The following is a 52,330-nucleotide window of genomic DNA, read 5'->3' on the forward strand; positions in this document are numbered from 1 at the left end:
CGTGATGCAATTAGGCAGCCTCAGACCAAAAGCAAGACAAGTACTTTACGCATTTCATATCCAGGGAATACAGGGAAGAATGTCTTTGCATCCTTCTCTGCTTACTTTGTTTCTATCTACATTAATGTAAGTAACTCTAACAACACTGGTAGAAGCTGCCCTTAACTGAAAGGATTATTTTATGTTAACATTTCTCTGCATGCTAGACAAACCCACTGTACAATATACAATTTTGTCTAAATGAACATATTTATTTTGTAGCTTTTAAATCAGTTTTATTTACAACAGGTCTTAGAGAACAGCTCACACGCAGTAGTTAAGCTCTGGCAGTACTGACATCAGGTTGCTAACACATTTGCAAATTACATTTCTAAGTCCTAAAAAATGAAAGAAAAATGACTTTAAAATAACTGATTTATCTTTGGGTAAAAGGATCACAGAACACATTTGCAGGTGGCTGTAAAACCCAGCCAAGGGTGCTGCCGGGGAGCCCCAGTGCCGGTGGCACAGCGAGTGCTGCGGCGCGGGGACACAAGCAGTGGTGAATGATCTGATGCACGCACGGCCACCCAGGTCAGTTGTCTCTGTGATGGGTCTCGAAGCAGCTCCATGCTCTTTAATGGCCCCATTCCTCTTCCCTTTCACTAACTCCCTCTTCTTCCTCTGGAAATGCTGAATCACTCTGACTCTTCAGGTGCTTAATCCCTGAAAATATAGAAGTCATGGTTAAAGTTGTGTTAGCTCATATCAGACATTTTTTTCCTGAACGAAGAAACAAACAAAAAAACAAACTAGTGGCAAGTTTTTAAATGCCTATTCTAAATCTCATTTTCACAAATGTCTTAGTTCAAACAATACCATGGTGTATTTCCAACAGAAACATTCTCTTCCTTGAACATAAACTCTTAGGAAATTTATCATGTTTTGTTGAAAAAAACTGCTGAAAGATAGATACCTTGTAGAACAGAACAGTATCTGCTTCTCTTTTTTCCTTAGTAATACTTGATCAGATTAGTATTGCCAAACTCAAGCAAGTTAAGAGTTTTGAAGGCTCAGACAGTAGACATGGGAATTATCCTACCAGAATTTCGGCTTGAGCCTTTTTCTGAGACCGAGCTGAAGAGATGAAAAACTTGCACATTTTCTCACATGGAGAATGTATTCTGTTGACCTCTAAATACCACCTGGGGCTAGATGAAAAGAGTAAATAACTATCATGGGATATTTGGAAATTTAGGTTTTGGGGAAAGCTGTGAAGTTCATGCTGGTGGCTGGTTTCAGCCAGCAAGTGAAATAAGCTCTATGAAATTAATCAAATTTCAAAGTTATTTTCCTTGCCCCATGTTCAAGACAAGCAAGCAGGCCTCGATGGATGGGCCTAATCCCACCTTTTCAGCTCCGCCTTGCTGTGATAGAAGAATTCAAGCAGAAAAAGTAAGCAAAAGCAAGCTAAAAAGATGACTGAGCAAAGAAATCAGCAAATCTAAACAGCAAATGCACAAGTTTCATTTCTGGGTCTTCTGGTTTTTGAAAAAACACTTGTAGTGGGAACATAACTGTTAGTCAAAAATGCATGATTTCAACAAAACAGAAGCCTGAAGTAGGTTTTCTGGTGTCATTACTGCCATAACACGGAACATTTTTGGTTTCATGACAGATCATACATAGTTCTACACACCATTTCTAATTGTCAGAAAAAAAACACCCCAAACTTCTTGTGTGCTTCAGTTCCACTGTTTGTTGAGGAGAAATTGCACCCTGCTTTAGATGATAACCACAGCTGGACAATCAGATACCCTGCTGTCATAGCATTGGTAGAGGTATAATTTTCAAAAAGGGGTGCACCCTTAAGGCATACAGGGCAAGATCCAGATTACCTCCAACTGTGAGTAAGAGGAATTGCTGTTGTATGTCTGAGAGTCATGGCCCCAGCATCACTTAACCAGGAGATTCCTACACTTCACTGTTTGTGTCCACATCACTCCAAAATATGGGATAGTTTCTTCCAAATACATCACTTGAACAAAATTTCAATATAAATTATGCCAATTCAACGAAGTTACAAATAACTGAAAAAGAGGATCTTACAATGGGTTGTACAAGAGGAGCGCAGCCAGCTCCACTTTCAGCAGGAGCCCATCACTGTTGGGTTTTTTGTTTGTTCCCCGCACCCCCCCCCCCCCCCCCCCCCCCCGACAGTACTTCATTCCCTGGGAAATTGTTTTTCAGATGTGAAATGAGCAAATAGTTTAATGCTCCCAAGCCACAGTACTTAAAAGTGTGCCCTGCAATAATAAAACCATTTCCAATTAAGTAACTGTGATGCATGAAGAAACACTGAGGGTGCTCAGCTACCACCAAGCTGGCCTCTGTAGCAACACCCTTTAGTAAGACAAACACTTTAAATATAGGTTAAAGGACATTCAATTCAAAATTATATTATGTTTGTAGAGCAAAGTTGTCTCTCGTTGTTGACTTTTGGACTTACAGAGCTATTTCTTGCACATTCACAGTACCCATCTAACAGCTACAGTTCAGTGCTTCACACAGGGCTTGCTAGGAGAAGCCAGAATGCATCATTTTGTTAGGGAGTTTTTTCAAAGATTAAAAAGGAAAAGTTATGGACAGAAAAGCAAGTGTGTGATACACAGTTAGCATGATGAAGCTTAATTTTTGGTAGAAGTGAAGACTTTTCGCTATGTGGCTTAATTGCAATGTTCAATGTAAAAATTGCAGGAAATTGAGAGAAATTACATCAATTAGCATTACCCATTGATTTTCATGTAGCAGGCAACTATCAATCTTATTTAATGATTTTTCATAACCTCCGTTCTACAGCCTGCCTTCACCTTTGCCAGCTATTTAATACCACAGTGTCATTTGAACTAAAGACTCACAGGGTTTCTTGCACTGACCAATAAGTGCACAAGATTCACTATCGTTATTCATAAGCCTCAAGATGTTCTGACAGCATCAGGCTGTCAGAATTAATGGACCATATGTGTGGCATTACGAAATAAGTGCTCAACTATGTGAAGAAATAACTACTGTGAATCAATGTACAGGTAATGAATTTCTTGTCAGTAACATATGAACATGCGTGACAGAAAAGGTTGATGCCTTTCCTGGAAAGATACATCTTGTGCACAATGCATCAGGCTTTCACAGTGGAAAGAAAAGTCTGGGGTAATAAAAATACTTAGATAAATGATAGCAACTGTACACTTAGATTAAAAGTGTATCTAGCCACATAACACTGCAGTAGTCAGCAGTGGCTGCTGAGGGTGGTGGGAAGGTGCTGTAGCCAGGCATGCCCAGGAGCACACCAGCATATTTGTCCACAGCTCCTGCTGAGCCAAAACAACTCAAGAGTCTTTGCTGTGGCTCTCGAGTGTCACTCCAGCAGTGTTGTTCAGACTGTGTGCTCTGCCCTTTGTCAGTATGAGGCAAATGATAAGCAGGTAGTGAGCTGCAGCTCAATCCACAGAGATATTTTTTCCTAAGTTGAATCTATTAATACTCAGTATATTTGTTTAGAAATATCTAAACTATTTGCTGAAAGATCACATTGTGGTGAAAATTCACTACTCAGGTCACCCCAACTTGATTTAACAACTGCTACTATGGTAACATTAATTTATTAGAAACGATATTCCCTTCTCACCTTTTCAATCTTCATACACAGGTAACAAAATTCATGCCCCCAGGTTTCTCAAATAGTAATCGAGAGGCACCAGAAAGCTGCTGTTTTGGCTTTGTTTTTATCAATTAATGAAAAATGCTAGTAAAGATGAGCAACAAATACAGACTCTAAGCTTTTACTCATAGGAAAAAAAAAAAAAACAAAGAAGCCAAGATATTTGGTGGGATATATGGGGATATTTTAGAAGATATTTTTTGTGCATTCGGTAGATCTATGTTAGAAACATAAAGTTACTAATTCCGTGTTAAACTGCAGAAGCTTCATAATATCAGTTGTGAATAGGGAGGACTGCAAATGCTGATCCAGGAGTCACCTTGTCTTATCAATGTCCCCTGTTCCAGGCAATCGGTCACTCTGAATTTGGGGGCACTCTCGCCCTCCTGAAGCATGGTGCCTGCACCCTCCTGACGCAGTTCAGTTCTCCTTGCAGCCCTGTCCCCAGCATGGTGCCCTGCCCTGCTGTCCCCGGGTGCAGGGGGGGCACAGGATCCCAGCTGACCCCCAGCTCCCAACCTGACTGCGGTCCCACAGCCCCAGGCCCTGGCTGGGGCTTTGCTCTTTGCCCGGAGGTCTGGCAGCAAAAACCCCTCCCGGTCCAAGGGCTGCCCCTTCTCACCACTGCCTGGCAGCGATTTCATACCCACAGCGTGTCCAAACCCACTCATGGTCTGCCTGAAAACAAAGCCTGTCTGATCACTGCCTCCTGGTTTCCTTTTTCCTTCCCGCTCCCCCCTCCTTTTCTGTTTCTAAAGCCAGCAGGACAAGAATTGTTTTTCCTCCAAGGGCTCATATTTCACTGCAGGTAATTTAATCCAATTAATGCTGATGAAGAAACCCTTAATGCCAAGCCATATTCAGCAGCCATGCACTAATACACTTTGAACTGGCAATTCTTTTTAGATGAAGTCACTGCCTCAAAGCATATTTCTAGATTACTTATAAATTATGAGTGCAAATGGGACAACTTTCTGGCATTTTTTCTGACACATAATAACATCTATGCTGTTTAATCAACAGCTGTCTTTTTCCTTCTCTCCATCTGACCAAAGCACCAGATTAGAAGGCTAAGCAGTGTCACAAGGTATGAAATAACCAAGTGTTCCTGAACTAAATATGTCCTGGAAAAAAAAAAAAGATTGAGTAATTAATGCAGCTCCCCATCCTACTTAAGAGTTCTTCCTACACCCGGCTTCACTGCCCAAGGACCGGTGTCGACATTTACCAAACTCAGGACTGAAGTCTGGTTGGCAATTTGAATTCCCTGAAGTTTGAAGGTTATTTAGTTTTATGACTTGGAGCTGAGCCTCTCTATCAAAAACATGTTTCGAGATTTTCAAAAAACAGTGGAAGGCAAAGCTGAGCCACAGACAAAGCAGCCTGATTTTCAGAGTTTCAGAACTAAAATCTCCGTGAAACTATCAAGCAAACAAACCTGGCCAAAGAGGATAAGAGCCAAATAAAAATGTCTACTTTATGCCAATCCTAAATGAAATATGTTGTAGTTCCTTCAGCAAAAATGAGAATATCGAAACAAAAATCATGTATTCACTAAACAGGAAACAGCACTTTTAATTGGAACATTTTGTTTAGAATTTACCAGTCAAATATGTTTTGACTTCTCTGAAACACCTTTCTCTTTTTTTCTCCCCAACTGAAATATATTTTTGACTTTTATGAAAAACAAAACCACCACCAACAAAAAACCCAAACAAACAAACAAAAACCCTACAACCAACCAACCAACAAAACAACAACAACAGAAAAAAAATGCCAAGGGTAATGTCATGAAGCACAGGTTTTTGGCTAAGGTGGTTGCAGTGCGAAGCAGCTGTGAAGGTGACAGAGCCCAGAAAAGCTGGCAGGTCTTCAGGAGCAGCCCCCACCAAGCACAGGAGTGGCCCACACTGACACAGAACAAGCTGCTGTATCAGAAGATTGGCTAAGCAGGGACTCAATGACTGAGTTCCAATGCCAAAAAGGGGATGCATACAATGAAAGAAAGGCAAGATAAGGTAAAAATGAGGAATAGAGAAAAAAATATGTGCCCACAATGTGCAGATGATGTTAGGAAAGCTCAAGTTTAGTTTGAGTAGAAACTAGCAGAGTGTGTCGGGGCTGCCACAAGATTTTCTTCCCCTACCTCCACTTTGACATTCTTGATAAAAAATTCAGTTGTTTGGCCAGAAAAAATGAATTCCTACTATGTAATTTTTTGTTTTAAACAGCTGAAATACAGAAGGGTATATACTCCACGTAAAAGCAGGACAGTGAACCAGTAAGGAAAATGCTATAATTTCCCAAATGCCTATTTTGAGCTTTCTCATTTCCTCTTTGTATAAATGACCTGCTATCTATCTCCCTCATCTGTACAATCAGTTCTTGAAACCTTTAATCCATTTTTACTTAATTAATTGGTTTAGATAAGCTCTCTTTGCATGCAAGTCAGAGTTCAGTCCATATGCTTTTGTTAGCAACCCCTTAAAAAACATTAACCCCACCCTTAACCCACTTGTCTACCCAGCTGCTGCCAAACTCTTCTTCTCCTTCTACCATCCAGCTCATCAAAAATGACGCCTTCTTGATTTCCTTCTACTGAGTCCCTCCAAGAATTTTCAGATTAATGGTCACTATTTATGCTTTCAAGGAAAATTAAGTTTCTTTGCATATAACGAGGGCCACCCACCCTCATCTCAACTTGGGAACTGATACAGCTCAGTTTGCTGGGCTTTTAAATTAGCATTTTCATCCTTTCTCCCACGTTGTGCTGAGTGCTGGAGAGATACACCTATCAGCCTCCACAGCTACTTCCAAATCCTCCTGAAAACTCTCAGTTATGGAATTTGAGACACAATGTGAGGTTGTGCTGAGAGCCAGTTTCATCCCTCCCTGACACTGTCTCCATTCCTGGGCTGGATCGCTACCCCCCAGCTGGGAGCTCCCCGGTGAAACAACCAATCTCTGTTAAATGTTAGAACAAGTTTTAACAGAGGACAGTGCTGATCCCTGGTGAGAGCTTCTCGGTGTGATAGTAACATCAATATGGCAAGAACTGTGGCATACAGTGATCAGTGGGGGATTACTGAGTGTGAACCGAAAGCCAGACCGTGACTAGTATTTGTGTGCAAGCAGAAAATGTGTTTTACATACCTTTCCTTGTGCTGCTTCATTCCTACCTGCAAGAACAACTTCATTCTGCCAGGCTGGCAGCAATTATTTAATCTGCTGATGCTCATGTTCATGAATCACCTGTGGCTGGAGGCTACTGGCCCTGCTGTGAAGCAGAGCCAGCACAAGAGCAGCAGCCCAGCCTGGCTGAGGGTGGCAGCCCCGGTGTGTACCAAGGCAGCCACTCTCTTGGGTGGCCCCTGAGCCACCAGCAGTCCAAAGAACATCAAAAAGTAATCTGTGAAGTGACAGCGATAAAACACACAGATCCTGACAATTCCCATGCATGTGAGTTAGCAAAAAGAAAAATGTGAGGGAGGGAAGACAAAAGTAAATGGAAGTGGAAAATTTTGCTTTGTGATTGTGGGCAACTGTGAACAGTCTGTTTGCTGCAGTGTTTGGAAGTCTCCTAAAAGTTGTTCTTTTTTTGAGAAAGACTGAAAGATGCTGCTCTGTAGAACTATCTCAAAGGACTCTAAACTGTACTTGTGCCTGTAAGCTTGTGATAACTAAGGTTTCATGGCACAGCAGTACTAATCCTTTGGCATGCAAAGGTCTGGCCTTACTCCTGCGGTCAGTGAGTCCGAACACAACCAGGTCATCTGTCTTTACACAGAGCTTGGTCCTCCAGAAATTAATGAGACTTTCCCTTACTGTTTTCAAAGAAAGAAGGGTCAGCTTTTGTAGTTTATCTTCATTGTCATCTATAAAGAAGAAATAACTTCAAAGAGCTACTGTTTATTTACAATTATTATATGTAAAATACTAAAAATTAATGTTCTATGTGGCTTTAAAGTTTGAAGTGTGAGGTAAACAAAGTGACACAGAAAACAAGCACACTAAGTATTATCAAACTCCTGTTCAGATTACGCAAAGAAAAGCAAAATCAGGGTGTCACTCTGTCCCTTACAGCTGATGGAGTCTTCAAAGGCCAGCACACATGGTGGGCCTTCAGCATTTAGAGTAAAAAGAATCTGAAACACCAGTGTGACACTTTAAAAATACATTGACATTTTAGCAAGATGTTAATCAGCAAGATAACCATGTGTGATACGTTATTTTACACCTAAGATCAGCTGAGGAGGAGAAAAAAACTTTCATGTGTCTGTTATGATTATGAGACCAAGATGTTATTCAGTCATGCAATTTAATCTACTCTTTTTTTGTTGTTCTCCAATATGCATCTCTTTCACAAGTGCTGATGACTGAATCAAACCAAATGATCTGAAGCACTGGCAAATATGACGGGTTTATAAAGGTCACATGTGTGATCTGGAGCAGATCAGATCATTAGCCTATCCAGCAGGTCACCATGGCCTCATAAATGTTTGTGAATGATCATTTGGATACCAAGCAACAAGGACTGACTGATTTCTCAAATGTCTGCTGGTTGTTATTAACTCTTAGCTCCAGCCATACAATATGCAATCCACATGGTAAAGCTTTTAAATGGCAAATTTTAGGGCTCATGCTATTTTCCCCACAGTTAAAAGGCTCAGTGTTAAACTATCACAATGAACACTGTATGAAAGCAGCAAAATTCATGTTGCAAATATCTGGCTGCTTTCCATTTTGTTCTCTCACACAGCGCTTCCACCCCCTTTTACCTCTCAGAAGTTGCCTGAAGCAGCCATGTTTCCATAAGACCAGTGCAGAGTAGTTGCTCCAGCACAGAGAGGTTGTTGTTGCTCTCCATGGGCTGCCAGAACATGCAACCAGAGACAGTGGTCAGCTTTGCTGTGACTGAAGGGACCACATCTCCCACTCACAGTAGCCAAAGGAGTAGACAGAGAAGCTTTTGTCACGCCAGGCAACTTGTGCTAGCATGTAAACATCTCATCTGGCTGGTTCTTTCCTTCCCTCTCTAGCTCTCAGACGTCAGAGAAGTCAGCAAGTCTTCAGAGGTCAAATGCACAGCAGAAGCCCCTGCAGTCAGCTAAGTGGGTGTTTCAGCCTATAACAATCTCAGATACATCAACAACAGCTTGAGCAGAAAAACCTGTGGAGATGGCTTCCCCTTTGGTGATGCTGGTGGGCAGCACTGCAGGGCTCTCCTCCTGCCCGGCTCCCTGTGCTGGGCTGGCTGGGCAGCTGCAGGTGCAACCAGGAGAGGATCTAAGCTTTTCAGCTGATGTTTTTTCATCCTAGTTTTTCATAGTTGAGAGATGGGCTCAGAGCTGTTAATAAGTGTGTGTGAATTCAACCAACACAGGCACATCTTCAAGGGTGCTGTGTTCTGACAGATCCTCAGAATCACACCTCAGAAAGCAGCTGTCTGGATGCCAACTTTTGCTGGGCAATATGTTTATTTGCTGAAATTGCTAAACCCTCACTTTTCACACCAGCACCATTTGCTGCCAGGCTATCTGACAGTAGATCAAAATCACAGGACTGGCAGAATTGTTCCCTTATGACAAAGGATTACAGGTATTCCTTCAAATATAGGACCACATTTCCAAACCTGAATTAGCTGCTCTATAATAACAGAAGTTCTGCTACTGCCAAGAAAATATGTATTATAACTCACTGGCCTTAAAACTTTATGACTAGCATTTTCTAAGCATGGCTTCTTTAAATTAAAACATCTTACATTTCTCAGGCATCTTCTGTCATTCTTACAATTCGGCACATGCTGCTCTAGTGTAGCTTATCTTTCTAGTTTGAGACGCTGTAGGCTGACTAACTTAAATGGTGAGGGAAAAAGCATGAAATAGGTTTTGCAGCTAGAAAATCACCTGGGAAAACTGATGCTCAGGACAATGTGAAACTACACTCAATATTTCAAGTGCAGCATGGAAGTCTGTTTAGGAGTAGGGACAAGACAAATGTTAGTTAGATAGTCTGCTATGTACAGAATAAAGCGTTATCATCCTACCTGCTGTAAGTAAGGGAAGGGAAAGGCTAAGGACAATTAGATAAACCTTAACTTTCATAAGAAGTCCTGACTTCTGTATTCTAAAATATTTGCCATCATTCAACATAAATTATGGATCGAGCATAGAATTAGGTTGAAGGGTGTGCTTTATGCCAGAGATTCAATTATATAAAATGGTTCTTTCCTAGCCTTAAGATGAATAAGCATATACAAAAGTGATCCTCCTCTTGTTTCTAGGAGCAAGTGCTTTGTTCACAGGTACTATTCATTTTGCTGAGAGAAAAAAAAAAAAGGTCTGCCACCAATATGTTAATATATTAAATGGTGATTTATATGTGAGAAAGGAAATTAATTGAGTCTCATACCAATTTAATTTCCTCTAATCTGTTCCTGTCAATAGTGGCAACCAAGAAAATATATATATATATATATATATATATATATATATTTTTTTTTTTTTTAAATTTTTCCTTCAGCAGTTCTTAATGGGAAATCTCCAATCCGCTCCCCTGGCCACTTCTCTTACTTCAAGCACAGTTATTCAAGCTTTTATAATTTCTAATAAGGGGGCATAAGTATTTCTGCAATATTGACAGAATGGCAGATTTGAGGAGGTATGAAACATGTAAGACCCCATCTAGATTGGATGTACCAGGTATTTGACAGCTGTGATTGGATTGTGATACAAGGGCCAGCAGTTAAATTTAGGTCCAATCACAGGTCATATGTAGACAGAATCTGGAGTCAGATTTCACCAAGGTTTTAATTATGGCCTCTTTAGCTACAGTATGTAATTGGAAATGCTCATCCTTAGTTACACAAGGCCAGTGCCACCACAGTCTCACTAGTTTTGCAATGCTGCCTGGCAAACATTTTTCCTCAATGCAGAATTAATTGTTAAACATCAGGGAGGTTTCATTTTGGTTTTAAGTGCAAAAATATGTGATTATCCTCCTCATTATAATAATGATAAACTGTGTAAAAAGGCAACATGGTCAAAGCCATCCTTGCTTTATCTCTGCTTCCTAGGTCTTTATTTCCCTTGTTTTCCACTTGCTGCTGTGGCAACTTAAGAACCATCCCCGCGGGATGTCCCAGAGCAGTGTGGGTTTGTAGCTAAGCACAGATGCCCACCTATCTTTGGGTACATTAATATTGAACACACTTGCCTGTGATTCCTTATATGCTCAGCAGATAGGGACTTCCAGGGCTTGATTCTTCGCTTGGCAGCCTAAAACAAGCCCAGGGTAACTCCATGCCTGACTTGGTTTAAGCAAAATGGATTCAGGCAGACCATTTAGAAAAATGACAGTGGCAAACTTCAATAGCTGAATATTCCCACTTGCTTGGAGCCTTACAATTTTTGTTTGCTTGTGATTAGTAAAAAACCTGAAATTTCACCATTTCCTTTGAGGGGAAAAAAGAAGAAAAAACATTTCAGTAAAACATTTAATATTAGCAGTACCAAAACATTTCCTTTTGCCTACTATGTTAAACATAAAAATCTAGACAAGCCATAGGAAAATGAATTAAATTTTTATACAAGTTCAAAACATGAAGGAAATAAAGTTTTTTTGTATTTAAAACCTTACTGAAAATGCTTTACAAAACATTTTCATCTGCACAACTTCACAAGCCATTTCTGAACAGCTGTATTTCAGTTTTCTTCAGTCATTCTTATCTAACTTCAACATTAATGGACAGCATTATCCAGCTGCTCTCTTTTTCCTGGACAACTGAACTGTGGCTCTGCTTCTTAATATTTTGGCTGACATGAGGATTTTTCTGAGGTCATGAATCCTAAACAGATGACAAAAAAAACTTACTGCCACATCCTGAGGGGACAGAATCCTTGACAGAGGAGGAGAGGCAATACTGTAATACTGAGAAGCAGAAGCCTGAGTGCCTGATGGGGTGGATGAGTCCTGTGTGTAAGGACTGAGCAGTGTTTGCTGTTTGACAGCTGCTTCTGTTCCCATCCAGGCCTGCATGGGACCCTGAGCGCTCTGTTCAGTTTATATTGTGGATCCATAGTTTCTATTTTTGTTATTATTTTTGTGGCTATTATATCTTATTGTGGTCTGGGGCAGATACAGCCTAATATTTGTTAATGGCAGGTTTAAATCTCTTGCTGAATACTCTGTGCAGCCTGAGATTTTCAGGGTGCAGATGAAAAGCTTTCCAGTGAGTTGTACTTTTCAAAATGAAGACAGGAGCAAAATCTTTTCTGGTCAGCCAAAAATCCAAGGCGGTGTTTCTCTGTTGTACTTCTATGTGTTATGTGGCTTTCATGTTTAATTAATCCAGTCTGTTTGGTTTCTGTCAGAAGTCTATGAGCTTCTCTGTTAATTTGCTGATGAATCCCCTACTGAATTATAATTATAATCTTCATTGTGATCCTTCTTATGATGACAAAGGAGATAAGATTTTGGCATCAGCATAACCTGACATCAGTAATATTGTAAATGTTAGAATGATCCCTTATTTTCTTTTAAGTATTTCATAAACCTTCAAAATTACAAAAACATTGTGATGATTAAACAGGTGATTGATTGGCTAGTGTTTACATTAGATGATCCCCATCGCAGTTGCTTCATGGGTGGCATATGAATAGCAGACAATTACCATTTTCTTCGTATTACTGGTACTCTAGCTTTAGTCCTTATATCCAAGCAGGAATCTGTCAGGAAGAATAAGCCTTTTCAGTTTTCACCACCTCATTTCCTGTGAGCTGCTGAGATCATCTCAAGCAGCTGAGATCCATTTCAGAAGAGTGAAGTGGAAGATGGCTTGAATCCTTCCTCTCTGCCTCTGCGCCAGGGATTTCACCCTAACCAAAGCCAAGGCTGCAATATGGGTGATGAATTGAGTCAGCTTCACCTCCTGGGAGCACTGGAGTATTTCTGGAAAGTCAGTCCCTTGGGGGACTTGCAGCCTGCCCTAATCCTAATTTTTGATTCTGAGATATTTTCACCTAAAACACAGCATCTCCCAGACAAACTGACATTTAAAGAGCTCTTTTACAGAAGTAGGGAATGTAATACCATAAAATGTCATCTGTCAGACTAAGAGGTGAAGTTCTCATATGGACAGCTGCAGGATGAAGTTTTTACTGTGCTTGCCACCGCCATGATATGGAAGGTTTACGTTACATAAATGGCAAGTAAAACAGCTATTGAATCACAGAATTGCTGAGGCTGGATTGTACCTCCAGGGACTGACTTGCCAGCAGGTGCTGATGGCCTGCTACCTGGGGCTTCTACTGGAAAGTCCACCCCAATGCAAGCTGATGCCTTCAACCCTTAAAAGTTGGACGACAATTTGTCATGTCCCACTACTGCAACCAGCAGGAAGGGGAAGAAGGGGGGAGCCCGACAGTCTGCAGCAGGGACCCATAGTCCCAACCAGCGCTGAACTCTGCCCACCACACTTGCTGGTCACGGGGAAGTGGGAAGGAGGGATCCTGCCCCCTGGCATCTGGAAAACAAAGTGACTCCTTACCACACAACACCAAATCAGAGACATCTGGTGGAAAATGGTTCTCTAGAACTGCTCAACACAGCAACTTCAATAGGAGACAGTGATTTATAGTGTTTCGCACAATAATATAGGTGGATTTCCCCACTCCTAAAAAAACAAAAACAAACAAAAAACCCCAAACCTAAACAAAATTGCAAAAAAAATTGTACATGATGCTTATGCATAAACAGGCTGCTTCTATGTTATGCAAATTCAGCAAACCCTAAGTACTAGCTTTTTGGAGGGAAGAAAAGATAAAGTGAAAACAGTGAAAGGTTTGTTTTGATATCTTTGGTAATGCTTTAAATTTGTAATGCTTTCATTTTAACTCACTAAGCTTACTGACAACTGAAAACCCACCAAATTCTTATATTTAAGTATTTTTTTGACTGCTGCAAATTAAAACCCAATATTAAGAGATCAGTTATTCCACATAAAATGTAGTCATCACAAACTATTCACATCACAGTAGATACAACTGATCTCACTTTGCAGTTGCCATGGGCAGCAAAACATCAGGGGCAAAATCTTTAGTGGCTCCTTATTGTGTGAGTGACTTGAGCTTGCAAGAAACCTACCTCTTTGCTTTGCCTAAGGCATCTAAATACCCCAGAGCCAGCAACCGCTACAACCAGAATGTAATTACACCGTGGAAGCACACTATCTGGCACTCATATGAACAGTCAGAGCCTGAAAACAATTTTTCTGGCAGGCACATACAGTAATTTAGGAGAAAGAATATCAGTTTAACCAGCTTCATTATGCAAAATATAGACAAAATACAGAAAAGGTAGACTCTTCTCTAAAGGCTTAGACACATTCGTATCAGAGTTAGAGATTTTGTAAAAATAGTTTTAACACTGTTCTTACTTTCAATCTTGCTAGGAGTGAGTTTTAAGAAAAGCCATGCTGTAATTTCTCCAACGATTTGGGAAAAAAACATGAAATAACCTAACGGATTTTAGTTGGAAATTATAAATTGCAGCCCAACTGTAATATAATTCCACTTCTTCTCCTATAACCTTTCTTGCCTGTTTCCGAAAATTTTCAACATGCTTATTTAGAAAAAAAACCTTTAGGAATTCACCAGAACTGGCGGTAAGGAGCTACACCTACATGTCACCAGGGGGAGCTTGCATGCCAAAAATCTCATTAGCATTTTTTTAATAACTGACTGTAATGCCTCAAACTAGACACAACTGCAGCTGAACTGGGTGGATGTGTGGGGGTTTCCTATGCCTTATCAGCTGCCCTCCAAGTACAAGTGCACGTTTCATGTGTCGTGTCCCTGTTGCCCAGAGAGATGCCATTGCAGGGAGTAGCCCACAAAACTGTGCTGTTTTCAGCATTTACCAGCCACCTGTTTCCATGTACTTCTTGCTATGTGTGGAACAAATGCAGTAAAAGTGCACCCCGAGTTGAAAGCAAACATTTTATGTTTCTTTTCTTTTTTTTTTTGCATCTGAGTGGTCATTAGATCCCACAATTCCTTTAAATGTACTTTTAAAAGTCTTATCTGGCTATAAGAGACCCATGGAATAACACTGGTTAACAGGCTGGGTGAGCACTGGAAAACCTGAAAAGTCCTCCCACTATTGCAAGAAAAATTAGCAGCTACAGCAGATGAGATCTGTTTAAACAACAACCTCTGGCCCGTGCAGCCCACAGGAAAATGAATCCCTTTTCAGATCCATATGCTTGCTGCAGTACTTCCTGTGTTTTTCTGGTCACATTCACACACACAATTCATGTGAGTGTTCAGTTCTAGCTGCAGGCCTGAAAGGATGTGGTTGAAATCTTCAGGCTGCTCATGTTCTTGTCTCCATGCCAAAGCTCTGGTGGATGGTTTTGGGAACTCTGTGTTCCTGCTAAACTGGGCAAAGTCGCATCCCAAGGGGTCAAGGAAGGGAGAAATTATGGAGGGGAGGAGAAACACATCGCCTTCTTTAAAAAAATTTTGCTTTTCAATAAATTCAGACTAATAGGCACCCGCTTCAAAAGAAAAAAGAAGTCAAATAATAAAAAAATCAGGCAACATCCCTACCACAAGAAACCCAACACAGATGGTCTCTAAGAATCAGAAGCAAGTTTTCTCTATGACTTGTTTTGGTTTAACCACTGAAATAAGGCCCACATTTTTCAGAGAAAGAGATCTCACAAAGCTAACATAGTCCTTGGACATTTACTTGGGTCAGAGTGAAACCTGATGACAGAAAGTAAAATAACTTATGTCAAGCTACTGTCCCTGGCAGAGCAGCTTCTGGGCAGGAGCTGCTTTTGAGGAAATCGCTGTGTTTTCCAAGCCTCCCAGCCCTGATCCCAGGAGGAGTGGCGACGGTGGGAGCTGTGAGCCTGCACCTCCCTACACACACTCACAAGGGCCAGCACAGCTGATGGAGTCTCGGCTGGAAGGTCGTGGGATGATTTTGCTGCACCAGTGCACGGTGGTGCATTCACACTGTACAAATTCACTATGAACCTTGGGTTTGCCTGTAGTTAGTCATGCCGTCTTTTGACAGCTTTGCTTTTTGAAGGTAGAGATTTTTATAAGTGAAATCTGACTGCATTGAGAGGAGACACTAATAGACACAGAAGAACTGTAGAAATAGACAGTTAGATACAAATGCAGGGAAGGCTTTACTTTTAAGGGTAAATTAAATGAGACATGAGACTGCATACTATGGAGGCTTTTTGGAAAAAATGTGACTTAGAGAGGTACCTCTGCAGTTATACATGTGTACTGTCATTACACTGTACCTACCTCTATCCTAAGAAGACCCCAAATACAGACTGAGGGAGTTTCCCCCTCTCTCCCCATATGCCAGATCCCTGGGGGTCTGTAGGAGGAGTGTGCTGTCCCCAGCAGGGCTGGTGGGTGACGAGGAGGGGTGAGAAACTGACAAACACACTCACCCCTGCTGCACGCAGGATCCTGCAGCTCCTGTCCAGGAACCCAGGAGATGTCAAAGGCTGACCAGGAGCAGCAGTGGGAGTAGGCAGAGCCTGCTCCCATGTCATTTAGGCCTTCGTTTGGTCATCTTGCTTGGGATCAAATTCAGGATTTTAAATGCTTAAGAAGAAACAAAGGGGCAATTATTATTTATTAAAATAGGACTCACTGGAGTCAGTGTCTGCGATGTGGCTTGGTTGTTAACCTCCAGCATAGAACACACAGCTAAAGCCAGGAAATAAAATTTAATATCCTGCCAAATGACTGGCTTCGTAATAACCTTACATCTTCTCCTACAAAAATATTATCTTTTATTCAAAAGACGTTTCAATTCAGAGCATACCACTGCCAAAATCCTTGGAATTTCACTATAAATATGTCCTATGATATAAAGCAATCAGAACAACACACGCTGCCCTTCCTGGCCTTTCTACTTTATATTTTAAAATAAGCACTAAGTCTCCCACATTCTCTTTCTAGAATATTTTATGGTATTATCTTTTAAAGGGTTGAGTTTTTAATGCCTTCTGTTACTGCTTAGAAGCAATTAATAATACTATGATGTTTACACTGCTCTATATTTAGTACAACAATGCTTAATTACACTGTTTTCAAGTCATAAATGCTGTTTCACAGACATTTGTAAGATTACCCTTGTGTCATAAAAATAAAGTCATACCCTTAAAAAGAAGGCAGTTTAGTATTCATTGCATGAAGCTTAGAAAGAACTATCAGATATGTGGACCTCATGCTGAACCAAATGAAGTCAGTGGAAATACTCCCCTAGACCTTGGCCCATGTTGGATCAAGCCTTTAAACCACACGTGGTAATTTAGAGACCTCTATTAGTGCTCAGCACAGTCTTCTCTTTTTGACACACCAGGTAATAGTGGCAGATGACAAGTTATAACACAAACATCCTATTTTGCTGTAGAGCAGATGTCAAGCTTAATCTTGACTGAACACCTCAGTGTCTCTAATGGCACTGTGGTATTTATTGCAGCCAAAGCCAGAGCCATCTTGAAGCAGAAGCCACCAGCTGTGTGAAATGAAACGTATTCAAAGCTGCCAACAGTAAGAAATTAAATACAGGCTGCGGGGGTGTCTGCCAACTTTCTGGGCAGCAGCAGAATAGTGGCAGCCAACCGAACTTGAGATGGCAGCAATCTAATGTATCCCATTCACCAACTCAGTGATTCACTAATTAATTTAGCTCTTTTTTTTTTTTTTTTTAATTATATCTACTGTCATCATACTACTGTAGAAGTCTGAGGAAGAAGAGAGGAAGCTAGAGAGAGTGAGGAAAAGAGACACAGCACTGAAAAGTAACATCTTGAAAAAGAACAGTAACACAGGCAGGAAATCTGACCATACAACATTCAGTGGTGTGATTGCATTGAGGTGCAATCTGACTAAGATGTAGGTAAGAATGGTGTATAAATGAAGGGAAGAACTAGTTTTGACACCAAGGCTGCACCTTTCTTTTGTGACCTGATTAGGCAAAAGGTAAAAATGTAATGATACAAGACTGCAGCATGAATTTTCTTCAGGATATCCTGGCAGCTGTAGGACTTCCACTCCTGAAACTAAATGTACTGATGGTGCTTTGTCACATCACAGCACATGAACAAACAAGAGCAGCACACATGAATAATGAGGCAGAGCTTTGTCTTCTGTTGCCCAAGAAACAACATATTGAGACAGAGCTTCAACCTAAAAGTAATGGATTGAAGAATGGGTGTCACCAGGCTAAAGCAAAGCTGCTGCTCTAGGAACACCACAGCTCTGCTGAGAGATTAGAGGAGAACTTGGCCCTGACCTCAGGGATTGCTTCATTTACTGGATGGTGCCTGCTTTTGTGGAACAGTCCTAGCCATCCCCCCAGGATTAATCACAGCCCTCTAGCCCACTGGAAAAAACAAGGAGATCCGAAATGCACATTCAGGACTGAGAGGTCAGTTAAAAACCATCTCCTTTTGTTCTCGTGTTGTGGCTTACGTACAACACAATCATGTTAAAAAAGTAGTAGGTGTTTTGTCATCACTGGAGAGACTGGGAAAATGTAATACCCTGAGCAAAAGTAACTTAACTACATCAGAAAAGTCTGACTCAGTCTGTCACAGCAGCTTAGTCTGTGAATTTTGACAAACCTGGGCTGAATGGTCAGAAAAGCATGTAAGGTGTGTTATATTATGGCTAATATTAATTACCTAAAAATTAAATTTAAGCCAGTGTATGATCAGAAAGAGCATTTTTCTTTCTACTGTAATATGATGTTTCTTGTTCTTACACTGATGTGTTTAGTTAATGATAGAAGCTTTTCACTGTGTTTGCCACATAGGTGGGCAGCCCGTAAAATGATACCAAGATTCTGTAGTCACTGCTTAACACTTACAAACTTAATTCCTCTGCCACTTGAAGTAAATTTAGTCTCAGATTTTTGTTCCATGATGATTCTCATGGGCTCCAAACTCAGTGCCTACCACGCTAACAATAATCCTTTATGTCTCTAGACTCTATCCATGTTCCTTGTTAACCTTCAGTCACAAAGTAATGAGATGCACGAGACATCATCAAGCTGGCCTAAGGGGTTACAAATTTGGATTATGGCCACATACTGTACTAATTGCTTCTAATAAAATACATATTTCAGGAGGGACATCATGATTTTAATCATTTATTCTGCATGTTGTTTCCTTTGGAGAGAAGAACAAGCAGGCACTAAACACATTGAGCATCAGCAATTCATGGCAGAAGCTAGAAAGAGCTCACTTAATATCAACCATCATTGTAAATACCAGAATTATGCATGTATCAAATCCCTGGGTCTGAACACTTTGGGAACAGCCAGAGAGTCTTGGTTTTTTTAATGAGTCAAACCCAAATGATGTCTTTGAACATTCCTTAGATTCATAACAACTCAGATTTAATCCCATTTCAAGTGTTGTAGCTGGGGTCTAGCTCAAGAAAAAGTCTTTGTTTCTATGCAAAGAAAAATTTAAAGAATGCATTTCCCAAAAGCTGAGAGGGAAAACAGTCAAATGTAACTTTCACCTCTGTGGGGAAAGACTTTAATTATGATTTGGTGGCAGCTAATTGCAAAGGTGGTCCAGTGTACACAGAAAGCTGCAAGAACTTCCCAGCCCATTGAAATTAGTAGGAACTTAATGCTGATCTAAATAGCCTCCTACAGGGTGAGGGAGGATGAGTGGATGTTTCTCATTTCCCTGACCTCTAGCATACCCACAGCAGTGGGTTCAATGAGTTCCTCAAACCACTCAGGAATGCACTTCCTTCATAAGGGAGACCTTGGTGGTGTTTAAATAGCTGTAAGTATTAATAGCAATAGCTGGTAGAGACTTAGGAGCTCTAGGGAGCGATGCAGATTTGGTTCCGTTTGTCTTTGCAAATCTTCTTTCTTGTCACTTCAGTCTGCATTTCCTTTCAAGGATGATCTGATGTACCAAACAAAATGTGACTATCTAGGTAAAAGGAAACCTGCATTGGTACAAAGCATGCCTTGGGATGGAAAGTTGCAGTTGTAACTCTGAGACTCAGATGTGTTCTTTTGATTTTCTACTGGTAATGTGACACCAAGGAACCAGCATTACCTGAGATAAACTGCTTCTGCCCTGGCAGTCTAAGCTGCTTTCCACTTGGTCTCTCTCTACCTGGCAGTGTTATCGTGTTGTTTTAGATTTCTCTGGTGTGTGTGAGGGGAAAAGGGTAAGAATCCAGCAAGGCCTCCAGTGGCTTCTCTAACCCACAGATCAGAATAATGAAGATATCTCTAAGGATGCTCTTTGTGGATGGACGGGTGGATGGACGGATGGATGGACGGATGGATGGATATTTGTGCTAAAACATTTGAACTTCAATTCTGTACAGAGGAAAAAAGACCAAAGGATTTTTCTTGGTTTTGTCAGACAAAACGAGAAGCAGACTAGTAAATCGGAGAAACAGGCCTTATGCAGTGAGAACTGACTGAAAAGGATTGCCTTAGGTAAACTGGTGACTCTTCAAATTGAGAAGCCTTCCTCTGTTTTTATGGCATTTTCCACAGGGAGGTTAAAGCCAACCTCTGCACATGAAGAAGAAGAAGAACATAAATTGAAAGAAATTCATGCATTGGAAATTATAGAAGGTTGAGAGAATTTGAAGTACAGACATAAAAGTGCAAGAAAAAGGGAAGAAAAAAGTGATAAAAACAAGTGGAATAGAGGTCATGAATCCTCAGTTAAAAGTGATAGTATACCTAGAAAACAATGTGACAAGAGGTAAATCACAACAAACTGAAAGTATAATGGATTAATTTAGTGCAGTTTTCAGATACTGACTTGTGCCAAATTTGCATGCTACATGAGAGTGTAGAATTAGCAAACACTAGCGTAGCAGGGTTAGGAAAAGAAATATTTTTGAAAGCAAAATAGAAAACCTCATTGACATCCATTAGGTTTGGTAACATGATACTAACAAGAACACAGCACTGAGCTGTTATCTGGTTTGCTGTCTGATTTGCTCTCTAGATCACCATTTAAATCAATAACTCTCACATTGATTTTTCCAGCACACTGTATTCCAGTAAAAAGAACAATGCTCTGAGATGAGTCAGCTATTTGGTCTGTCTATAGGGACTCTGGTGCATTTTTGTTTAGGAAAACAAATGCAGGAGCCAAAGTACACACAAATATATAGTAAAAAGAACCTGCCTGATGCACCATAACATGACACTGCCTCTGCAGACACATGGATTTGCTATGGCTTGCTGCAGCAACTACAGACCTGCCTTGAGATAGAGCAAACTGTTGTAAAGATGGAACCAAAATATTTGGGGGTAATGGTAGACAAACAACAATACCATCGTTCAGTTTCAGTGACTGTGATGGCAGAGCAGGAAAATATGCCCACATTTAACTAAGAAGTTGATCTCCATATATTTACCTTGTAGAATATCAGCGATATTGTATTTTAATTTATTTCTGTTATTTTCATGTGTTTGCGTATTCTATGTAACGTGTACTATAGTTCTGGTACTGTAACAGGTCATCATGATTTTTTTGTGTTCCTCCCACTCATTTTAACCATGTTAACAATTTCCTATTTTGTTTCTAAACACAACATGCAGGTTCATTTACTCTTGCTTAGCCATGAATTCATGAAACCAGCAACTGTTCTCTCACACAGCTTTGTAATTGTTTCAAGGAACTTACAAGAAGTACAACAAAAACTTTTTTCAGTTCACAGAAGAAATAATAATCTTAAGAGCTACTTGGAGGCTGGGAGCTGGGCTGAAGCCTGACTCCCCCCATGGTTTCTCTGAGCATCTCTGCTGTGGAACAGAGCAAAGGTCTTGCTGTGACCACGTCCCTCCCACAGCTCTGCACACATGGGTCCTGCCGCAGCTCCAGGCTCTGCCTGTGAGCTTGCCTTATTTCTAGGAATTTGGGATTAACAGCAGCTAAAAACTACTAAAATGCCAGAGAAATTAACAAAAGAAAATACTTGTCCCTCTTTTCTATTATGAGTTCTGTTTTATGGAGATTTCTTATCTCCATCTTTGAATGTAAGGTACAGGACTACAATCTATCCCAACTTCCATAGAGGTTCAGCATCCAGAATCTCATCCTTTCCTGTATATTGAATACCATATCATGAGTATACGAAGGGAGAAACAGCCCACAGGAAATGAACATACGCAAAACTGTGGGAACAGTCTGTAATTATGAAGCTTGTTATTCTGATAGTATTGCTGAATATTGCTATCTTCAACTGCTATAAAAGTAGAATTATTTAAGTCATTAAAAAACCTCTATATTTCTCTGTAATGCTTTCATTGCATTGTGTATTTCACATTGCTATATGTTTGCCTCCTAATCTCTTAGTCTAAACAAAATGACATTCCTGTTTTCATAACAATGAAGAGGAAGGAATAATGAGTTTGCTACTCCAAGTCATTTATAAATAAAAAGGATAGTATTTATGGCAGTTACATTACGGTAAATCTGGCACGATCCAGCCTGTTTATAGGAAGGGTTATCACCTTCAGATGTGCACTGGTGTACCCAGGGAATACTGTGTAGTTTAGGGTGTTAAGGTATCACGGAGAGGCAGTCTGTGCTTTGCTTTGTTCTGTTCACAAGATATTTCAGGTTAGTTGTGATCTATCTTGAATCACATACTTTCCTACTTTCCTACTGTTCCCTGAGAATTAAGTTGATGTGGAAGGAAACGGTGCCAGGTGCTTCCCCAGGTCTCAGCGGGGTATTAAAGGTAACACCACGTAGGTTGCAGTCCTTGAGAGGAGATGCAAGGACCTGTTTTAGAGAGCATTTCATTTGCACAGTATTTAGTTATGGTTTTTGCAGAAAAATAATATAGCAGTGAGAGCAATAGGTATTATTGCTACTCATTCAAAGCTTCTTCCTTCCACAAATTATTATAATTGACTGTAATAATCTTACTTCTAAAAGGCAGTACACAAACTTTAGCCCATTTTGACAAACAGTGTCATACGTCTTTAATTGTTGTCAAGACAAGTACTAGAGAATTTAAGCTACAGAATAAGATACATGGAACTGGCTGATACAGTAAATTGCCTAATGACAGCAGCAGTATTTCACACAACAAATCAGATATCCTACCTTTTTTTTTTTTTTTTTTTTTTTGCCAGGTAATAAATCCTGTTAAGCAGAAGGAATGGAAATTGAGGCTATTCATTATCTATCAAGAGATACCTGGCAGAATAGCCTTTGGTCTGTAGTCTGAAAATAATCCTGCACTGACAAGGTGCTGGTGAATCACTAGAGATTTTGCTTCACTACAAGCATGGTCAAGTCAAACCCTGTTCAGAGTCATCTGAGAAACAGGTCCTAAATGGAGCTTTTCTGATCCCAGTTAATATTCCTGCTGCTTTTACATTCATTCCTGCAAAGCACGTAGGCTCTTTAAACATTTACTGAGATCTCTTATTTCCCCTTGTCTACACAAAAAAACTTGACCCTTCCTATGATCAGATACCCAGTCCACAACTTTGGCTTTTCTTTTCACAGCTGCCTGGAAAGGGGGGGAGAACATACCTGAGTAGTTTAAATACCAGAGAGCTTTATGGGCCCAGCACCACTAAAATGCACCTATTCAAGAAGTTCTCTTCAAAGTTTGGGACAGAATCACGTGTTACATCAAATTGAAACAAGTACCAAGATTTAAAAAAAAAAAAAAAAAAAAAAGGAAAAAGAAGCTAAAAAAGTTTAAAAGACGAAGAAATTGCTACCGCTACAAGATTATTCTGTGGTGACGTAAATATCTAAATGGTTGGTTTCAGCAGACAGTCAATGCCACACAGTCGTTTTAAAGTGTGAAGACGGGGATGGGGAAGCAGGAAGCTTTCCCAGCTGCGCTGCCAGGGGCAGAGCCATTGCTGCATTGCTGACACCGCAGGGCCTTCTCTGCCACACAGAGGAACAAGTCACGGGGCCGAGACAGGGACGGGACCTGCACGTACCTTTGAGGGCCGGCGGGGTGAAGACGCTCTGCTTCCTCTGCTTGGGAGAGGCACTCTGGGACTGGGCAGAACAGAGACAGGCGGTCAGACACAGGCACCCACCCACGCTTCTGTTCACAACAGCTCCGGGCATTGCCCCACAGCTGCTTTCTGAGGGTGCACACACCAATCTGAGGAGGTTCTAATAAAACTGTATTGTATAAACCTGACGCCAGCTCCCGGGCTTTCACAAACACAGGGGTAACTAAGACTAGATAGACAAAATATGTGTTTGATGGGCAATCTTTATGGCTCACAGGCAAAACAAACCCAATGCTACAAAAAAATGCCCTTCACTCTAAAGAAATATTGTTAAACACAAAATTAAGACAGCCTGTGGTTTTAAGAGTCTATGCAAATGATTCTCATAAGGCAAATAGATGTTTGCATATATCAAAATAGTTGTAAATAGTTGCAAGATTTGCATTAACCAATATTCCAATTAAAGACAGTGTAATAAATGGTTGTATGTATAGGTAAGGTAGTATTGAAATTATTATTTTTTTTTTTTTTTACATAAATAAATGGAAGATCCCTCTCCCTGAACTTTTTCTATTTTTCTATTACTTCTAAAATAACAATTTCAGCAACCAATCACTCAGCTTTTAACTAGGCCTGATTTAAGTGATATATTTAGACAAAGTTAAACTTTTTACGGCCCCAAAATCACACCTATGCACAAAAGATAAATTATTCCAAAATAATTGTAGTAAAATTACACATAGAGTAAAAGTGGTATAATTGCACCAACATATAGCTAGCAAAAACTAACTGGAATATATTCCACTGCTAAAGCAGAGCAACTTTTGCAAAATGAAAGTAATTAAATTGGTAATTATACCAACACGACATATGTCCATATACAAAGGGTCTCTACAGCTATCTGGAAGCAGGTTGTGGCATGGAGGGTAGTTGGTCTCTTCTCCTGAGTAGCAAGGGATAAGATCAGAGAAAATGGCCTCAAGTTGCACCAGGGAAGGTTCAAATTGCATATTAGGAAAAATTCATTCACAGAAAGGGTTGTGAAGCATTGGCACAGGCTGCCCAGGGAAGTGGTTGAGTCACCACCCCTGGAGGTGTTTAAAAGATGTGTAGATGAGGCTCTTAGGGACATGGTTTAGTGACAGAGTTAGGTCATTGTTGGACTCAGTGATCTTTAGGGTCTCTTCCAACCCAAATGATGCTATGATTCTATGATATCACACGTCTATGAGATCACACATATAGATAGCTTTTGAAGACATAAATATCATATCGCATTCCGAAGGATTCCTAATCAATTTGTTGTAGTTGTTCATAAGGATGTTGCCTTTTCCCAAATATTTGCTAAAAATGTCTTTTCCCCTGAGTACTTTGACTGGTATATAGTCTGTGAATTTTAGTCAGATCTATTTCTTCAAGGAGCATTTGAGACAGCTCTTAAGAAAACTACTTTCACATTATAGCCAATCCTATTATCTTACCTTATCACAATGGATGGAATGATAACATTTATAAATAAAATATTGTCTTCTTTTGAAAGAGAAAGCTATTTATAAACACTGCGGGATAGGTTGTTGATCCTCCCCCCAGTAAATCTTTGTAAGTCTGTATTTGAGTCCAAATTCGAACCAATCAATACCTCCTACTGCTATTTAAAGCACTGCCTGCTTCTCTGAGCAATGGGTGAAGGAGAAAGAGATCAGGGAATTGCAGGAGCTGTGCAAGGAAAGGTTAGAAAATTAGATTGGAGGAATCGACTTTTAACTCTTGTGTGAAGAACACTGATGTGCTGCCTGCTGTAGGCTTGGCAAATGTTGAGAGGAGAAGAGAGAAGCCTGTAATGCTTTTGTAGGTCAGCAGTGACCTGCAGACTCAAAGCAATGCTGGATGAGGTGACCTGGCAGGGTCACCTTGGGGCAGGTTTGCTATGATTTATGAGGGCACAGCAACAAGGCAGTGGGGAACTTGCCTTTCCCAGTTCCTGGACACAGAGATGAGATACAACACAGCTTTACACAGCCCTGATTTGGAAGCAATGGTTCTTAAAAGGCTGTGTTACTGAAGATGGCATGACAATGTAAATAAAATCATTAACCAGGATGAATCAGTGAGTTTCAAAGGGGTTTTAGCAATAGACCTATTTTAACAATAAATATGTTTGGAAAAAAAAAAATCATCACTTACCTCTGCCTGTGAGATATTTGTTCTCTTCTCGTCTTTTTCTAGAATAGGAAAAGATATGGAAAGAGAAAAGTTAGTACAAAAGTGTTTCTCAGCCCTAACCCTTGCAACTCTGCCCTGAACCCTACAGCATTATTGTAAGAAATTACTCTTCTGAGTTATAGCTTTTCTTTCTCTTTTGTGTGTCTGAGAAAACCAGAGGCCCTGATTAGTGTTTAGACACAAGCACTATGTCTAAACCACTTCTGTCTTTTGTCAGTGAACTAACAGCAGGTGAGGCAGTGCCTTCAGCAGCAGGTCCTTTGGCCAGGCTGGCAGCAAGGCTCACTGGTGGCCATTGGGATAGGTGGCTGTGTGACCTGGGACTGGATTTCCCTCTGTGATCAGAAAAGGTTTGGTTGCCAAACAGTGTGCAGCAAAATCATGACGAGCTCTACAGAACTCAAAGAATAATAAGAACCTCACCTCAGTTAAATTATTAATATACTAATACTGGTACTAAAGAGCACCTAACAGTAATATGTAAAATTAACAAACCAAAGCTTAACAAAGACTAATCTTTCATTTTTAAAGTTTCATCACATTACTGGACTGTTTTTTTTTCCCCTGAAACTGCTTACTTTTGTTGCCTTAATTTGCTTCGGGCTATAGGCATGGCAGTAATGGTCAGTTCCAGAGATTTCTAATGAAAATAAGTGTCTCTGAGAGCCTGTCTGAACAACTAAGTATAATTGTGTGGAACAGAGAAGGCTCAAGGATCTTCCTAATGACTTCTCTTAACCAATTTTTGCATGAGATCGAAATATTTTTCTACTATTCTCTTGATGTGGTTAATTGCCAGAAAGCATCTGTCTTCTGATGACGATTCCCCACATATTAGATGAAGATCACATAGAATCTTTGATGTACAGTAGTTTGGAGCTCTAAAATAAAATGCCATTAAAAACAGAGACATCAATCTCTCACTGTACCTACGCCCCTTCTAAAATTTTCCACTTGCATGTATCACTGTGCAATTTCCACTGAGGTGTGGCAGATCTGTAAACGTAAGTCTGAGGGAAGAATTAGGTTTGGGCAATATCTCTTTATCTAACTTATCCTCTAGATACTGGCTGCTTGTGGTGTGCTGTGTGTGAGCGGACAAGCCAGTCCAGACAGACAGATTGCATTTTCTATTGTGTTCTTTACCATTGTATCTGTTCATCTTGCAAATATTCATTGGCTTACTGGATTTTTTCAATGTATATATTTCCCATTACCTTTATATGAAAGACTTATAGTCAAGTTTAAACAGCATAGTTGAAAACAATGCTGATTACTGAACCATGGTCCCACAGATACTGAATTAGACAGGACAATTAGGAGGCCAGTTCCTGCCATTGACATTTGTATGAACTTTGGTAAGGTGACTAACCTCTTCCTTGACTTCCTCACCTGTAAATAAGTAATAGAAGTTTCTATTTAAGTATAGCAGTGTCTATTTGCCTTTGTGAAGCACTTTGGACAATAGAAAAGTTAGGCTGGTTAAATGGGTGATTATTTATGTGCTTGCAATCTTTCTTAGTAGTTGTATACTGAACAGACACAGCCTTCAATAATTCAACATTGTGGTGTGCAGGGGGGGGTGGGGTTGTTGTTTTGTTTTGCTTTGTTTTGTTTTGTTTTGCTTTGTTTTGTTTTGTTTTAGCTTAGGACCCTGGATTTAGTTTCGAGGTTGGAATTTGAATAAATCAGGAACTTTCAGCAGAAAGCAATGAAAAGTAAGCTATCTGCTATTCCTTTCTGAAACTCTAAACTTGCCCAGATTAAAAATATGTTTTGTAAACCCAAGCTAAGGCTTGCATAAGGAACAAAATCTGCAACCAGCAGCTTTGTTGGGTTTCAGCTCTTGTTCCTAAGGACGTACACAACTCTAACCCTTTGGTCTTGCACATTCAGTGCTCTTAGTGGGGCGACATTAAACCTACAAGAACTGGAAAGTTTCCCGCCTTTCCTTTCACCTAGCAGCCCTTATAGGACAGGCAACTTTGGGAACAAGAACTGGTCCTGTATGGAGTTAGAGAAATCATCCATATCCACAGGGCAAATAGTGACAATGAATAGCATCAGACAATGAAGAAACTTAAGAATGACTTACAAAATCCCACAAACAGTTTTTCTGATCCAGTAAACAAAGATCAGAAATTAACCTAAAGGAGTAAAATAAACTTGAGGCAGCAGATGTGAAGTGTTTCAAGTGAATTGCGAGACAAAGGGAAAGTTAGAGCTGGTTGGAGTTGCAGTTTGGTCAATGGAACATTTTGGAATGCATTTATTTTTGAGGACAGAAAGACAATTGCATGCCTGTTTTTAACAGGCATTTTGATCGATAAGACTCAACGAAGAGTGTAGATTTTTAAGGAGAGTTGACAAGGAATGGGAAGAAGAGAAGCTGAGATCCCTGAGTGCCATACGCTGAGGCAGAGAGTAGAAAATAAACAAAAACTCTTTCTGTAGAGGAGAGGAAAAGATAAAAGGCAAGGGTGACATGGAAGGAAGACAGATGTACTTGTGTGTAGCTGAGGTAGTAATGAGAGACATGGACAGTGGACTTGTAGCAGAAGTAAAAGGGAGAATTCAGTGGCGACAGAGCAGAGCTGGAGCGCAGTGTGGGGTGGAGCTCAATCAAAAGCTCTCTGCCTGGGGAAATATTTAGAGACATCTTGGTCTAACTGAAGGATTAAATTAATAATTGTGTGAAGGTTCTTCCTTGGACAAACAGTGTTTTTCCAGTGTAACATACAATGCTTTGAAAGCAGTCTAAAATTAATGAAAGCATGTTCTTATAACAATCTTACTAAGAAACTGTCCTTGTGAGAGTCAATGCGTGTGGGAATTGATGCTCTCACTACAACAGGTCAGCTCTGGCATCAAAAGAATCCAAGTAGAGCATCTCTGTGACAACAGAATTTACAATGAGGATGGAAGGTACAAGGTAAAAAAGAATTAGCTACTGCAAATCAGACATATCCAATTACAGAAATCAACCAGCCATGCATTTATGACCCTTAAATCCTTCTCAAATCCATTGACAATTATAAGCTGAATTTATTTACTGAACTCTTTGAGCATAAATTCCTCTTGAGAGGGGTCAGGAAAAAATCAGACACTAGATCCCCAATATCAGACTGGGATATCACATGATTTACAGGAGGGAATGAAATCCCCGGTTTCTCAGCATCCTTTAGTTCCCACTGACAACCGTGCAGTCAGGATTCTGCTCACAAAAAAAAAATATAGTTATACAGAATGAGAAATTTCCTTATCATGTTTATAATTAGGCAATTATTTCACAGAGAATGTGAATTCAAGTGATAAGCTATTCCTTTCTTATATGAAACAAAACCCAAGTTCTCAGGACCTAACTTCTCCCTACAGATTTGCTCTCTTTTTGGAAACAGGAGGGAAGAGTTTTTAACAATGCTCCATTTTCCTCCCTCACAGACCATAATATTGCTCACAGAAAAAAATGGAGTTGTATTATATTCCAAATCTCAACATTTGCCTTTTTTCCAGTGTAACTTATTCTTGGCTGCTCTAATGAATTGGCGGGAATCTAATTACTCAAGGAATTTCTTGACAGTTTTTATATTTTTTGTTTTGAAGTGATATAATACAAATAATTTGAGGTGTAGATAACAGATTTGTACATTCTGAAGTTATGAAAAGTCAAGGTACGTAAAAATAACATTGGAAATTTGTTTAGAGGTTTTCACACCCATGATGAAGAAAAAGCAGTGGAGAACTTTCCACTGTGCTGGATGAATAATGTCTGAGGCCAGTGTGATCCTTACCTTGTGTAGACTGCAGTAGCACCTAGCAAAATAAACAGGATTTCAGGCTTTAGTCAGCGTCCTCAGGAGGAGAAATGGTCTGTGTTCATCAGTGAAAGGTTCAGTCTGAAGGATATTTCCATCCATCCAGATATGTACACAGACTTTCTGAAATGAAGCCTTATTTATTTAAGGAGACACACTACTAAAAGTCCATCTACCTGCACAGAGCCCATTTCAGCATTAGAGCTCTAAGCTCTAGTCTTTACCCAGGGCAAAATCTCACCAACCTGCAGGATTTGGCCTGGCTGTATTGCTGAAATATGGAGGAAGAAACACCAAGGGATTTGTCTCCCACACAGTCTTGTTAGGATAATTCCTTTGAGCATTTATTAGCACAGCCACCCAGCCAAGCTGACTCAGTAAGCCGAACTACCCCAAAGGTGTCATTATATCAGGTCAGAAAAGAACTGAGTGGAAGGAGGAGGCTGTTTGTAGCCTGGATGAAAACCATTTGACATTGCTGATCCCTTTTCCTGTGAATCTCCACGGTTGTGCAAATGGCATGACCACGCTGGGGGAAGCCTTATGGTTGTTTTAGAGTAAGATCAAAATTCATCTGCCTCTCTTCTCCCTCTGGATAATGTTAATGCACTTGGAGCTGCTATGCAGGGCAAGAGGTGACCTATTTTAAAAGTCTTGGCCTCTGATATCACCCATGGGCTCTGCAGTGGAGTCATCCGGCAAAGGCTTATCTCATCCAACTAAGTACCGTGCTTTCTTGCCCCTTGGCAAGAGCAAATAAAAGCCTTTTCTGTAAGGTTTCAGTCAGGCACAGGAGCAACAGAACAGGTCAGAGAGGCTGGCTTTTACACAAAAGAAACTCCGTAAGTGGCTGGTGTAATTGTTGGAGAAAGCTTCATGTAGGGAGTCTGGAATTTTCCTTGAGAAAACAAAGATGAGAAGTTTCAGATAAAAATCACAGGGGGCTGGATAGGGCTTTGGATTTCCTTCGTTCTTGTCAAAGTGTCTAAATTTTCCCTTAAAAAATAATAAGCACAATACACTCTAATTGCTCAGATAGTGGAAATAACCCATGAGCCACATGCCTGTAACAGGTTTTAGTTAAAGAATGATTTAAACAAGAATGGTTTGAATCTGAAAGAAATGAGCCTGAAGACAGACTTTAAGGACACAATGTCACCATTAATGTGGACCCTTCTTATAGTCCTGCCCCCACCCCTGTATAAACAGTGCCACTGGATAGAGCAAAGCAGATGAAGAGAAGCATGGACCCAGCCTTTCACATGCAAGCTTTCATGCTGGACACCCCAAGCTAGAGACAGAAAACAGATCATGCTCCTGCTATGAAATAGTTCAACCTCTTTCACTTCATTTTGTTAATTTTGATGAAATGTCTCCATGAGCAAAGCTTTCTCTCTCAAAAATGTGAAGGAAATGAACCAATTTCTGACTTCTGATCAATATAATCAATACTGATATACAGTTGGAAAACGAACATCATTTTCCTGGCTCTGGCTCCACTTAGCCATCTCTTGTGGTGAAGAGGAGGGTGGTCTCTCCTCCTGCGGGAGGATCAGGGGATGCTCGTGTGCTTGGGCTGTGGGCGGCAAAGCTCTGCTCCCTGCCCTGCTGCGTGCTAGCTGTACAACAAGGCAAATCACCTATTTCAAAACCCTACATTTAAATGTATGACCTACACAATTTTAGGAACTAAGAAACAGGTAATTTTCCAAATAATTCTTCATTCTCTTGTCACTTAGTGGTACATAAACCTGAAATTTTCTGAAAATTTTGTTTCAGTAATTTCACATTTCAATTTTTTCATCAATAAAGTAAAGGATATCAGCTTGCCTCTTTGGTGTTTGTCCACCACCATTTGTGTTTGTAAAACAAGCTCATTGAAATCTGATACAGCAATTGTCTGGCATAATGTTGTTTTGCTTTTCTGCTCTCAAAACTATTTTCCCTTTCCTCCAGAAGACAAAGCAAGATCAAAAAGATATTTTATGTTCTGCTTTTGCCAGAGTTCTAACTGCAGATTGACAGATTAGCTAGCATCTCATGGTTTTTTGCTAAGCCACTGAGGCAAGAACTGGAAAAAAGTCCAAAAAGGCAAATATAGAAAATGCTTATGTAATTAATTGTTTGACTTTTGCTTGCTGGTTTTTATTTGCCTGTACCTATCAATGAAAACTTGACTATGGGTATAGATGTAATTACATCCAGTTACAAAAAAAAATATCCTGGTAAGCCCTTCTGGCATGAGTATATGTTTCTAAAATCTTCACATTGCAAAAGCACCTCATTAAACTCCAGTATTGCAGCTGCTGCGGTGAACGTAGCTGGAGGGTCTGCTCCCCTCCTCAGTCAAGTGCTGACAAGAGAGTGAGTATATTGCGGTTCTGCTGCATCTCACACACTAATCAGCATCTAAATTACTGCCTGGCCCTTTAGGGAACACTAATAACAAGATTTGTATAGGAAATATTAACAAAAATGTAGGGGAGAGAGGAATTTGCTATATACACAAGCATTTGCGTGCTTATTCTGTCGGGCATTTGCAGTTATGGTGTGCAGCATGCAAAAGGTCCAGCACTGCTGTCAAGAGACATCTCATCATGCTGGTTCAGAGGTGATAGTGCAGTAGCTCTTCCCAACTAGCTCCTGACTGTAACCAGCCCCCTGTAGTTCACTAAAATGCCACAGGCCAGATGAATCAGCTGTATGGACATGTAAAATTTTCTTTCCAGGTAAACTAGTCTGTTTATATTTATGTAGCTCTGTATTTCCCACCTTCAATATTCAAGTAGCTATTACTAGTACTTAGAGTAGGGGCAGAAATCTCCTTTGTTAGACCAAATCTTTCCTGGCGGTGCTCAAAGTCAACCTCTAAATGAAAAGAAGTATCAGTCTTTTTCCTCCCAACACACACAACAACATCCAATGCAAACAACATCTCTATCTCTGAACATCATACAGACTGTATCCAAGGACCCACTTTCAACAGCACAGCCATAAGAATATAAAATAAAACCACCTTTCATAAATTACACAGATCTAAAACTACTTAAAACATACATTTCGAGGTCATAATCTGGTTTGGAAGAAAGTGGAGACATTACAAACCTTAAATGTGAATCTAAATTATTTGTTTACATCACACAGATCTCAGAAGGGAATTATAGTGAGTGATTTACCAACATGTTATTCCAGTTTCATGCCAGACTCATGGAAATCAGTCTAGTTTCACTGGCATTAAACAAGAATATGACAGTGATGAATCAGATCTGCAGCCTTACCACAAAGCTGTCATGAATTATTTCAACAAACACAAAAAATCATCCCTCTCTCAAGCATTTTGTTTTCAATTTTTCATTCTCCCTTCCTAAGATAGCTGTTAAATATAAATATATATATATAAATCTAATCAAGCCCCATAAATCAAATACAGCTTCTCAAAATATACATTGGAACAGAATTCTAATTTAAGTCTTTGTTTTCTCTCTTTTTATTAATAAGGACTGAGTTGTTTGGTCTGCCTGCTTGGAGTTACACCTCTGCCTGACTCTGTGATCTTCCAGCTCCTGCCAGCTCTATACGGCTCTTTCTGATACTGTCCTGGCTTTGAATGACAGAACAGGCTTCATGGAAAAACCTGTCATGAAAAAATCCTTCCATGCAGAGGTTTATTTTCCTCACAGCACCGGAGTCCCCATTCTGTAGCCCTGCTCCATGAGAAAGTCAGACAAGCATGGAGTGTGGAGCAGACCTTCCTGACATGAAGTCCCTCATCCATCATATGGGGACAATTACAGACTTGGCAGGTCTTGCTGGGGAAAGTAATCAACCCAGGGAGAAATACACTTGAAATAAACATTCTGTTTGGATAACTAATGTAAAGTTTGACTTGAATCACGATATAAAAAATTCTAGGCTTGAAGTTGCTTCCTTCTAGTTGGTTTCTAAGCAGCACAAATGCCTCTTTGCTGAAAGAAACGGAGATGGCTTTCAAAGAACAACTGACTAAATAGGAGGAACCAGAAGAAGGTAACTAAAAGTATCTTTTTTCTTTTGACCTCTCAGATGAGACATTTTCTGGACACAATATAAATCTCTTACTAAATTACCAGGAATGACTCCAAGATAAACTTTTCATATAACATGCAGCTGGCCAGTGTGGGATCATGGCATCAAAGCCTGGAGAAACCTCTGGCAAGACCACGGGGTGTCACTGTGGGCAGAAGCTCCAGGTCAGGGTCTGCCTCTGCATCGCTTCAGATCTCCCTTAAATTAATTTGTTCTGAAAGAATACCATTTAGTTAACAGAAAGTACTGTGTTCCATTTCCAGCACAACAAAGTTAAGCTTAGTCACAAACCTGCCCTGCCTGTTACACTCCGACATTCTGCAATTAGGAGCCCTGTCAGTGCTTCAGGCAAAATGAATCCAGCACAGGAGTTCAATACACGTGGAGGGCTGCTCAGCACAAATACTGTGGCAAATGTACAGTCTGCACCGGCAAAACAAACCGGGAGAGAAATGCGAGTCAGAAAACTATTTTACTGCTGACTTTATTAGGGCATAAGCAATATAAGCAATAGGTAGTTTTGTCATTGACTTAAAAGTGCAGATTTTATGGTATATATAGATCATGAGCTTGGTTTAAAAAAAAAAAAAAAAGAGAGAGAAAAAAAGGCAAACTACTTTCTCATTTAATGAACTAGTTCAAGAGTTAGTGCAGTTGGGAAAGAACTTCAGCTATATGTACACTGGCTTCTTAGTAAGAACTCTTATTCATTATCTAAATTAAGTAATGACATTTGCATTAATATCACTGCATCTTTGAAAATCCAGGTTAATTCATTGAACTAAGTAAAAATAAATGAGATTAACTGAAGAAAACTGCTGTGATTGGTGGTGTGAAATTTAAAATCCTTGGCCTATTGGGAAGATTGATGGTAAATTCAAGTCTCAAAATGTGTGAAGTAAGACTTAAACGATACATGATGATTTAGATATGACTCTCTTTTGTGCACATCTATTTAGGATGATTCAAATACCTCTTTTAGATTGGAATATATGTAAGAAAATTTCATCTGTTCCTGAAGCAAATAAATGTAAACCAGGGTGACACTGATTTTCTGGTGTGAGCCAGAAGGGAAAGCTTACAGCCAGCAGGAGGTGCTGGAGGTGCCCCAGGAGGTGCTGGAGTGCCAAACCGAGCCACAAGAAGACCTTGGAAAAATATGCTTTCACAGACATATGGAATGAAGCAATGGACAAGGAGTGGAAAATGGATCTAAAGGAAATTGTAGTATCTCAAAGTTTGTCCAACTGTGCAGCAGGAGGACTCACTTTTATTGTAAGGTTACATTGACACAGGGTCTATTGACACAAAAGCAGACATCTATAAAGACTACATCTTTGCTGCATGGCGTAAGTTTCTACATTCACAGCATAGCCTCATCTGGCCCGAAACCTTACAGTGAAAGAAAAGGCTCACACAAAACAGGAGGGCAGTGGAAATAAAGACAGCTTTTGAGAGGTCAGAGGAGGGACAGATCTGTCCAGTGACTGCCAGCAAACACTCAGAGAAACAGGTTCAAAGAACAGAAGTGCCTCTGAAATCAATGTGACAGAGCAAAACATACTGCCAGACTACTAAATATTTACAAATAATGGCTACTGTTTTACCAAGTGTTACCAAAGCACTTACCCAAAAACTTCCCAAATAGCTTGCAATTTGTCTGTTGACTCAGTCATAACAACGTATTAGTGTCCGAAAAGACTTAACATGTTCATTAAGTATTTTCAGATACAGAAGGAAGCTAAGTACCTTGAGAAGATGGTTACCCAGTGTTGTGAATTCATCAGCAATGCTGATTCGTATTAATAATGTGTTACTTTCCAGCTGCTTGCTTGCTTTATGTTCAGTCTATGTTCAAATTACATACTGAGGAGATTGAAGACCTAAATACAACTGAGGCAAAGATGATGACGAAAAGTCCATTGTTACCAGAAATATAATACTAGCTGATCCCCTGATATAGATTTAAACCATTTCCTAATAGCTTCATGTGTGGGAATCAATTTTGATGGAAAATGGCTCCAAATCGACCCACTGATCGCAATCTTTATATCAGAGTTACAGCTGCAATAGCTATCACTGTGACCAGTTCCTTTTTTCAGTTATGAACTGTAGCAGTATTCTAAGCTTTAAAAGAAAAGCCAGCAGCAGCAGCCAAAACTAAAAAAAGTCAAACAATTTTTAGCATGCTATAGCTCATAAAGTCATTTAAAAACATTGTAGCTGAACAGTTGTGTATTGTACATTCTGGAAAGTGACATTTACCAGGGGAGAAGAAAACAAACACAAAACAATAAAACTCTTCCTTAGCCAGTGATTAGTATTGCTGCCTTTGCAGTTTCCTTCCTTTTGAAATAATACCTCAAGGATTTCAGAAAGAATGTGTTGTAAAACCAGTCTGGCCAACAGCTTGCAGCTTGCTTGTGGTTAGAATGCACATGCGTAAAGCTCCTCACATACATGTATCATCCTATGCATGAACCAAGTGAGCTACTAATCATGGTACTTCATGGGATTTACGACCCTCTTCACAAAAACAAAATAAAACAAAACAACCCCAAAAAACAGTTTTGTAAATTCATTCTTTGGTTTTCTAAGCTTTCAAAGAGCCAGTAAAATGAGGTTCCATAATCTCTTTTTTGCAATCAGCATGACTAGGTGGGACGGGAAAGACAGGGCAATCATAATTATCTCAGACTATGTCATCTGTATTTTCGAAAGGCATTTTTCAGTATTTCTACTAACCTCACTACATACCAGAGACAAAGGGGACCCTGGATTTTGTTTTATCCATCTCCATCTGTACTGTCACAATCAGAAACACCTTACTGTTATTCCCATGGAATGACCTGTTCCACACTCTCTTACAGGATAAGTCGCATACACTAAAGCCTAAGGTACACACTAGCATCGGCATTTTAGGAGACTTGAAAGCACATTTCTAAACAATTACAGCCCTGCAGTCTACTTCCTGTATTTCAAAAACAGACAGTAAAAACCTAGTGTTAATTGGGATCGAAAGATCTTCTGAAAGGGAAAATTTGTTTTTCTTACCTACTCCTCCACTTGCTTTTTAGTTCATCAGAACATTTCCACCTCAAAGAGAAAAGGTTATAAAAGTACACTTTGTAATACAAATATGTTGCTTTCAGACCAGCTGGGCTTGTAGGTTGAATTGCTCCCTGATTCTGTAGCTGTCCTGCAGATCCAAATATAACAGAGAGAAGGTGGAGAAGTGCTGCAGCAATGTGGTGGCTGATCCAGAGATGCTACTGTTTGGTGGTGGTAAAACAAAGTGGGAAAGCCTCATCCAGAACTTCTTTGCTCTCGGTCACTGTCTGAGAGCAGCTATGTCAGGGAATGTCAGGAAGAGCTGAAGCAAATACTATTACCACAAGCTTTCTTCTTTCTCTATAGTGGGGGCTCAGAGCAGAAATGTTTAGGCTATGGGATGACTAGGTACCAGGATACTGGTCCTGCAGGATGCAGTAGGGCTCACTGCTTTATTGAACTTTCCATCTGCCTTCCTCAAGCTCATGTTCTGCCTGGTGTGACTCTTCCCTGCTTGTCTCATCAGAATGAAGGACATGGTCCCTGGATGAAAAACACTGCCTTTAAAATGCACATTCATCTACTCAGCACTGTGAACTCTCTAATCATAGAATGATAGAATCATTTCAGTTGGAAGAGACCCGCAGGATCATTGAGTGCAACCATAAAATACCTATGTGTGGTTTGTTTCCACAAGATGAATAACACTAAGACATTAATTGTCTGTGGTACACGTGCATCTCAGATGTTCCAGGGAAGACATGAACAAAGAGAGAACATGTAACTGTGCTTCATTCTGCTACTATGATATTCTCTTGATCCTCCCATAAAGCCATTTGAAAAAAGTATTAGAAGTGATGATTTTCAATACAGGCACGTGAATCAGGTTGTGAAGGGAAGAAGGGGAAAAAAGAGCTCCTTCCAATAGACATATAGTTTAATTCTACCCTAGAACTGCTTTGACTACTGTAAAAAGAGACTTGGCTGCTCCAGCTGATCTTGTTTCCACCAGCTGGTGACACAGACAGCTCAGACTCAGAGGAAAGCAGCACAAAGCTCTGCACCTCCATGCACACTCTCTGAATTCCCACAGTCCAGCCTTGTGTAGCTGGCAAAAACTTTTATGATCAATAGCTTTGTTTTGTTTAGAGTCTTGCTGGCTTTCAGTCCAGATTAATTAAATTCCCACTTCTGGTGTATTTTGAAGTTTTAACTTCATTTACTCCACATGAAGAGTTAAATTTTGTCTCTGAAAGCTCAATAAATGGGGCTATCTTAATTGATGCTTTAAGTGCAACCCCTTCCCGATATTCTGAACATAATGAGGTTAGTGCTAAAAGCTGGATTCTCTCTCATCTGTCTGCACTGTCTATTTATTCTGCACACGTCACCATGGTAAATGAGTGCTGCATTAAGTACTAAATAGTAGAGGTCAGACAAACACTGTGTTGTTTGTTTTTTTTTTTACCCTCAGCAAGGCTGAAATATTTATTAATGGGTTTCAGTTTATTACCTGATGAGAAAAAATATATCATTATTGCCAGCATAATTTAAGCACAATCTCAAAACAAAGTAATTTGACATTCTTATTCAAAACACTTTGTCTTCATTTCAAATGGTCTCTAAAATTTTTTACTGTTTAAAAAACCCCGCTCAAAATACAAGCAGAACACTTGCTCCAGGCTAAACTGGACCTATTTTGATCCAAACTAAATTTTTTTGAAGACAACTAGCCCTCCTTCCCCCCCAATTGTATATTCATGTAGCTGTATAAAATATAGCTTAATGCTTTGATTATAAGATGTAGTTAATTACACCTAGGCAATTTTTTTAAATAGAAAAACTCACCATCTATTCAGAATTCTCACCAAAACAGACGGCATGAGGTGTATAAGTATTTGGCACAGTGCAAACCTGTTAGAGTTCCTCTAGCAAAATATTAAGCTTTATGAATGCAATAAAGTTAGAAGCTGTCCAGCTGACTTTCTCACCAGGTGAGGTGGCTGTGCATGCTGCTATTCTCTACCCAAGGCACACCTCTTTGTCATGTTAATACACACAAACTGATAACAGAGGTAAACAGTCTGAAAGCTTATCAGTCCTGATGTTGAATAAACAAGCAGATGGAGATCTGTAATGTGAAGCCATATATATTAAAAATTATTTGCAAATAATCTCCTGTGGTGGAAAAAGGCTGTTTCTATGGTGCTTTTGTATAAGTAATGAGGAAAACAGATGAAAAGTACAAGGTTCAACTCTAAAAATATCTCCTTCACTTTTAGATAGTTCCACGGACGTTGACCCTTCCAACACTAAACCAACAGGAGGCAGGGAGCAGGTGGAACAAATAATATCACAGTACACATTAGGGGCTTAGCTGCACTGATAAATAAAGAAGTATGTCAATTCACCTGTTGGGGATTTAAGACTGGAACAAGAGAAATGGGTAAATGCAATTCCACCCAAATTGGGAGCAAGTAAACTTTTTTTTTGCTTGATGGCCTCTCACCTGCACCACTTCTCTGACCTCCACCAGAAATCTGAGACCTGGTTGTGAATATCCAACCTCTATTTCCAGTTTGCAGGGCTGAGTCAGACCTTTCCACAGACCAGAGCTTTCTGGGCCAGCGTTTGCATCCCACACTCCCCCTTCTTGCAGAGGGAGGCCAGGTTTTGGGGAACAAGAGGGACTGGTTGTCTTGTTTTGACTAAATTTAGTCACTTCAACCAACTAGACCATAGTCAATAGAAGTTAGCAAGCTCATACGGGCTATGTGTCTTGTGAAATGTACCTATCAATCATCACTAAGCACTGGAAATAAAGGAAGCATGGATAAAAGTAAATATGAAAAATGAGGGAAGTGAATTATGACCAGAACATGCACAATACCTTTTTACTTTTCCTGAGTAGTTTTCAGACACTTATCCTTGTTAAAGCATTACTTACTGACTAAAGAGAGTCCAGACTCAACCTGGGTAATATATGAAATAGCGTTTCTTACTGTTTCAGACTATGTGTTTTATACAATGGCTAAAATGTTCCCAGGGAATGTTTCTGTTTGTGAACTAATATGTTAATGACTGCAAAGAACAGCAAAAATGCATCTGGCTGTTTTAGTGATAACCTTTGGGCTAGGGCACAGTGCATCCCAACGAAATAAAGCCTAGTCTTCCAGCTTGCTGTCTTTGCCGTACTGCAGGGATTTCCCTGTTTCAGCTGCAGTAGAGTTAATTTTCTTCCTCATAGCTGCTATGGTGCTGTGGTTTGGATTTACAATAAGAATAATGTTGATAACACACTGATGTTTTAGTTGTTGCTGGGTAATCAAGGACTTATTGGCTTCTCATGCCGTGTCAGGTGCACAAGAAGCTGGGAAGGGGCACCGCTGGGACAGCTGACCCAAACTGACCAAAGGGATGTTCCATATAATATGATGTCATGATCAGTATATTTTGAGGGAAGAAGAAGGAAGGTGGGGAAATTTGGAGTCATGGTAGTTGTCTTCCCAAGTAACCACTGTGTGTGATGGAGCCCTGCTTTCCTGGGGATGGCTGAACACCTGCGTGCCCATGGGAAGTGGTGAATGAAGCCCTTGTTTTGCTTTGCTTGCATGTGTGGCTTTTGCTCTACCTATTAAACTGTCTTTATGTCAAGCCATGAGTTTTCTCACTTTTACTCTTCTGATTCTCTCCCCCATCCCATCTGGGGATGTGTGGCTGAGTGGGGCTTAGTTGCCAGCTGGGGTTAAACCACGACAAAGGAGCAGGATAGGTGGTGACAATGACATATAAAATCCTCACCCTTCCATGAAACCTTTTCATGAAAGAGGCTAATGAAAGCTTCTTTTTTTTAAAAAAAAAAAATCACTTGGACAAAAGAACATCCAAGCATAGTGTATATAGGTAAGAAAAAGGAATGTAGTTTGCCACTAAATGGTTCCAGTCACACATCAATCTGCAAACGCAGAATATTTTCAAGCATAGTGATTTTCATCTCTGTTCTAGAATCCCTATCACCTGTCAGGTCTTATGCAATGTTTAGTTTATGTATTACATTGTTTCACTGTGTCAGATTGTGCTTTCCAGCACAGGCCTAAAGTACAAGAAGGTCCTCACTGCCCTGACCAATGGTGCTTGATCTCTGAGCATCCTGGTGCTGTTGGTAATCTACACTGAGTTGTACCAATCCAGTGGCAGGAGGGAATACAAATCTTTTTCATTGCTTATTGCCATAACTCCAGGAACTCCTAGACTGAAATAAAAACACAGTGCACTTAAATGGTGGCCACATTTACATGTGGAAAGGCCAACTACTTTAACAACAACAAAAAAATACAGTTAATGACAGCTTTTATTAATGTACTGCTTTCCTGAATGCTTTATTACCACATTAAAAGCCTAAATTTGCAATTGAAACCAGCTGCTATTTGGCTTACTCACTTTCTATTTCTTGAACCAAAGTAAGCAGTATGTCCTACCAGAATCTTATGCTTTTGAAAAACATATCAGTTTTCATGAACTGTGGGACCCAGAATTCTCAGCTGCCTCAAGTTTCAGTGAGATTTTTGCCTGAGAAAGCATAGCAGGATTGTTTGACAATGACCAGAAACAGCTGTCTCCTATCTAGCAGCTCTTTTTGGTCCCAGTTTATTTTGTCTTGGGAAAACAAACAAAAAGAACATTAAATGGAAAAAAAATCACATTCACTCACCTAGAAGCATAATCTAACAAATATTAGTTATAAACATTAATGCTGGGTATTGCATCTTCCATTTATCCCCTCAAAGATGCGGTGCTGGTATAGTTTGCATCATCAGAAAAGCACATCTTTAAGTGTTTAGGAGATGTATTGTGCAGGGAAAATATGAGAGTGTCTAGAACCAATTTAGCATGAAAAACCTCATCCCACTTGGGTTGTTGTGGGATTGTCAAAGGTGTATGGACAGTTTTTCCTCCCTCCACCCCTCTGGCTGTGTTGTTTGCTACTGCACTGAATATTGACTCTGCTCCTGAGGCATCTCACCAGGCCTCTGGGGAAGGGGCAGTAAACTGAAAGGCATGAATCCCTCTCTGGACAACTGAAAAGCAGCTGGAACAAGACAGAAAAACTGCTAATGTCCAAAGACAAGCTACAAGCAAGTTCCTTGTCTGGAGACAGGTTCAGCTTAGTCATCTTCAAGTTATGATTTCCAGCCTTCAGAAAACTCAGATTTACTGAGTTGTACTTGGAATATGCATTTTATATTGCTTTTGCAGTGATAATATATGCTTTCTGCCTTGAAATGAGATTTGCAAAACAAAAAGGCACCTCTGGAGAAGAGTTATCAAAACACATTGCTATGTTCTTCTTATTTCCAAGCACCAAGTAACATTCACATTACAAACAAGGAAGCCAAAGTAGGCAACTGAGCAGAAAGGAGAGCTGGAAACAGAAAATGCATAGAAAGTTCAGAAATTTAGAAGTTTATCCTAATGTTTACCCATATTCTAATGCTTCAAGGAGAACAAACCCTTTGACACAAACTGAACCGTCTTTGCCAGCCAGACTGTTTGATGTTGTGTTGGCTCTGTGACAAAGCCAGGCTGCACAGGAACACTGGCACTGTTTTCTGATCAAAGCGAACCCTTATGGTGTTGAACCTGAGCTGTAGTCTGACATGTTTTCCTCCCTCAGCCATCACTTCTCTACATTGTCACCAGCTTTTTCTTGAGCCATTGCAGTGTGATATTCTGCTAGTTTAAAGCATAGTCAGACTTTTATTTCAGATTATAAGACTTGATTTTCATATATATCCTGCTATGCCTGGTAAGGAGACAGGAGATTGTGAATATATTATAGAGTACAGAATATATATATATATATTATATAGTACAGAAAAGTTTGTTTTCAGGGTATGGTGATATTCAGTTTCTGTTGGCTGCAGTGATATTGCAAGAGAAAGAAGAAGCAGGAGAGCTTTAGCAGTTTTTGGATTGAGCCCTTGTGCAGCAAAATAGTTAAACGTTAATAGTTAAAATTAAGCATGTGCTGATGTTTCCATTATAAAGGACAGACATGGAGCAACTGTGGCTATAGCAGGACATGAGTGGGTTACCCCAGTAACCAACACAAGCATCTTACACAGGATGAGATGCTGCACTTTTTTGCAGTTCTGTCCATTAATATTTATTTTTGCTTTCATAGTGTTAGGGAATAGACTACCGTAGCTAATTGAAAAGTAGAACAGTCTTATAATTTCAAATAAAAGTAAAACTGCTCACAAAATATAACTCCATTGATGGAGCATTTTCATGAATGACGCTAATGAAAGCAACCGAAGCATGACAGAGTTAACTAACTTCATCATTCAAGTCTCAATTTTCTAGCACTAGCTTCTCTGCTCAGATGTGACACAACTCACCACAGAGCACTTTACAGAGCACTTACAGAAAGAGTTAAGGGTTTCTTCATTGTTATGTTGCTTCACAATTACCCACTGCAATTGTTGTAGCTGCAATTCAAATCTCTCTTCTTTTGACTTTGATTGCAATTATATATGATACCAATCAGAGGGAACAGGAGAAAATGCACCAGTAACTGATACTAAAGGCTGGATATTAGCTCCTGCAGTCACATCTACCACTTGTCTTTAAATCATTTAGTGTGTTCTAGATCTTACTGTCTCCTTGGAAGAAGGGAAGCCATGCAGACTCTTCTTATAGTTTTTGAGTAGCGGTCATCAGTTTAAAATTACTTAGCCTTGGTAGATATTCCATCTTCAATTCGTAGCACAATGGACCTGACCTAAATCAGTGAAGACAGACTTCTGCCAAAGCTGTAGTAGACATCAGGGACAGATGCAAAGACTTAGAAGAAAATAATTATTTTAGATCTTTGTATGGCACCACTCAAACTGAATTTATTATAAAGTTCTGAAATGTCCAAACACATTTTACTGCCTTCTGGTTTCCAGATGAGTCTGCATCCAGAACACCAGAATACCACAAGAATGCTGCTTTTTTCCTGCTTCAATCAAAAGCAGCTGCAACAGAGGCTATAGAAAAGTCTGATTCTCAGAAAATGTCTGTTTCTGTTTTGCAAAAGAAGTTTAAATAATTTGAGTAAACTCTGCAGTGGCATCTAAACATTTAGAATTGCATTAGGACATGTATTTCAAACCCTTGGAAGCACATCCTTCACTAGCTGTTCTCTCCTAATGAGGGAATTGGAGTACTCAGGCGGGTAAAATTCAAGAGATGGGATTCTTGTTTAGCCCAGATCTAATTTAATAGGTGGCTTTGACAGTATCACTTAAATTCTCTGCTGCTCAGTTTCCCTGTTGACCTAGGGAATCACACTTCTAAAGCAATTTGCTGGAGTGTCAACTTACTATTATTATATTATTGACTACAAACATGTAGTGAGGAATTTAACATTTTTGGAGACAAATCCTTACTCTGCATGCCATTGAATTCTATTCAAAAGCCAATAACAGACCAGCCTTTTGGGTTTAATCAGCAAGGTATCAAGAGTCCCTAGAACTAGCTGACTCCTCTGAAAATTGAAGGTATACAGTAATTTCAGAAGCTGTGCAGCACCTTGCAAGATCACATCCATAAGAAATATTTTTACTATTTATACTTCCGTTGTAAAGCTATTGTCTGCCTTTCCAGTTGGGCATTGCAGTCCTTGTATTCAGTGGGCTTACACAACTACATGTGCACACCCCATTCAAAACACTTGCTCATATCAAGAATGCCATATGGAAATACGCACACGCATGCTCACGGATAAACCACATGGTGAGGTGCAGGAAAACAAAGGTGCTTTTAAAGGTTGGGTTTTTTTTATCTGACTTCATGCAAAATTAAAACACAAGACTATTATAATTTAAACAAAGAATACCTTCATTGATATTAGTTCCCAGTATCTAGTAAGGGGGGCTAATATCTAAATGAATATATGTAAATAAGTGAAGAAGGTGAATGTACTAGCTCTTGGGCTTATAATGGAAGATGACTGATATTTGCAGCAATCCTGACTCATAATAAAAATGATTTATTTAAAGATTCATTATGAACATTGCAGGAAAGGAGATAACAGACATGCATCACTTTGTTTACAGTAAAATTTCCTGTAAATTAAAAAGAGTTCTTATTCTCTGTTTGGTTTTGATTTGATACTGTACCAAGTATCTGTTTATAAAAGGAAATATGACAGTACAAAGTATACAAAGTGAATTGCAAAAGAGATTAACAGTCAAGGTGAATTTGCTTTAAATTAAGTCTTAGCAACACAGACACTGTAGATCCCACTAAGGTAAGGAAAGTCAGTCTAAGACAGACAGATCTTTTGTGTACCACTACTGAGAGCTGAACTGCCCAAAATTCAGGCCAGAAAGCTACTCCCCAAACTGGGATTGATGTTACACCTGCAGCAAATGCATGGGTCACTCTCAGTGCCAAAAGAATATAACCCCAGCCATATCTCATGCTAGAACATCCCTAATCTGTGTGCTGTGCTGCAATGACCTCAACCCCTAGAACAGGGCTCTCTAAATGCTTCTTTCTGTGCATTTCTGAGGAACTTCAGCTACTGGTGATCTCAATCAGAACTGTAAATCATCAACACAGTGCAGTAAGTGAAGATCCTAATAGAGCTAGGGTGGGTTTGGTTTACTGAGGTGCCAGTGCATACAGCAGTGACCTGAGACACATCAGTGAGATAAAACCTGAACTGCTTTTAAAAAAAGATTCAGGTGATGAAGAGATAAGGAAGGAAAAAATATTGCAGAGTACTATAAAAAAGAAAAGTTTGATATAAATTAGGTAGTGTCTTTCAAAGGGATTATGTCTTGAGGAATTTTTCTTGAAATCCAGTTTTGCTGAGCTCTTTTACTTATAATACTCCCTAAACAGCTTAAATAAGAGTCTTTCTGAAGTTACATTTAGGTGACAAAGTATGTTGCAATGTCTCAGGCCACAGAAAATCTGCTGGGAGGAGTCTTGCATGAAGATAATGTATGAACTGTATGAATTGAAAAGGAGTAGTGAAAACAAACATCACATGCTTCATTAGAAAACTAGAAAACAACCTGTTTTACAGAAGCAACTTTTTTTTTTTTAATTAGCCCTGGAGCCAGCCTGGTATCTTTAGAGATCGGAAAACTAAGACTAGGACTTCATGGATCTCCAAAGTATCCAGCTAGGGAAAGAAAAGGTTTGTGGACAGGAGTGCTGGATCATGGTCATATTAATTCTCCTTGTACATACAACAAAATATTTACATGGAGGATAAAATCCTGAAATTACTGACATTATTTGGAGGCCAAGAGCTACACATATTCGTGAGGTTTACTCCCAACTGTTCTAAGATCCATGATTCAGATAATTCAATGTGTAGTACAATGAAATTAATGCTGGAATTTTTAAATCATGTAGTTAATAAAACCAATTTGCAGAAAGTCCTGTGTATACAAATTCAATGGTTTAGAAGGTATTTTGGCACTTACCTGGGGGCACATGTTCATTCATGATGACGAGCGATGCTGGTGTAGGCCTTCTTTTCCTGATCTGTAACATGCATAAACCAAGGAGAGTCATTAGGGTGCATCAGCTGTCCCACATCCAAAGAAATCAAAAAACCCATCTGATGCACTCCTGAGTATACACCAGGCAATGTTAAAAGATAAAATACTTAAAGAACAGCAACACATCACTGTGTTACTGATTGCCCTCCTGGATGACAGTTATCAGGGTCATGCTACTGCTTGTACATAGAAAGCAAAGGCAGGGAGAAGAGCTTTCCAAAATACCTTTAGGATTTGCAGTCATCTTGAATAAGTTTTTGGATGTGTATTGCTGACATGTATCAGTCATATCTCAAAATATTGGCATTTAGCTTTTCTTCAGGAAAATTATTGCTGTAGCTTGTGAGCTTATATGTGCAAATACCTAGTATTGTCATAGCTCTCACAAGTAATCATTAATACTAGTATTTTGTAAGTGCACTTGAGAGTTGATATGGCATGCATGCCTCCCAATGAATTTATGATATTTTTAAACTGTTGCCAGAGCTGTTACTATTGTTCTTTAGCTAAAGAAAAACAATACTTAGGACTTTCAAAAGAACGTTTTCTAAGAGCCCTACACAAGATATTTACCTATCAATATATAATCTTGAATTCTATGCAATTCTTCTTATTCAGAGCTTATTTGGTTACGTAGTTTTGTTCCATTTACAATGGTTGAACTATATGATATTGGACTACCGCATTTGCACTGAAAGCTTTGTGTTGTTTCACTGAAGCCTTCAGGCTATTGATATTCTATTGAATTTAAGAGAGGAACCAGAGTAGTTAAGCTAGAAACCATTCTGATACATAACCTCAATGTCAGTGCATTTGTTCTTTCTTAGTTGCTGACACAACATCTGTATTTAGCCGGATTCAAATTTTGCTTTGAGAGGTGTAAATGGAAAATTACATAATCAGAGTTAATGGGTTTATTCCAGATTAGTGTAACCATAGCTGACAGCAGAATTTATTACTTTGATTTCATCACACACCCACAGTGAAACTGTATAGCACTTGGAATCAGACTCACAACATAAAAAAAAGACTGCCCATAAATCCTGGGCAAAGTTTGGGCCACAGCACTTCAAAAGCCGTGGGAATTTCAGGAAATCCTAATCCTATAGTTCTCACAGATTTCAGAAAAATATCAGAACACATGCTGCTTGAATTCATTGTAGGGCTGTTCCATAAGATACAGATATCTTGCAGCTCAGAAGCGCCTATGGACAAAATGAAGACCCACAGCAATTCTCTCCTGCACCCTTCTAGTATTTCTTCATTCAGTGGTCACACACAACTCATCATTTTCTGGCAAAGGCGGCTGCTTTTAAGAGACACGACATCAGAATATTCAGGAAACTAGATACCTGTCCTAAAGGTGCAAATAGTTTGGTAGCTAATGGCACGGAACTGTCAAGGTTATAATATTCCCCTGGTATCATCTAAAACTAGACTTACCCAAATAGAAGCTAATGTCGAGAAGGACTTGGCACTGACAGAAATATACTGGGTCACCTAATTATGATTTAACCATCTTTTCTCATAAGATTCCCTGTGTCCTTCTTTATGTGTATCTATGCATATCTATACACAGTAATAGACATATTTTCCTCCTTAGGCATTTGTATTACTATATATATTACATGTATGTGTTTTGAGAGTGAGTCAAAACCCAAAATAGCACACACATAATTCCAACACTGACATAAGTCAGGCATATTTCTACATGTATATTTTTCAGACATTTAAAGTACTGTAACAATGACATAAACATATAAAAATCATGAGAAATACAGCAGGTAACTGGAGGGATAACTATTGTACAAAACATAACTCATATTTTCTCATGTTAAAATGATGGGCAAATAAGCTATCTTCTGCACACTGTTTCCATTAGGTACCTACTATCAGCTTCATATTTTGCTTTATATACAAATAAAATAGTTCAGCTGATTTGTTGAGAAAGTGTATTCATGTGAAGTGTATGTATTAGGGTACAAGTCTAGTTATAGAAAAGTCATGACAGATACATACTGAATAAACCTACCCAAGGTAAAGAAGCCTTACTGTGGCTAGAGGACACATCATCCTCCCTCTTTGGGTGTATCCAGACATCGTTATAACCTCCAGAGCATATAATCTATAGTTATACTAATATAAGTTAGAAAAGCATTTAGGCCTCAAGTATTAACTGTTTTCACCCTACATCTTGCCCCCCATTCCTACCTCATTCCCTCAAAACGCGAAAAGAAATTTGTTTTCCTTACCTGCTCAGCTGCCTCGGGATCTATTTGACTCTGAAACAGTGGCACAGCAAACTGTATTTTTTTAGGGCTGTTGGGCTCCATCGTGATGCTGAGGTGAGTCAGAGCAAAGAGCCTGGAGCTTGAGACTCGATCTGCTCCTCTCCTGGGTGCTCTCCCCGCAGCCAGGCTGAGTGCTCCCAGTAGCAGCTGCAACTCCCGACTTAGCACGGGAATCTGCGTGAGCCGAGCAACTCCCTTATTCCACATCCACGGAGATGCCCACTGGCTTGGCTATTTTCTTTTTTTGCCCCTCTCCCCTCTTTTCTGCAGTCCTTCAGATCCTCTCAGCACAAAGCTGAAAGGAACAATAAGCTAATTGTGTACCAGTTCACTTCTACATATGCCAAGCATTCACTCAGAAGCTAATTGAAAATGCAATACTAGCATTGCATGGCCTGGAGCCCTGGGATTTGAAAAAGAGGATCTCTCCACTGTATATTACTAACTGGCTGCTCAGAAGTGCAATGCAAGCTCCCTCTGAGTATTGCTGATGGGCTCTTAATTATTGATGAACACAAATCAGGAAGTTTTCAGATTTTGAGGGCGGAGGTAGCAGAAGGGGTGGATGCAATAATTCCATCTCTGTTACAGTGTGCCAGACCTGCTCTCCTCTTCTCACCTATCAAACAATTGCCATTGCTCTATCAAATCCTTTTCTAAAACTCTTCCAGGAAGAGTTTTGATGATGATGCTACACAGATGCCTACACTTTCATGAAGCTTATCTGGTGTGCTAAGTGGGTTTGCACCTTATGGCTGGGTTTGTAGATTCAGACTGTTACCACTTCTGGTGGGCTTCACCTCACTTGATTTCAGATACTGAGAACACCCACATTTAAACCAGTTGTCTGGATCCCTCATACTAGACACATCAAAGGGCATTTCAGTCTACCCTAGTTAAGCAGAATACAGTGTTTACTGGAGATGACGTTTTCTCTCCATTAACCTTAGAAAAAATAAAAATGACTAGTTACTTCACTTTTAGATGGCCAAATCCTACTTCGGGGTACAAAATCTGTGCCTCCTTCCAAGATCAGGAAAATAATTTGGTCAATCATACCAATAGTAGCCTTTGGTGAATATAATTCATTATCACTTTTCATTTCACCTTAATTCAAAAGAACTGTCTGAAACAGTACATAGCGACCACAAAATTTTCATAGTTAACATAATCTTTGGTTTTGCAGTCCCAGATAACATGAGAAAAATGTTTCTCAGCTGCTTTGCTATTATATATAGTAATAAATAGTATATTTTAAATACCGCATTTCTCTATGAAAAAACTGCCACAAAATACCTATTACAGCTGCCTACGAAACTTCATGTATTAAATTATGCTACAATTACAGCGTATGTTACTGTATTACAGGAGGTATAATTCTCACTATAATTCTTACGTAATGATAAAAGTTGAAAAACTCATTCAGACAGTGGAAAAAAATATTAAAATATTAAATGTCCAAAGGACTGTAGTGTTGTGTTTCAGCTCTAGACCACTGGACATGCTGTCTAAAGGAATCATGTCTCAAAGATGTTGCTAGAAAAGGTACCTGAGAAAAATGTTCAACAGTCTTTTGAAGAATTAAATCAATGAAAGCACTTCTTGGCAGGTTCAGAAGGGAGACAGACAACAGGGACAGGACAAGACACAAGGACAAATCCTTGATGGGGCTGCTATGAGGCCCACCAGCCATGTGATGTGGAGATATTTGCTTCTGCAGCTCTCCTCCCTGTGCCTATTTGCAGATGGCGCCCAGCAATCTTCACATGCACTATAACAATACCAGTATTTTTAAAATAGTATAAGAGGCATATTTCAGAGACCACTTGGGTATAGCATTTCAGGATTACTACATCAGCTCACTCTTACACCTAATTTGCAGCACTAGATGTCTCCGGGCAAAGTGTGCTTGCATTTTCTATAGACTGCATCATAGTCTGGGGAAGAGCTGAAATGCATTTAAGTACTGCCAAATCCTTTTAGCTCATCTTCTGTTTTTAGTGCACTCCCCACGTTTCAAATTCCTTCATGATTCAGCTAAAACTATCATGTAAGAAAAAATAACAATAACCATCTAAGATCATTCCTTCCTATGTCATTCACTTGGTTCTGGTATGAAGTTCTGCCTTTTAATGTATTCCATTGTATTGACGAGCTACCAGAGTGCTCACAGCGCAGTTCCTGCTTGAGATATTTTTCTTGCTGCGTTAGGGTAGGTTTATATATTTTTTTTTTCCTAGCCAGATACAGAGGCTGCTGGGAAGAGAATTCAAGGGTCTCTGTCCTGCACTTTCCTTACACAGTTTCTGCTGTGGTTGTGATCTGCCTCGGCTTCCCTGCCGTGGTCAGGGACTCCTGCAGTGTCAGCCAGCTGAGGAGAGGAGAGGAGAGGAGAGGAGAGGAGAGGAGAGGAGAGGAGAGGAGAGGAGAGGAGAGGAGAGGAGAGGAGAGGAGAGGAGAGGAGAGGAGAGGAGAGGAGAGGAGAGGAGAGGAGAGGAGAGGAGAGGAGAGGAGAGGAGAGGAGAGGAGAGGAGAGGAGAGGAGAGGAGAGGAGAGGAGAGGAGAGGAGAGGAGAGGAGAGGAGAGGAGAGGGAGCTGGAGCTGCTTGTGAAGGCCACCCACTTAAGGCTCTGGCTCCTAATTTCACCTGTGCAGATGCAGGGAAGCGTTCAGTCACAGTTCTCTGATCCACCAGGCAAAGACTCTGCTTGGCAGTGTCATTTCATTCCATGTCCCCATTGTAGCCAATGATATGTCAGAACCTTTGGACAGATGTGTTAATCTATGCGTTCCTGAGACCTCTCCTCACACCAGCATCTCCTCAGGTCACTGCTGGGCAGCCCCGGAAGGGAGGCAGAGTGCATGAACACTGAACATGGTCTTTGTTGTGCACACCATACCTGTTCAGGAACAGGTTTTTCTCCTGGGCTCTACACCAGGCTTTGCTCATAGGTGCTAAAATGACATGCAAACATTTCAAAATAAACAAAGATCTATTAAAAATGGCACTGAAAATTTCCTTCCAAAATAGCAAAATCCAGGGGTTGCAATCAAGGTGGCTCTCACTCAACTGCTGGAAACACAGTTTGCTATTTATATGCAGAAAATGTGAAGAATTTAAAATCTGCAAGGGTGGGCGGGTGTAGAGCAAATCACATCCGCCTCATGAGCAGTAAGTGCTGCCGCAGGCAGGTCAAGAAGAAGAAGAGAAAGTCTTGCTGAGCAGCGACAGAGTCAGTGGGACATTCGGCAAGAGCTGTTGGCCTAGTAACAGCCTAACCCAAACATCCATCACCAGTACCCGTTCATCGAACACCAGGCTTGTCCATGACTATGTACTAACTACATACATGGATTCACAAAGCCTAGATAAGTTAAAAATACAGCTATACAGCTATTTCTATTTATACCATCATTCCTTAGAGGTATAATTTTAATCATGATCAGTTTAAAGTCAGCTTTATCTGAGGACATAAGAACTGATACTATCTATTCAAGTCTTTCTCTGGGCTCTCCAGACTGTCAGGGAATGTACAGACACTTACTGGTAGGTGCCATCCACTACTGTCCATAGAGCACACA

The 52,330-nt window shown here is 39.9% G+C and overlaps 1 protein-coding gene across 1 annotated transcript; it reads right to left on the reverse strand.

Moving 5' to 3' along the window:
* Positions 1-268: 268 nt before the first annotated feature.
* PPP1R1C (protein phosphatase 1 regulatory inhibitor subunit 1C) lies at positions 269-48,955 on the reverse strand (the record flags this gene model as incomplete). Its single annotated transcript, XM_082055623.1, has 5 exons — positions 269-705; positions 23,714-23,774; positions 25,919-25,956; positions 46,380-46,440; positions 48,710-48,955. 5 exons carry the CDS (start codon positions 48,953-48,955, stop codon positions 617-619), a joined length of 495 nt encoding a protein of 164 aa, XP_081911749.1. The 3' UTR covers positions 269-616.
* Between the last annotated feature and the right edge of the window lie 3,375 nt (positions 48,956-52,330).

This window comes from Streptopelia decaocto, assembly GCF_964273445.1.
Source record: "Streptopelia decaocto genome assembly, chromosome: 6".
In the NCBI taxonomy this organism is placed as follows: Eukaryota; Metazoa; Chordata; class Aves; order Columbiformes; family Columbidae; genus Streptopelia; species Streptopelia decaocto.